Genomic DNA, 71067 nt, shown 5'->3' with positions numbered 1-71067 from the left:
ATGTGACATTTGGTAAAATTAACATCATGGCATGTCCCTTGGGAGGTACATGMTGACATCCTCATAAAGAAAGCTATTTTGGTATTATGAATAATRAATTGACTTGAAATAAAATGTTTTGAAGAGGCAAAGGTCTTCTCATGGATCAAACTAAATATTAATTGAAGAGTACAGAAGAGACGTGCTTTATTGCATGGAATCTCTCATTCCAGGCTGCCTCTGGGAAGGATGCAGACTCAAAAATATTTCTAGGTCAGTTTATTCTTGCCAGTAATGATACCCACACAGAAGTCCGTGCCCAAGGCTTGAGAATGAATGGAGATGCCTRTATAACACGTTGCTTTATGATATTATTAATTATTGAGGAAAAACATCTATGTAGCCTGTCTTTAGATGACAGAGAGCCCAAATTGTGTTTGCACATTTAATGTGCAGGACATTTGGGCAAATGTGATCTACTGGTCAGAGCTGCAGRAAGCAGTGCTGGCTCCACAGTGCCAGATGCAGCAGCTCAGGTTTTTAGCATGGACCTGCAAAGAGGGGACCTATGTATCCTTACAGAGGAAAGCAGGGATGAACCTGCAGAAAAACTGATTGCCATAKAAAGGGTATAGAGAAAAAAGGACTGGAATATATATCTAGAGTGGAACATATATGTATATATATATATATCACAGTGGAAGCAGGAGGACCAGGCAGCTGTCTCAGTCTTTAGGAATACCTTGAGCAGGGGAAGCTGGAGCCACGTTTTACTTTTACTTGCCATCAGTACTGTGCCTAAGGGCTGCAGCACCACCCTGGCTGATTTCCCTCATATCAGCAGCTGCAATATCATAACGTAGTCCTTGTGGCTCACTGAGCTCTCAGCCCCAGCCCAGGGATGCTGTAGATYAAGCTCCTCTTCCACGTTTCCCTGACCTGGCTGCTGACAGTGATGAGATGGTTTCTCTCTGCACATTTGCACCTGCTGAGCAGCCATTTAAAGAACTATTGCACAAACTCTGCAGTGCCATTTCAGCACATAAATGTCCACTTACCCTGCATCTGTTAGCGCAACATCCTGCTCCACCTGCTCCCAGCATCATGAATGCCGGCAAAATAACCTGCAAGAAAAGCACAGGCTGAACTGGTGTGCAGCACTTCTGCTGGGGTGCTTTTKATATTCTAGGAGCTTGAGCATCATGTTCCTCAAAAGCAAGTCACCTTCTGACTCTTGTCTGGGAGTTATGCCTGCTTGGATATTGGTGCTGCTGAAGTTTCTCAGAAATGAGTGTGAGATTACAGCAAGAGCTGTCTGGCAAGGTGCTGGCACATTAATTCTGACTGCTTTTTAAATTCTATACTGCTTTTTAAAGCAGGATATTGTTGGGGTTTTTTTGAGGAAAAAATGTGTCAGTTTTGAGMAAATTGAATTTCTGCCCAGAAAAGATGCATAGCTGGACTGACAATTACGTCAGTTTAAACCTCCTGAGCATTCTGCTCTGGATTATAATTGGGAAATCAGCCTCGAGTTTCCTGAAACGGATCTAACTTTGGTTTGGGGTTTTTTTTTGTGTGAAACTTCTGGAAAACTTATAAGTCGGACTTCACTCGATAGGCTATTCCTAGTTATCATCAGCTTTCTCCATGATGATTATCAGGTGGAGTCAGACCAATACAATGCAGTCAGTAACCATCTATGACTTAGGATATAATGCTATCTTGCAGATACTCTGCAGTTAGGAAAAGTTGCCTCTGGTAGCCAGAGGKTGATAAAGCTTTTGTGGGTCTGACTATGCAGCCAGCGCACTCCCACTGCCTTGTCTCTGTACACGAAGGCTGGTTAAAGCATCTCAAAGAGCAGCACGAGTAAAGGAGTATTTGAGAAAGGAAATGGTTACCATAAAGTTAATGAAAGAAAGAGAATCCAAATCAATCAATCAATCAATCAATCAATCAATCAATCAATCAATCAAACAAACATAAAAGGTAAAAACTGTAAAAATGGCCCAAATAGATGCTGGCAAGATTTTTTCTCATGTAGGCAGAATGTCCATGATGAAGTGAAGCCCAGGGAATTTATGTGTGTAGTGTATCTCTGTTAGGCAGTGTAGGACACTTGCTTAGATTTGCAGGCTTCTAAATATTTTTCAAAGTATTTATTCTCCATTGCCTTTTATGTGCACCCCAGAGGCAACCTACAGYACCTACAGTGGTGGCTGGACTACATCTGGAAGTCTGCAGAAGTAGAAGCTTGAGGTTAAAAAGGTGCTCCTCTTCCTGGAAAGAAGTCAGCTCTTAAATCACAAGTGGTCCCCAAGGCAGCCCCAGCCCCAGCATGCTGCTGTCTGGCACTCAGAAGAAGAATTAATACCTCTGCCCATCAAACCAACATTCCCTTTCCTCCAGGGCTGTCATTTTTCTTTTGAGGTTTCCCATCTAAGCTGCAAACATTTTTGTGTCATCTATTAGCCTGGCTCAGGATGAAGGGTTTGCTTGGCAGCTTTCTTTTTGTTCCTGATTATAAACAGCTGCCTGCTGACATGGGAATGAGAATTGGYTGGATTTGGCTGTTGTCAGTAAAACGAGAGCTGCATGTGAGCCATGGTTCAGCCAGGTATTTCCTTATGTTGCACACAACCTTCTATGAGGAAGGACATTACTGTTACTGTGATACATAGAGCCAGTTTTTCTCTCTTTACATCCTAAATATTTAAAATAAGGAAATTGAGAGGTTTTCATGTCATCTGATTTCCATTAGAGATTCAGCGGAGGAGGAGGAAAGGGTGGAGCTGGCTACTCAGCCAAAGGGCATGCTGATGATCTAGGTACTAGTCCACAATGAAGTTCCCAGGTAGAGGGAGGTTTACCAACTCACAGAATTAAGCCAGGCTTTCCAAAGCTTCCCCCACAGTCTTGGCTCTGGAGGCTAAGTCCTGRTTCTGGGCAGATTCTCCAAGATCAGGCAGCCTGTTGGCATAACTTTCCTGAGTTTCCTTTGGGAGGAAGCCGGGGCATGGGGAAAGGTATTGCATCTTCAACTTTCCTCACTGTGGAGTCAGGATACRGACCAGACTCTGGTCATGGGACATCCTGGCCCTTGTTTAACTCCTCAGGACAACCAGAAGCCAATCTTCATTTTCCCATGCTTCCAGCACCTGGAAGATGGAGCTGAYGATAATGCTTGCTTTCCCCTTACCTGTGGGCATTTCTCATGCTGTTTTCTGGAAAACATGTACACTCAAGAGCATTGTTTGTGGATCAATAATTACTCCTAATGCCATGTTTTGAAGGTCAATGCAAATTTTCCCTCTCCTCTGAYTAGCTGTTCCCATTTTTGATGTATGTGGTGCTGGCCACAGGCAAGTCTGTGTGGAAGCCTTAAAAGAAGGCGTGTTTTCAATGAGCCGGTGACGCTCTCATGTCTAACATCTTCCTTTCCTTTCATGGAAAGCCAATGACTCCTGGGCTTGCAGTGATACCAATTTTCCACAAGGTCTCTCATGTAGTTCCGCTTCTTCCTTCCACAAACTCATGCTTGTGTTCAAGCTAGTATGAGTAATAGGCCCGAGTGGGAACTGCAAGAAGAAGCAGACAGGCTGCTGGTGGAGAACAGTTAATTGAATGATCTTACACCGTGTTTGGGCTTTGGGAAATGCAAGTCTGAACCCCATTCACTGCAGGCTTTCCATAGACTTAAGGGGCAGCTCATCATAGCCTGACTGTGAATGAGATTTGGTTTTTCCTAAGTTAATTATTCTTAAATATTCTATTTTTTTTTGCCAGCTCTGTGCCTGTTTGGCATCTTCCAGGCTTCATAGAAGCCAGTACTGGTCATACGCACGTTACTTGCTCAGCTTTTTAACTGCAAATGGGTCGATAATTGGAAAAGCACAAAGGAAGCAGGCTTTCTGATGAACTGGAAAGATAAGTATTCCCCAACATGTTCTTTTCTAGCCATGGATATTCACATAAAGGTGATCTTTCTTGAGGCCTGGAATGGAGTACTAGTTATAGAAAAGCACATTCAAACCAGATCAAACCCAAAAGGAGGTGGGTTGGGAGTGTGGGAACATGAGGCATTCGCGGTTTAAGCCATTTGCAGCCCCAAATTTGTATTAGCTGGGTTTTGAACTAACACCTACTGAAACATGTTTCAGTTTTTCCCTTAATATTTTTGTGAATTGTGTAGTTTTGTGAATTATGTGTATATGAAATCAGTTGCAGGTATAATGACTAGATACAGACAATGGTGAAAATTCACCACTTCCAGCCTAGCTTAGGACCTCAGCTCTGCTTTGACTCTTGGAAGATGAACACTCGTGTAACTTTTCTCCACAGTGAGCAGTCAGTCCTAGTGTTTCCTCCTGACCTGGAGTACTGATATTTATTTCAGGAATACTTTGTATTTCTTTGATTAGCACTTTTATGTCTTAAATGCATTTTCTCAGTCACATACCCAACTTCTCATTTAAGCTGTTTGCATGTTTATGCAAAACACATTTTTATGATTTTTTTTTTTAATGGAAGTTTCCTTGGCCCCAAATTTAAAACAAAACAGAACAAAATSCATAAGAAACACTCATCTCTTACCAGTATCCCAGCTCCCAGAATGCCATGGARAAACCAGACGAAATCGGTTATCTCGCTGAGCTGCAGTACTTGTCCATTGGGGAAGTACAGGAGGATATTGGAGACGATGGCACATACTGCCAGTGGGAAGAGRGTGATCCCAATGCACTTTGAACACTTCCCCGTGCACATGGCAACTCTCTGCTCGGGAAAGACACAGGGAGGTTTGGGTTACTGAAGTGCAGGGAGCATGGCATTTCAGCAGCTGTATTCTTCAAGGAAAGGAGAATCAGATTTGACAAAAAACATGTTCCAGGTAAGACTTACYCAGATAATCCTGATCTATGGACTCTGCTCCCTTCAGAGAATTTATTTAAAATTGAATTATTCAAAACTGGGATGTTTAATTAAATTTATTTTAAATTGTAGGACTAAACCTGTGTTGGTATGAAATTAACAGAGAGTTTCATTTTAGTTGTTAATCATCAATTATCTGTCCATTGGGAATACGAGTAACAAAACCATAACCCCACAGATACCTTGGCTGGCAGTTTTCATGGTGGGGCTAAACCTTGAGTGAAGGGGAAGGGGATGCCCAGGTTATTTGGGACCAACTGTCTTGGGAAGCTGATTGGAAATCTCTTGCACTGAAGGTCTAGAAGAGCAAGAAATKACTACCAAGAATGCCATATGACTGTTCAACCCTGCCTTGGTGCTGAGGCAAATGGGGAAGCTTCTCCAGGGTGCCTGGCAGCTGCATTTCCTCTATTTCAGTCCAAAATACACTCTCAGCAAGAACTGGAGAGACATCCATTACTGTTTTCTGTGCCATGATTATTCTACAAATAAGGGTAGATAAGACTGTGAGTTAAGTGCCTGTTTGGAACCCACCCTAAAATGTCTGAAAAACTGCAAGCTTGTCTAATTTTGTGTCTGTTTGCTAAGGGCAAATCAAAAAGCCAWCCCATCTCATTTTCAGAGAGTTCATAACATACAGTAGCTTAGTAGTTCATAGCATTTAGGTTCTTTTTTTAAAATCAAATAATCAAATGAAGGAAGCACTGGTTGMGAGAGACCTCTGCAGGTCTCCATCCCAACCTCCTGCTGAAGACAGGATTCCAGCAGCACTAGGTCACTGTGTCAGCCATGGCTTTGTGTAGCTGAGCTGTGAAAACCTCCAAGGATGGAGCAACCACCACCTCTCTGGGTGACCTATTGCAGGGATGACCCAGCCTCTTGATGAAAATGTCTTTTCTCATGTCCTGAATTTCCCAAGCTGTAAACAGGGCTGTTGTTCCTCACTATATCCTCTCACACCACTCTATCACCTCTGCCACTCCCCAGTTTGTTTCGGCTGCTATTAGACCCCTCTTCACCAAAGTGTACAGTTCAGTTCACACTGCACCCACACTGTGATCTTTAGCCAAAGAGAAAAGGATGATCAGTACAGAAGTGCATCCACAGACATTTCTCCATGTCAGTTTGGAAATCCCTTCAGGGTCAGGGATTATTGAACTTGTTTACTACCTTCAACTTTATGGCACAAACTGATCACAGATTCGTCATGATGTTTTATGACAGCATCATTCCAGCTCAAAACTTTCAAATGCATAAAAATATAAAACATGAATGAAAACACAAAGTATCAATCTTTTGATTTCTCTCCTCAGGGAGAACTGACAGTGTGTGACAAAAAGACTCCCCTATGAACAAGTTGCCAAATGCAAGAGAAGGAAAAGGATGTGGACACACACCATTTCAGGACGCACACCCGGAGCCATGCACACACAGATGCCTTTGCTTGTTACATGCATGTGGTTTTTGTAATAACCGAGGCAGTAAGCAGTGAAATGTCCCTCCATTTATTTGTGCATTGGCTAATCCTGAAAGTTTTATGACAAAGGTTGATGTGGAGAAGTTATTAAGCAGGGCAGGAACATGGAAAACAATCAAGGCTGGGTTCCCAAGCAAGAAATTTGAGAAAGCCAGAGATGGGCTAAAATAGACTTTGGTGACAGAATGAAGACAGTGAAGAGATAAGATAAGATATCAGATGAGATATCCTCAGAMCTCTGTAACTCAGAGGGAAAACAGAAAATCTGTATGGGGTGCCATATATTGCTRTGAAGCAGCTGTGACTGCCAGAGACTTCATCAGAGTTTGCATTTCTATAGCTAAAAAATTTCATCATTGTCTGCTGCTTTGAGTTCAATAAGACCACTGTGTTTATATGCCTTTTCTTCTGTGCACTTTGCAGTCATGTTGTGCTTTTCAATCCGTCTTTAAAATAAATTAACTGGCATGAAACTATTCCAGATGGAATCGTTTTTAACAGAGATACTTCTGTTCTGTACTTATAGTCATTACCCATTGTTCATACAGTGCTCAAAATTGGGCACAGCATTTTGCAAGCCCCTGAAAAAAGCCCTAGCTCAAAGAGATAAAAATCTAAACCGACCAACAATGTGCAACTGAAAGATGAAGTGGGAAGTGGAATGGAGGAAAATGGAAASAATATTGGATATTTCACTGTTTTTCAAATAATCAGTGTATAGCTTATTTTTTTACAATGGCTCTTGCCTGTCTGTTTTCGCATCTCATTCCAGCTTTAGCTTTCCCATTTGTTTGCCCAACCTCACCTCCCTCCCCAGAGAGAAGTAAACAAGCACAGGCACAGCCTGGCCTCCTTCTACAAAAGCTAAGCCTTGTAGYTGAGTTATAAATTCTCTTCTGCAGCTTTCAAACACGGCCAGAGGGCCCAGTTCTTGTATGGCACAAAGCGACACGATGCTGCTTCGGCTGGAAGAACTGGGGGTTCCAGCCCATTCTCTCTGAACTGTCTTCAAACTGCAGGGAGAGTTTACCTAAACAACAATCCCCAGACCCAGCGAGAGCCTCCACCACCAAAATCAGTGCCGYTTTGCCACCTGTGCACATCAGAGGATCTGCATGTGTTATTACAGCTTAGGAAAACACTCGGGTTTGCCAGAAGCACTTAAAACACTTTATTAATTCACCAAACAAAAGCACATTCTACAGCTTTGTTAAGCAAGGTGGCTAGAGCAAGCTTCTAATTTTTGGCGAGGTTTTTAGAAAGTTTTGCTTTTTAATGCTATGGAAAGYGTGTAAATACTTTTGCTTACCTTCTAAACAGGGCTAAGATGGCTTCCAGGCTCCAGAGTTCCTCACAGCCAGCTTCAGGCTTCCCAGCTCCTTTCTCCTGGAGCGTGGCTSTCTGAGGGAGGCACAGCGATGTTTTTGGATGACGGCCTCTGTTAAACAAACAGCTGTTTCTCTCTGGAGAATGAGGAAATACCCCAAGTTATCCCTGGTTGGCCAGTGCGAGGTTGGCGTGTCACCCACGGTTATTGATTATTTTAAGGCAGTGTTCCAATGGTCAATGCCACAGCCCCCGGGACACGCGGATCGGAGCAGTGGAGACCTTTTTACAGCTGCAACCATTCCAACCRCGCGGAATGGTTTGGCAGAAGAGGAAAGGCAGGAGATGGCAGAGGAACAATGAGTACCTGGCAGGAAAYGTGGCTGGAGCATGAGGTGGTGGCACAGCAAAGTCTGGCCATTGGTGTGGCATCATCTTCTGCACAACAGGCTGTGGCTGTTGAAATTCACCACTGGCTGTGCTCAAAGCATGCTCCTGCGAGAGCTAGGTGAGGAGAATGGGGATGGGAAGGGAAGAAAACTCATAGCAAGACAAGAGAAAAAGGAGAAAGGAGGACAGACAGACTGGAGAGAGGGGAGAGATGTGACAAAGGGAGGGAGCAAGGAAATAAAAAACCCACACTATTCCAAGGATGACAGACTGGGAATATGGAAGAGAAATTGAAAATTTGCTTTGGCAGTGGAGAAAATAAAGGTAGAAGAGACACTAGGGACAGGCCAAGAAATGTATAACACAGTGAAGAGTATTAAGACAAAAATTAAGCTGGGGGAAGACTCATACTGAAAGAAAGGGAGTTTCTTTTGTAGAAAAGGTGATGATGATAGYAACTGTTAAAATATGTCCAACTTTWAAATATATAAACACATMTATTACTTGGTAGGTCAGATTTGGCCCCAGTTGTGCAGGGAATCTGTTCAGATCCCTCTCTTCAATGGAAAACATCCCCTCTCTGACAGATACCTGCATCCACACCTCTCACCTTCATMCTCTAAACTCAGTATGAAAGATTGGTTGTGGAGGGTGGAATTAATCTCCTTTGACTTTGGGTGCAGATGTCAACCTACGCTGTATTTATTTCTAGTGAGAGAAACAGACACTTCCAAGGAAGTGAATCACAAGACCTATTTTAGAGTTACCGCAGGGCTACAGTTAATCATTAATGGTGAAAGAATCTCACCACTTTCAGATCTCGATGTCAGACTCTGTGGTCAGAGGAATCGCATCCATGAGGACACCAGCATGGCAGAGTGACTGCAAAAGCACTAAGAATTCAGTCCCTGGGTTGAATATTTAACATAAATAATAATATAAAATAAATGCTGACTGACAGCCAGTGAAAATCTTTAGTGATCTCAGAATGATCTCAGGCAAAGAGTCTTCATTAAAACACAGATGGCAACAAGGAGGAAAACGGAATAATTCCCTGAATCCAATGCCCCCAAGTTCTGCTGCCATCAGCAGCAACAGCCTTTCACCATGACTTTTGTGGTGGTGGTGCTTCAACCCCAAGGGAAAAGAACAAAGTAAGTGTCATAAAATCTTCAGACAGCASAAAGTCACCAGGCTTACTGACATATAAAGCAGTTAAAGAATTAACTTTAGAACAACTTAAAGACATCAGCAATTTGCTCTGAGAGCTGGAACAACTGACACACCTGCCAGCTTATGTAGAGAGTTAAGGAGCAAATAAGGGAATTTCTTATTTATACTTCAGATGAACCCTGCCCTTATAGCATAACCTGATTGCTTGGGGTTTTCATAAACTGTAACTCCATAATATCTCTAAGGTATCAGCTTTCCCATCTTCACATGCATAACACCCTTAGCTGGGCTCAGCATCCTTCATTTTGATCTGTTTTTCTCTGGTTGTGCCTAGCTTATACCCCTCCAGGGTGATGTGCAAACCTTATCTCCATAGTTTCTCCATAGTTTCACCAAATGGTGTCCCCAGTGTGACATTCTTTTACTGACCTTTTAAATTTTCCTCTCTGCACTTTCTAAAGTCTGTCTATCTACTATGTAGGTTTTAAACTGGGGCAAGTTCAGTGTTTTAATCTACATTTATACAACAATAKGTGCTCAGGGACTTAACAGAAGACTAGTGCTTCTAGCCACTAGGGAAAAAATAAAGTACTAGTAAGCTTTTTAAAACCCTATTCTTTTATWTGTTCAAGAATATCTTTAGATGTTCTCATTATGGAGTAGGATCTACATGCAGTCTTTGATGAGTTCAGTTCTAAGTACTGCTCATTGTGAGGCACAGGAAGAATGCCAAGAACATAATAAAAATCCACATTCACACCAGGCATCCTGACTCCTACCTGTTTCTGAAGTGACAGACTCACCCAAAAGAAATGAAAGCAAGCAAGCTCTAAAGCACTTAGAAAACACTGAACTTTTTCTGTGAAGTGTTTAGTGGCTAAGCTGAGTGTGTATGATTGTGTACATCTATTTTTCCCCCTACAATATTGACTTTTAAGGCAATGAAAACATTTTGTGTTCCACTGATCAATGCCTCCTGATTATATTGGCTCACTGTACACCAGCTCTGATCCTCCTTTTATTCCTACCCTTTTAGCCATAAACTCTTTATTAATTTTCCAGTTACATGTAGTAGCATGGGAACTGAGAGAGGAACTGTAAATATCAAAAAAATCTTGCTCATCGTGATAGGAATGAAAACCATTCCAGCACCACAATTTCCGTGAGTGGTGCAATGTGAGAAACTGAAGAATTACAACCCCGTGTAGGTTTTTGAAGGGCATATCCGACTGCCCATTTACTCTATTAATAGATCTGCCCCATTTGGAGCGCGGCTGCTGCGCACTAAGGAAAAACGCCCTTTTTGTGGTTGATACTGTGTGGAAAAAGGAGCAAGGCAGCTCTGTTCTCATCTGTTCTTGTAAAAAACTTGAGTGGCTGCTCTGAAATCAAGCTTTATTTAGAGTACCCAGTGATACTCCACTCAATTTAATTAATTGCGTTTTGTCRCAAATTATCTCTTGCTGATGTTTCCTATGACACTTTGCTGTTAGTGTTCCCTTCAACTGAGGGAAAGGGAGATTGATTTGCCTGAGATCAAACTGCTGTTAGGACATTTAACTGCTGTTAAAAAGTTTTTTTTCCCAAGATGAGCTGGCTCTGAAAAGGTTCATCTGCTTGGACATTGCAGGTTATCTGGCCTGGAGCCCCAGCTTTCCCTGCTTTTCCTGCAGCAGGTGCCCAGGTTAACCTGCCTGCCCGTATCCAGGAGTATGCTCTATTAAGATAGAAACAGCAAGATGGAAGTGGCACTACAAGCATTATTCAGATTTTCCTTTATCTGGACTATCCAAGACCCAAATGACCCAGGCCACAAAGAGCTGATTGCATGGCAGGAGTACTGAGKAAGTTGAGAAGCAGCTCAATGCAAAAAGGCTCACAACTTGAATCAATCAGAGATAGCCAGAAAACTATCACTTTTAATAGCACCAAGTTATGGTGCTTGTATTAAGGATAYCCATGAGTCTGAAGAGGTGGAATGGAAGTTATTCTGGAAAAATYTGGAAAGAGGCTCTCTGCTGTCTTTAGGAGTGTATTCAGTGCATTCTACCACCATGCACTGGTGGTCCTAACACACAGCATATGCTGGACATGCACTTTGCAGCAACAATAGTCACATGGATGGATCTTTCCTTCTCTTGTGTTTTACCTATTTTTCATTCCCCCCCCACCCCTTTCCTTTTCTTTTGTCTCTCCTTTTATGCRTAATCCCCTTTCCTACACACTTGGACTCTGGTCCCTGAGTTGACATTCTGCTGAGCACAGTTTTCCCTCTTCCATGGCAGCACACTCACACACATCATTGCCACTACCAAGAGACAGTCTTTGGGGATAAACCCCATCATTATCAATTATTCTGTGAACCCAGGGCACCCCAAGGTTGCATGGCCAACCCTCTGCAGAMGCACCTTCTGGGGAGAGGGAGAATGGTCCTGAGAAAGCACCCAGCGACTCTGCCCGTCCAACAATGCATTATCCACTGCTTGCTTGTGTGTTTGTGTGTTCATCTGATTTATCACAAAGCCTGTTTTATTTAATTACCTGAGTGGATTGCCCAGGGACMGCTCTGTACCAACCCCAATGTTTTCTAAAATAGCAATGCACTATGACCTGTGGCCAAGGGTTGTTTGTACTCCCAACRCAAAATAACACTGTCACTATCCAATATTAAAATAATTAGAGGTTTGTGCTTTCATTTTGCTGGTTTCATGCAACACTTCTTACTGGTTTTGGCTGAAAGGAATTTCTCATSCATTTGTTTTGACACTGGGGTTTGCCCAAGTGTGTGCTTAGGGTGAGGGTGAATTAGGAGCTAAAATAATACTGACTGGAAAATGCCCCTRTTTACCTGAGCAAACAGGAGAAATGTTACTGGTGATCCCTTTCCTCCCTTCCTCTTTTGCCCTGAACTGCCCTAGATTTCTCAGGAAATCTTTAGCAATGAAGAAMAAATGCTGGGAATATGCTGAAGAAATATGTGGTTTGTCAAAAACCACATTTTGCATTCCCTCCATCAGGAGGGAAGGTTTCTGTAGTCCAGACTGGTGGTTTTGGTCAGACTGAGAGATGTAGGTTGTCCAGGTAATTTGAAAGAGATTAAAAATTTCAGTACAAGGCTGAGGGWCCTGGGGCAGTAACTCCCACCAGAAGGAAAGATGAGGGCAACAGCCAGGAGGTCAGAAGCGACCATTAATTGTTTTGTTATTGCAAGGGGCACTGTCCCCTCGTTCACCATCTCCATCTGGTTTTGTGCCAAAAGGAAGAAAAGGAAAATCAATGCTCTGCGTGCGTAACTGTGATGTTTGAACATGCACATGAGGCCAGGTTTGTAGCCAGAATTACTGCTTGCTAGTAGAAGAGCTTACTACTTACTTTACCTTTCCAGAGAAATGAATATAGGTGGAAAAATTGGATAAGCCTTTGGAAATACAGCTGGTTTCCAGATCGTGAGGTTTATCTATTTTGTTCCAGCTGGTGCTGGCTGGTTGAAGAAAGGACTGCCCATCCCCTTGCTGACTCCAGAGTTTCTAGTTTGGGTCCATTGTGGGACAGGATAGTATTTATAATCTCCACATGTACAGCAGAAGGGCCTGAGGAAAATAAATCAATATTTCCCAAAGTGGAAAATGCTTTGGGGCATTTCTTAGCACTACATGGRTTTCTGAAAGGGATTCTCTGCTTGCACAGACAAACACATCACAAATTTTCCCAGAAATGAAGCGGTCTCCATCTTCAAATTATTTATTCTGTTTCTATGCCCACAGGAAAKCAGATTCAAGGCTTTTTTGAGAATGAGAGGATGTTGAGGGAAGTGGACTGCAGGTGGTTTTTTTTTTTTTCTTGTCTAAAATTAGACAGACAAAATTAAAGGTCCTTTCTGAAAAGGGGTGAACTGTCTGTCTCCATCCCTGGAGATAKATCATCTCCAGTTTTGGAAATATTCAAAAGCCATCTGGGCATGGTCCAGGGCAGCCAGCTCCAGGTAGCTCTGCCTGAACCAGCTTGAGGAAGATATCCAAAAGATAGACATAAAAAAATGAACGAATCATCTGGCATATGCTCTCATCCTTCCACAGTGGTGCAATCCATATTTTATATTAGGTGTGGACCTRAACTGAGCTAAGGACAAGACCTGCATTAACTGTGGCATGTCTCCAGAGGCTGGGAGAAAGGCAAGAGCACGAGGAAGTGTTAAGAGGGAAGATACTGGGTGGAGACAGACTCATAAAAGAGCTGGGTGAGAGATGAACCCACACACATGACCAAAATAAAAGCCTGGAGGGTGTTTCCTGGGAGGCACATCTCACCCTGTGCAACGCCGGGGCTTTGTGCCTGTGTGCTTCCCCTGCAATGGCACAGAGGGACAATGACCCACCAGTCGATGGTCATTAGAGGGAGCATGGAGGTGCCAGGTGCCCAAGGATGGAATGCAGCCCTGGAAAGCAGAAGCAGTGCATGGAAGACAGCTGGTTCATCATTTTAAACCTATTTTTAATATCCTTGATGAGATAAGGAGGCATTTCCCTATGATCTCTGGGAAACACAGCTGTCTCTTCCTTGGAAAAAACCACTTCTTTTAAAGAGGCTGGAATTCTTTTAATTCAATAGTTTAATTAAAGCACATGTCTGATGGTGTCTTCCATCAGGCATCCTTATCCCATGATAAATTCAACAAAAAATGCAGCTGATATTGTCCCAAGCATGTTCACTGGCTGTTTTTAAAAAGGAAGGAAGACAAGGAAAAAGGAAAAGACAAGGAAACCATTTGGATTCACACAGCAGTCAGAGGAAGGTTCAGCAATTACARGATTCACCCAGGACATTGCAGGCCCAGCTACGACCTCATCCCACTGCTGAGGTGAAGCAGACCCTGAAGGAGGTGAGGGATGCAGATGCCTGATGCCTGGGTTTGCGTGGCACTCCCTGACAGGCACATCTCATCCCAGATTATCCCATTATCCATCTACGCTGCTGGTTTTGGTCATGTTTCCCACTCCCTCCACTGACCCAGCTCCAGCCCTTTCGCAGTCACCTGTGTGACTTGACCACTTGGTTTTTTACTTCTGTATCTGTCTRCCTGTCAAGTCAGGCATTAGATAAAGGAACAAATTACTGTGGAGCATCTCATCACTGCATGTTAACTCCTCTGTGACRTACACCCAACCCTCTGGCACCGTGGGGAGAATGAAAACCAATTGTGAGAGACTCACTGGGTACACGGGAGGGAAGAGGGGTGAGCTGCCCCCAAGCCCATGCTCACCTCCTTCCTGCTGAGCAGTTGATTGACAGAAACCTGTTGCCACCAGGAATTTGCTCTACATATGCAAATACTTCAAATTGTTTGTGGATAATTTTGACTTCATAATAAATGAARTATTTTCTGTACTCATGGCCGCAAAGAAAAACGTCAAAGCTTGATCTTCTCAAAAATTAGAGGGCAAATGAGGAGAGTCAGCATTTAGTATCCTCTGTAAAAAACTTTTCCCTTTTTGAGAGCCTGACTCGAGATTTTTAAATACCACAGAACAGTAATAATGTGCTTTTTTTGGCTAACAGGACACTTGTAAAAAAGCAGCTGTTGCAAAACCCAGCCCGTGCGCGCTAAGTCACTACACGCCTTGCATTTGTCTGGTTTAGCGCTCTTTCTTGCTCTTTGTCTGGCTGATCTGGCTGGTGAGATTAGGAGCACTGCAGGGCAGGGCGGATCCCTGTCTGTGTATTTGCGCTGTGTCTTGACACTTGTAAAGGAAGCGAGTAATCGTCACTCTTGCTGCTTTCATGTCTCCTTGCACAATGGAGATAATTAATGGTAATAGCAATGCTTTGCCTATCTGCGGCTCYTTTCATCTGAAGACCTGAAAGTGCTTGACAAGCATTAACTAAATTAGCTTCCAAATACCTGGAGAGGGAGTCAGATGTAATCATCCCCWCTTTTAGATGAGCACACAGGAGGAGAAGCTAAGCTAACTGAGTGCTTACAGTTAGTCAGCTGAAACCATGCTTCCTCCACTGGGGGAGCTTGCTCAGCACTTAGGAGGCTCAGGCTGCTTTTTGAGGTGTCCGGAGGGGGGGTTTGATGCCCACTGCTTACTTTCAAAACTTACAGACTGTGGACATGTGTGATCTKCCCCCAGCACCCTGCAGGAGCTGGAGGACGCACTTCAGGCACTGCCATTCACAAAGTTCATCGTTTGATGAACCTGGCCTGGGAAAGAAGGAAGTTCTGCTGACACCACGCAGGCAAAGCCAGAGTGACTGAGTTAGTCCTCATCTCWGAAAGGGAAGTGGATTCCAGCACTGAAACCCTCCAGCTTGGACCCAGGGATGGGGCAGCCAGGTTTGCATCGTGTTGCCTTTCACTTCATAACCCTTTCAGAGAGAAATCTGTACCAGAGTTGGCAAATTTGATCAGCCTTGTATACATAGTGTGGGCTTACCGGGCCCTGCCATGGTGCTCACAAGCCCTTACTAGCAAAGAAAGATGCTGAGAGTCCTGACCCAAATCTGAAGTCTTAAAGATATCTCTGTTAAAACAAGGGTGCACTGCAACTGCCTGTACTTTTCTCAGGGGAAAGGAGAGACGAGGAAGGAACTGGGGAGAGGAGAGGAGAAATTCTCGGTGGCAACTATGTAAGTACTGACATGGTACTGACATGGAATTATAAAACAAAGGCAGGTGATGTTTTGGAAGACCACAGCAAACTCTTCAAAATGGAGGAGAGAGRGTTTTCCCATAGCTATGGAATTTCCAATGCTGTAGAAATKATTTTTRTTTTTAATATCAGACCTGAAAAGCTCCCGTTCCTGGAATGGCACTCGGGCTGTAACATAGGCTTCTTGAAATAGGAAGWACCAGAGTTACCGAAGAGCAGCTGCTCCTTATTGCAAACCTTTGTAGACTCAGATGAAAGACACTAATAGAGTKGGCAGCTTATCCCAYAAATCCCATAATTTCACTGTAGGCAATCATCCAGGTTTCCAAAAGGTTGTGACATTTTCCACATTTTCTCCTTCCAGGCAGAGGAACTGGCCAGAAGAAATCTGGATGTCCGGGAACTCCTGTCAGCTTCTCCACTTCAAACGACACCCTCCTACTTAATCAACAGACCCCAAGCAAAGTGTCACAATCCTGCTGGATTATGCAGCTTAACAGCACTCTTGGGGATGGGCTGCCTGGCACAACTGAGTTTGCAACAGTTTGGAAGCCACTTGTGCAGATGCAATCATATCGGTTCTTTCTTTTCCACGTGCAATGCTTGATACYTTCCTTTCTGCCACCTGCTGTAAATAGTTCTGCTGACGTTTCCAGTGCTGGGGTTTATTACCACAACTCTCCTATTTACCTAAAATAAAAATGAGGCAATGATCTCATAGGAGGAAAACAAAAGGGTCACATTTCCTCTAGAGTAAGTAAGTAGGTCAGTGCCTTGAGACGTGATGGGAGAGGATCCCATGATGCCCACGGGGTGAGTAGGAAGGCTGGACAGGCAGTGGTGCTGCCTGAGGGAGAGCTCAGGTGGACCTCGGCACTGGCCCTCCTGCTGGCAGGCAGCAAAGATGTGTGTGAAAGCATTTCACTGTGCAACCAGTCAGAGCATCACTTCCACCAACACTGCAAGTCCAACAAGACCCTGATCTCTGCCAGCCTCATGCTCAGGAGGAAGCCTGTGGGGCAGGAGRGCTGTTGCCTCACTCCCAGCTCTGGACAGGGAGTCAAGAGACCAGGCTGCCTTGCTTTGTGAGCATCTGGACATTGCGTACCCTTGCTCCTTCCTCATTTGTATAATAGGGTTAATRAACATGCTCTATCCCACAGTGCTGACGTAACGCTAAGCTCTTTCATGTTTGTTAAATGCTACAATAGCCAGCACCATAGAAACTCATAAATAAAGTACCTTGAAGTTCTGTCAAGGTATTAACCTTGTTTTAAAAGTGCAGATTTACATGAGTTRCTGCACACAAGAAGCTTCTCCTAATTAGGATCAAAACTTAATTTTTTTAGCTTTGTTTTTGTGGCCTTTAAGGATGAACATTTTTTACTTGCCCAGCTTATTTGGCAATTTATTGTAATCTCTTCAAACTTGCAGCTCTTTTCAGGACATAGTTAAATGCCTTTCTTCTCATTGTTKCATTCCTTTGCATTCTTCACAATTAAATATCTTTAGGGGTTTTAAACAAATGTATAGTTGGTTTCTCCAAAGTCTAAATCCATCTATGTTATCATACTTCGTTGTTGGTGTGAGTGACACTGGGTTTGGCTCAAAACCTTGAYGGAAAAGAAAGGACCTGTGTGCTGCTTCTGATAGAACAGAGGCCCTTTTTTCCATTTCACACCTTGCCTCAAGATTTGTCCAAGATTTGTCCACAACTGATAAAGTACCAAAGTAGCAAGGAGAGTGTCTGCACAAGATGTACAGAGAAAATTATTCTGCCCTAATGATCTCCAGACTGTTGTGGTAAATGCCCAATTGTGACCCTGAGCTGGGTGCATGGACTGAGCCCAAACTGCTGGAAGGCAATGCCAGGGAGCCATGTGGGCTCTGAGATGGGAATCTGGAGGGATGGCTTCAGTTTACATCCTGCCACAAAGACTTTTGGGCAGATGTGAGTCAGGTTCACTGTGTCAGGTGTGTATGGGATACAGCTGCCTTTCTAATCTCCTCACTGGTTGTAGATCCTTGTTATTCTTGGAGCTTCTGCAGCTTTTTTGTCTTTCTGTCTCCAACAGTTCCAGTGCTCAGAGCTGGAATGCTCCAGGGAAATGCTGTATATKGCAAGGAAGCCTTTCTCATCAAAGTCTTAACCAGAACTGCAAATAGAAGTTGTGAATGCCTTTTGAGATTTYCAACCTACCAGTGTGAACCCAAAAGATTTAAGTAATTCACATGCACCTTGAGTGAATACTCAAGATCATGAGGTCTGTATTCTGTTCACTGCTGCCGCAACTCRGAAAATTATTAGAAAGTGCAATAGAAACTGTTTTTAAGTGATGTACAAAGAGACTTTTATATTTATTGGGTATTTATCTCTGGAGAGTGTGCAACAACAGATGGAGATGTCTTGGTTAAAAGGGTTAAAAGGGTGATGTGAAACTTAGGAGGGTTCAGTTCCCAGCTGTACCACAGACAGTCTTTGTCACCTTGGGGTGGTGACTRCAGGCACAGCTCCAGGGCYGGTGACAATACCAACTGAGGGTAATCCTATGCTGGAAACAGAGAGRCAAATTCCCTAACCTGGACTGCAGTGGAGTCAGAAGCCAACATAGCAGAGGGAGCAGGAAGAATCAGCTATGAATGGGAACTACTACTATTGAGAAGAAGCAGAGGAAACAGAGTAGACAATCACAGAACAGACAATCTGCATGAACATCAGCTCATCATCTGCTCAATGGAGAATGAAAGATGGGCTTCAGTCATAGGCAGCCTGAATAAAGTGCTCATCTATGATCTAATTTCAAGGAACTGAGGAAGGTCAGCACATCCATCATCTCTCTTYATTGATCTTACAGCCATCACAACTTAAGTATTGTACTTAATACACTAACATTAGTTGCCACACCTCTGGGCACTAACTTCAGCTAATTATTACAATAATTCCTGATTTACTTGAAAAGAAAGCTCTATTGGTGATGTTTCAGGGCTCATTCGCAGACTGGTATTCAAGATATTCACCCTTCAGACCTATGAACACTACTTCTCATTGTGAAACTTTGAAATGCAGCCATGCTCTAATTTTAGCCTTCAGAGGGACAGAAAGTCTCAGAGTAACCAATAACCACCCCCTTTGCTGAAAGGATCCTGGACAAAGTGACAACTTTAAACCCATGACCTCACTGCTGGAAGGGAACTTCCCAGAAATTTTCCTGATGCAAGGGCAAAAAAKCTGCTCTTTCATCTTTTTCTGAGTCACACCCACAGCACCTCTCCGGAATGCAAATGTGCCTGGGTTTAATGAYGTGACAAGGTAATTAAGCTTTAATGTATGGATGCAAAGGGCATACAAGTTGCCAGATCTACTAAGTGCCCAAGCCAAGCTAAGGTGTTTACCAGACTTACAACACATGGCTGATATAGGGTGCTAATGTCTACACATTATTCCTGTTACATAAATAAATTTTACAGCAATAGACAAATAAATTAACTCCATATTTGAATTTGAAAGAGTTAGTCTAACAAGAAAGCAACCAGGACCCAATTCTAGGTACATAGGAAGCAATAGAAAAACTAGGACAGAGCACTATTACTATTTAAATGACTGTAATGCTGTCAGATGCCAGCTCAGAATTGGACACTCCCCCTTCCTATTCCCCATTTGCTTGATGGACTTGTGTTGTATGAGTCCACATATACAGAGATTTACACATATAGCAAATTCTTAAGTTACCAAAAAGCACACAGGCAGGAAGTCATAGCAACACTGTCTAGATTAAATTGGCCCTGTACCCACTCCTTAAATATCTCTAATKGCATGCAAATAGCTGATTTAAGCAATTGAACTCCACATAATCTCATTTAAAGTGCACAATGCCCTATAAATAAACATATTCCCTACTCAAATGCAAATGCTTGCTACATTACAACAATAAATATTTGCATAGCAGGCACGAGTTCTTGTAAATGCAGGTGTTTGAGTGACAGGAGATGAAGTTTGTAACTCCCCTGGGCTCAGGAGAGCTACTCTGGGCAGTGGAACTATTGCTAGGCTCTGTGCCAAGATGTCAGCGGGATCCTGTTAACCTCCAAGTGTCACCTTGGCCTTTTCACAGGYTTGTAGCCCACCAGGTGGCCTGTGTGTCCCACCCCAGAGGCGTGTTCGACCGCTGGGCCAGGGGCTGGCAGAGTTCTGTCCCACAAGTCATTGTGTTTCCTTTTGCTTTCTAATTATTCCTTCTAGAATCACAGTACTYCAAGTCATTGTCGTTTGAGTAACACAACAAAGTGACACAACAAAGCAGTAGAAAAGGAAGAGATGATTTTAAAGTATCAGTGTTTTGGAAGAGAGGATACAGCTTGATGTGAGAAGCCAAGAGGCTGGGCAGCATGTGGCTTGCAGCAGAAGGGTGAGGAGATGAGCAAGGTCTCCAAGGGTATCAGGAAGTCTGAAGGTGCTGCCCCTGAGGATCAGGATCTCTGTTTGTACACCTGTATTGTCCKATCACCTCTCCTCTTGTTCATCAATTAACTGACAAGAGAAGATGARCATCAGCATGTATCAGAGGGAACCTGGGGGGCCGAGGGACTCCTGCTTTCACAGCTGTGCCAAGCTGGCCTTTTGCAGTTGTCTGGCTGTATCCGTAACCCACATGCACTGTGTTTTCAGTCCTCATAGCCACAGAGATGCAAAGCATAGCCGAAAACCACCAAAAGCTTCTTCAACACGACACTGCYTGTGTCTGTGTGTCTTGTCTCTTAATTTCGATGAGATCTGTCAAGGTCCAGGTGCCTGGAGCTGGGCTGCTAGGAACAGCACCTGGTTTTTTGAGTTATTTTCTGTGACATCRGAGACACCCACACCCCAGTGAGCACAGAGTAGCTCAGCATGGCACAGCTGGCAGTACGTGCAGCCATCACTGCCATGTGCCAGAGGGTGAACCTCACATGGTTGCCACATAAAATATCATTCACATCACTGAGTTACGTCTCGGCTGACAGCATTAAACCTGTGACTTCCAAATCCACTTGCCAAGCCTCCTGTACCCCTCATCATGGATAACCATTAGCTTCCACAGGCAGAAGTGAGATGGTTCTGGACCTGAAAGGGGAATTTCACAACTCTTAAAGCTTGCAATGAGTCTCAAGAACTGTATTGCAGAACTGCAACTTTTTTTTATGTCTGTAATTAGGAACAGAGATGCATGATTTTGCAAAATGTCWTGTCACCTGGGTGATATTTTTGGGGATGTTTCCTAAGCGATTTAGAATATCCAATCCTGTCAAATGTATGTTTACACTAGGCTTTGCCAAGATGGTAACACAGATATGCTCTTAGAGGAGTTAAGCTATAAAGGGAGGGAGTGATTTTCTAGAGAGCTACGTGGGCATGTTAATTACCAAGGTTAATAAAAGGGTGATCTTTGTATGCYTCAATTCTTAGCTGTCCAAATGGAAAGACTTTATAAGGGTTCTAATTTCCAGGGATGCTTGTAAAAAGAGGCCTGATTCTGGGCACTCTGAGACTGAATATATTCGAATCACTTGCAGTCTTAATAAATGGATCAGAAAATGCTAGAAATTGGAGAGGTACTGGCCAATTTCTTGCTGTCTCTGATGATGTGGGTTATAACTTAGTGTTACATCATCGAAAAAAAAAAAACAATGAACGCAACAAGTTGCTATCTTTAGAAATCTCAGAAATTATAAAGAAGTTAAAATAAATTTTTTTAAGGTTTTTTTACAGGGATCTCAAAACCACCAATCCCTCGTCTGCCCCAATATGCCCTATCACCTAGTCTGGAAAAAGGAGGACTAAAAAGCATCCAAGCTAAAAACCACCAACTGGCTCTAGCCTGGACAGGTAAATGAGTAATTTACTCACTCACCAAAGGATTGGCAAAGGTCCTGCCATGACAGCAACCTTCTCCCTGCTCTGCATAGCCTGGCTCTCTACCTATCCCCGTCCTAACCTGCTGAAAAGGAGGAGCTTTGCCTGTCCCTTCCTTATTTATAACTTGTTGAGAGCTGGGAGGGAGGGAGGGGTGAGCTGCCTGTGGTGATCCTGCTGCTGCCTGTGCCATCCTCGCATCGCCACCACAAATGCCTCCCGCACAGCGCGGCGGCCGCCTCTGCGCCCTGGGCTTCCTCTGGCTGTGGGCAGCGGTGCAAGCAAGGACCAGAACTTACTACCTCGGGATTGTGGAAGAGAACTGGGACTATGCACCATCTGGGAAAAACCTGATCACGGGGCAAAGCCTCTTAGAGGACAAGTAAGTGACTGTGGGCTTTGATAAGCTGGACATGCACCAACAGCTCCAAGACAAAATTGGTTAATGCGGTTAACRTTGCTGCAAATGTCTTAATACAGCCTTTTCCTTGTTTTTATTCTGATGATGTTGTCAAAGGTGGGATTTCAGCATCAAGAGTAGACTTTGATTGATTTCTCTTCCATTGTGGTTGATTAAGCAAGGTGATAGTGTGTATTTGAAGGGGATGTTAATAAAATTATGTTTATCTAAAAAGTGTCAGGTATGGGCTCCAAATCCCCTCTGTGTGTTTCATGGAGATGGAGATATCTCTGGGACTTGATATTGAAAAGCAGACAGCAACTTTGCTGTAACCAAGCACAGCTCTTTACAATAAGACACAAAACTCTGTTTAACTGGCAAAAGATTTTAAGAATTCTCCCTGATGAAAGTCAGAAAACTTATCTGATATTGTGAAATTCAGATGTGTGTAGTACCTACAAATGAGATACAAGTCCCTCCATCCATGCAGTCTATGCAACTGTGAGGACCTCCATTTCTCCATTTTGGAAATCTGTTTAGGGAAGTRCTTTAGATACACAACAGTGAATGGTCAGAAGAATTCCTGGTGATCTCTGAAACTGGAGACTGTGGGTGAGCGCTGTGCTGGATCATGCCTTGGCCAACGAAAACAGCTGTTTGCTCTCGTGTCCACACTGCTGGGCTGGCTGTGTGTTCCTCGTGCAGCAGGACATTGGGTGGAGATGGCTCCATTCCCTGGTGCCTCTCTAAAGAATGATTTGGGTTGGAAGGGCCTTTAAAGGTCATCTTGTTCACCTCCCCTGCCATGCTCAGGGACATTCACAGCTGGCTCGGGTTGCTCAGAGGTATGTCCAATATGAATTTGAATACTTCCAGGGATGGCACATCCACCACCTCTCTGGGCAATGTGTGCTGCTCTTTTACCACCTTCATTGTTAAAAATATTTTTCTTACATCACAATTGATTCTTTTAGTTTTGAACCATTAATTCTTACATCATGGGCTTCAAATATGTGGGAACATTTTTAACATTTAATTGATATTTTTGACACAAGAGGTATTTTGGGGGTCCTTCTTCTGAGTCTAGACTTGGGATTGGAATGGAAACTGTGAGTGAGGAGGTCCTGGAAGCTCACTGGGAGCTAGATGTTGCGTGCCAGAAGTTAGAAATGGAAATGTACTTTCTGACTTTTCAGGAAATCCCAAGCAATCCTGGACATGTCTCTAGTTGCCAGTAATTTCAGAATCACTCTCAGATGAATTTCAAAGAAGAAATTATTTTGTCACAAGGAGGCAAGAAAGAGTTTTATTTTTCAGCACAAATTAATGCTTAAAGTTTTAATAGCTAGAGGTCCCACATAGCATCCAAGTCAATAGGTGTTACCTTTATTGGTAGAGTTAAGTGTAAGAGTTTGTTCCCAGCCAATGAAAACAAGCTTTACTGGCAGGGTTATTTTTAATTTCTGTTAAATACCTGAATTTCCCACTTTCCTAGTCTTTATAGCAGAGGAGAAYTTTCTCCACTCACTAAACTAGAAGATCTCTCACTATAGAATAGTTCATCTTTAACTGAAGAGCAGCTGCTTACAAATCTGCTTCAATGGAGAGATATTCGATAGAGAGATACCATAGAGAGAYTGGAATCTGTTCTGTAAATTGTACTTTTAAGGCTGTCTGCACTTTGTGCTCCCTGAACATCAAATGGCCCATTTGCTTTTAACTCTGTGACACAAATGCAATTCTTTGTACAAAATGGCAAGACAGGCACAAAGACAGCTTACRTCTTCAGTCATCACTGCAGTGCAATAATTACAGAATGCTAATTCCAAAAGGTTTACCCACAGAGGATTTTAATGTAGACTATACATTCAAAGCGGGGTAGATGTTTGTCATGAACTTCCTATATGCAGAAGAATTAAGTGATTTTTTTTTAATTTTACTCCATTGTTAAACTGTATTGAGTTAAGCCAGCATAAAGTGCTGTATTCTGGAATAAGAGAGTGTCTGCATAAGCATGTGGGTTAAATAGTGAACCAGTAATAGCTATTTTGWCTATTCAGCTCTTTAGGATAATCTCCAATGTAAATTTAAGGCAGTATAATAACTCTTYTCAGCGAATTAATTGGCTCCTATGGATATGATAAAAAGAGTAGCTCCATAAGCAAAGTTTAAGGATCAGTTTACAGGTAGGGATAGGAACGCATTTTGAGCCAGCTGTGTTCTGCAAGCAGCAATACTCAGGTTCGCTGAGCCTGGCACTTCTCACCTTGTGAAGGATCCTCACAGCACCCATCTGATGGGGCACCATCCCAGTTTTACTGAGAAGGAAGTGAAGATAAAGAGGTTGCAGACAAGCTGATTATCTTTAAAAGAATTGGTGCACACTCAGAAAGGAATGTTGCCTTTGATTCCAGCTAATCCACAGAGATATAATCGAAACCACTTATTCTTCAGTACCTAAGAAAATCCTGAATTAGCAAGTGTGCAATGGAAAGTGTTACATTACCTGGAACAGATAGTGACATTTAAGAGATTATTTTCAATGTTGTTTGCCAAAGTCAATAATATCTTCCTCAACCTTTAGTTTTCAGTAGTAAAGAGGATAAAGGAGGCTTTGGTAGCTGGGGCATGGGGCTGATAATCAGGTGAGTCAATTCTGGCACCAGACACCACTATGCTGCACAGTTCCCRTTGTGCTGGTGCTGAATGAGCTGCTCTGGAGCCAGGAATCCCAGTGCTGCATCAGAACCTGCCTGGGTGTGAGCTGAAAAGACTGCCTCTCATCAGAGTTGATTAGCCCAAATGAGCCCTGTCTTAGCAGAACYATTCTGCTTGGATGATAATTTTTATTATGCCTTCTTACTGCAGTGCTCCAGAGGCAGCCTCCTGCTTGCACAGAATAATTATCTTGCTGAACATCACTACTTTTAAAGTAAAGAGACTAATGAGGATGTTCACCTCTGCCCTTTTTCTTGTCTAATTGAGGCCTCAARCTGTTCTGCTAATTCTCGTAATACGGAGTGTTATGAGTGAAACCAAGACATTCCACTCTGTTTTCCCTTCAAAAATTAAATTTACCTTCTCTGAAGTACACAGGGCTTTGGAAATCGCAGATCCAAATAATGGCCACTGAGCAYAGGTGACCTGCAAAGGTGGTCAGCATCCCTTCCCACATGATATAATTGGTGGAATCATCATTAAACCATGCTGGACTAGACACCAGGGTGCAAGGTGCTGTCAATGTTGCAGATCTCAGCAAGACTTTGTGCGTTAGGGCATGGGTATTGCTGCTGTAAGAGGATGAGCTTGAATGCTTTCTGCTTTTTTTAATGATCACATGGAAAATAGCCTTTCRAGAGGATAATACCCCTAGGTGTTGTGTCATGACATCTACCAGCCATTCTGTCCCCACTGAGGCTCAGCCCTCAGGATTAAAGCTTAGTTGATAATCTGTTTAAATAAATTTGATACTAATTTATATGATGGACACTKAAATCTTGCTCTGCTGGTGGTAGATGTTAGTAAGTTTTGCCTGATGTAGCAGCTCATCCCTTCTCTTTAGGCCACCAATCTTGCATTTATCTGGGCCAAGTCCTGCACCCACYAACACTAAGGGGTGTTTTTTGTTAMCACAGCATCAAACACGGYTTGTGCAATTTGCTTACGAGGAGATCCCACCCAGAGAAATGACGTGAAACTGTAGTCACAGGTGCTACACTAATGGCTGAGTCAGTATGCAGCCAAATAACCCAATTGCAACAGCAGAGATGATCRTGGTGGGAAGGGTCAACATCAAAAGGGCATTTTGGGTGAATCCCAGCTCTAATGAAGCCTGAGAGGAGCTTTGTTACTGACTTCAGGGGCAAGTTTATTGTCGGAGGGAAACCATCATACCATACGGGTGACACCTCACCTAAAATTTTATGGATTTTATTGACCTCTATGACTCATGTGGGTCAGAAAAAGCCTAAAATATCCTTTGAGAGCTTTCTGTCTCTGCCATTYGAGAGCACTCAACTTGCTCTGTTGTTTGATGCTCTGTGGTCAGGGCAGTTTCTAGGAAGGTGAGTTGGCACCTCTGGTCCCCCTTCACCGGCCATCCCTCAAGCACAGACATTGCCCTGGTCTGAGCATGGGTGTCATGGTTTAGCAGAGGGTTACTCTGACCACGTTACATGACCCAGGSGTTAAAACAATTGGGGCAGTCRGGAGCMCTGTCCTGGCACTGTCCTGGCACTGTCCTGGCTTTCTTCAGCCACAGGAAAAATCAGGAACTTTAGGGAAATAAAAGCTTTTAATTCAAACCTAGAATTCATAAAGAGGGTAGAGAGTAAGGAAGGTTTTACCATCTACAGATTTTAGGTAATAAACCCATAAAGATGGGTGTTTAAGTAGTTACAAGTGTAAAGTGTATGGGACTTTAGTGGAACTACGACAATTAAAAGGATTTTGCATTTGCTTACTGAACACACCCAGTGTACGGTAGTTATTGGGAGTGTTAACCACAGGAGAAAATCTGGGACTCCACATCTAGCAGKTATTCTGAGTGCTGTTTTTTGGCACTCAGTGGTGATTACAGCAGCAAACAAATTCAGGAGGCACAGAAATTGTATCAGTGATGATCTGCCTCCAGTCTACTGAAGAGCTTGGCCATGCACGAGGTGTCTTTCCTTTCCTTACTGCTCCCTCTAACACAGTGCTCATAGAGTGCCTCTTAGAAAACAAAACCTCTGTTAGGTTGTAGCCTTCAGATCAAAGGTAACAGGACACAGTAAAAATTATGGTGAATCACTTCTGTTGATAAAATAAATGGGTGTAGAAATTACACTTCACTCATGGTCCTATCCTAACTCATGGCCGTACCTGGAGATGGCAGATTATCTGCATGTTTAGTCTCAATTTGAAGTAGATTCTACATGGCACTCTTGTTCTACCTTTTCTCTCTGTGGAAGAGTTATATTGCTTGTCATTGCAGGGAACTGGATGTCTATGATTATGCTTACATTTATTTTAAAGGATTAGAGTTAGTTCCCTGTTAATCATTCCCTGTTCCACTCAGGTGCATTGCCAACATTTCTTGGAGCTTTGAAAGTGCTGAGAGGAGCAAGCACCAAAATTAAATCAGACACACAAATCAAGGCAGGATTTGCTTTCTTAGTGTGAACAAGATTTTTTTATGCCCTGATTTGCAAGCCTGCTTATCTCTACAGGTAACCTCAAGATTGGCCTGACTGCAGGAGATGAAGGAGGGAATTTAGGAAGCTTGCATTGGTACTGCCCCAGAGGATGGAATATTCCCCTTTACTGTAGGAAGAAAGGCTGTCTGAGCATGACTTTACTCATCTGAAGTACAGGCTGATAACTGAATTGGAGGGAGATAGTTAAAATGTAGAGGAGCAGTTCTGACCTCTGCACAAGATCAGACAGATGGAAGAGGTTCAGACAGCAATATCACAAAGCTACCAGGAGGATGAAGCAGCTTGAAGTAAGCAGGGAGGTATGAAGAGGCAGGGAGAAGGTTTGTCTTCTTGTGACAAAAGAATAATGACAGATAGGAAACATTTTGGCATTAGCTCCAGTGTGGGCATTCCTTGTGCAAAAGGACCTTAAGCCCTGTAATGTGCAGCTACACTTGTAAAGAGGCAGGGAGCTACCAGCACCTTGGGAAGGCTGAAGTGGGCCTCCAAAATCCTCCTGCAGGGAATGGGTCAGCCTGGGCACCTMGAATGGGACTCACAACAGCCAGAGTGCTCTGTTTCCAGTACTGAGGGTAATCAAAAGGATGTGCTGGAAAATAAATCTCAGCACACTCAAAGCATTGCCTACACTGTGATTGGCTGCAGCTAATACTCATTTGAATAGTCCTCCTTTCAGAGAGCTGCCACTAAAAACACTTCTTTTCCTGACTTCTAGATGGCTTTAAGTAGGAGGCAAGCACAGATCCAGATATTATTGCTTGGCTTTGAGCACTGAGAAAGTCTCCAATGCCTAAGCCTAGAGGGTTTTCTCATGGTAATTTCTTGAACTTTGATAACTAACTACATTTTGCGATCCCAATCTATGCATTTGAAGGACCTTGGCTCATGTGAAGCATTTAACAAAGACTGACTAAGAAGTGCATTTTTCTGGGGTGTAATTCTTCTTCAGAAGAAACAGTGTATCCTAGGGGTGCTATGGGAGAGAGTGCAACGTTGTCTGGACATAAAGGCACTGTTATCATGGGGCAAGCATGATGCTACCACACCAAAATAGTTGGTGGCTGAAGAAATTGGAAAAAAAGCTGATGAAAATATCCCCTGAAAATAGGGATTTTCAGAGAAAATCTGGTTGATATATTTCTAGAGAAAATGTCTTCTAAACCTTTTAAAAAATCAATTAATAATTCGAATTAGGACATAGCCACATTAATACATTGCCATGAGATAAAGAAGCATGTGCATTTACACTCCTACAACACCAGCTCCCACCCTGGGATAAAGGCTCTGGTAGCAGCTCTTTCCCCCAGGCAATGAAAAGTACCTTCTCTTGGTGAATGTGATGTGACTTGCCAGGTATTGCTGTGTGCAGAGACAGCTACTACAGACCTKCTAGTTCACTGAAAATCCAGATTTCTTGGGAACTCRTTCCTTAACCATGTTTTTGGGGTGYATTTATMCAGCATACATTATTCTGTGARGAAGAAGAATGAGAAGGTTCTGTCCCTTCCTCTCCATCCTACTCTACTRTTTCTGCTGCAGCCCTATCATTGGCAGCTTTAATTTCTGCCAAAACTTTTGGCACACTTTTCAAATGAAAAAAGCTTTTGGAGGCTTTTATATTTGGATCACTTAAGGGTTCTATTTAAGACAGCGATCATGGTGGCATAATGACCACAGGTGGGGGATGTTATGGGTTATGGTGTCACAGAAATCACAGAATCATAGAAAGGTTTGGGTAGAGGTAGTAGTGGACTTTGTGGTGAAGAACTTGAAGCAAATCATAYCTTTCAACTTATGTGACATCCACCACTTTGGCTGCTGGCACTTCCCAAAAGAATCTAAACAAAATTGGTTAAGGAAGCAAACTGACCAGTCAAAAACCTCACAATAAATATGAAATTGCTATATTTCTGCCAGTGATACTTCAGTAAAATGTTTTTCAACTTTTTAATGAGTTTTTTAGGAAGCATGAAAGTTCAAACAATCTTYAGGGGATGAAAAAGCTCATGGAGCAAAATAAAAATATTTTTATGGTGAAATTGGTCATACAATCATACAATCCTTGCTTGTTGTGTAGTAAAGTGTTTAATTTCTGCCTTCATTGAGTGTAACAATTAGGGAGAAAGACTGTGTATCATATTTACCTGCTGTAACCTGGAGAAGATTGAAAAATGGATTTTATTTCATCACAGGATGAACATGGGTCATCAGCATGATGTTATAATTAAAAGGGCAAAACTGATGCTCARTAATGTAGGAAATATTGACTGGTAGCATGTCTGGCCCTAGCTGGAATATTACCTGCCTGTTGCGTGAGTTCTTGTGTTCAGATTTCAACAGAGACAGAGAAATATTTGCTTTCAAAAAAGAGCTTTGCGAAAGATTTGTGGCATAAAGAATGTTGGTGTGCTTGGYTTGTCCAGAAGAAGGGTAGGAGGCAATCTAGTCAATTAATTAAAACTTATGTAAGTGCCTGCATAGGAAAGGAGTTTCTGATGGTATGTGGATCTTTTGATCTGAGGGAGAACTTGGCTGGAACCAGTGGCTGGAGTATGGAGCTGGATGATATTAGACTGCAAATGCAATTTAGGCTTCTAAGGGAGCAGGTATTTAGAATCTATAATATGTTAACCACTGACCCTATGCTGGGTTCTTCATCACTTGAAGTTGCTATAAACACAGACTCTGGAATGTGGAAGTTACACATTTCATTCAAAACACATTAAATGCTACTCTTCCAGGGAGTTGAGCTGGTTGATTAGAATCTCTGTAATTGGCTTTTGAAAAATCTTAATTTGGTTTTATTTTCCTTCTGAACAGTCATGCTTTCAGAGCTGAGGTTTCAAACCTTCAAAAGAGGGAGAAGCTATTAAAATAGAGCAGCTTGAGGCTTGAGACTTGACTTGCAGCAAGTGTGCTAAAGACTGGACCTGCAAGCTGCGGGGGTTGTTACAGCACAGAAAGGGGCTTGGGCCCTGCTAGCCCTGTCCTGATGTGCTCCTGAGCTTTAATTCCACCAGCTGCGTGATGTGTCCCAGGGAACTATTTATCTGCACTGCRAGCAGCAGTTTATCTGATCAGCTCTGAAGGTAGATTTACTGCGTCTTAAATTTTTCCTTCCCAACTCTAGGTTTGCAAGTGTGTACRCAACAAGAGGAGCCCACCGGATAGGACGTGTGTACAAAAAGGCTATTTTTAGGCAATTCACGGATGGCACTTACTCCCAGGAGATCCCCAAAGCAGCATGGCTGGGGTTCCTTGGGCCGGTCCTGAAAGCAGAAGAAGAGGATGTCTTTATCATCCATCTAAAAAACTTTGCTTCCCGCCCATACTCTGTGCATCCACATGGGGTCTTCTATGACAAGGACTCTGAAGGTAAAAGCTGGTTTGCCTTTTTCCCTCTTTTCCCCTGGAGTAACTAATATCATGGSTACAAGTCTATCCAAATATTTATTGTTATTGACATTGACATCAGAGGACTTTAGAACACCCTCTCATAAACTCATCAGCAATTGCAGCTGATGACTAAAACCAGGAACAGCCTCATTTCTTAAAACATTTTGCCACAAACTTTCGACACCTGGGATAAATCCAGTACTGAAACAGGTTAGATGGGCCTTTTTGCTTGAGTTATTTTTCTGAATTGTAAGTCACCCAAACATCTTCCCTCCTTCCTTCTACCTCTAGTCTATTTGAATGGATGGAGTTCTTGTAACTAAATGTCATCTTCTCTCTTGGCATATAACAGGCAGGATCTAATTTTCAGAATCCCAGATCTATGCATGTGTATTTTTGTTAGAGAATTGTGTGGATTTGTCTACAGTCAGTACTCTGTTTTATTTGAAAAAATACACACTGTTAGATGACAAAATTCKAGATGACTGATAAGAGTAAAGAGACTAGGAAAAAAATAGAGCAAATTAATGAAGTTTTAAAGCTTTGTCTACTGTTAAAAAATGGATTTTAACTCCCAATATTTTTTGTGGTGAGATTGACAGAAATTCTGAGGTTTTTTCATAATTTCTCAGCGATTGTGTATTTCTGAGTGCTGTTATTACTTTATAAATACATGTTAAAATRGAACAATTACACATTTATTTAACAAAACCAGCTAAGGGATGGCTAAARGCTTCCTTTTTCCTTTTTATGTATTAGGAGCACTTTACCCTGATGGAACTGGCGGTAAAAGCAAAGAAGACGACTTTGTTGTTCCCGGYGGAAATTACACATACACATGGCCAGTAAGGAAAGATTATTCCCCAACTTTGGCAGACTCAAACTGCTTGACTTGGATTTACCATTCTCACATTGACACACCAAGAGATATTGCATCTGGTTTAATTGGGCCTCTGCTGGTGTGTAAAAAAGGTACTGAGCTAGAAGCACTCATAGAGCAAGCCCCTCTGCCAAGCTTGGCATCTTAACAGTCATTTTTGCTTACAGGTATAAACATGATGGTCTAGAGTCTATCCCTACATAGCCCATAAAAAGGGGCAAGGAATAGATGGGCCATTCCAGGAGCATCCCAGGGTAGGTATTGTAGCTCTGGGACAACTCCCTTTCTGCTCCCCTTTGGCTTCACCATAGATTTGCCTCGGCTGGTGGAGGGACTGCAGCATGCTCTGTGCCCACCCTGTCGTGGCCGAGACTAAAAATAAATGTTCTGAAACTGGGGTTGTTTCAGGATGAAACTGAAAACTCATCACAAAGGACCCATCACTCAGGAAATTAAATTAGAGCTGGGCGGGTGACTTTGGCATTTGCCAAACATATTTGACATCCCAATGTTTGCAAATTTTCCCACATACAGAATATGTATTTATTTTTATTTACAAGTTATATTTCACAGCCATACGTGGATGTGCACTGAACAGCCTGTCCTGTGCACTTTACAGCCTGCTAATGTTGTGCTGGAGCCATCATGAACCAGCCCCCTTCTCTTTATCAGCTGAGCCATTGCCATCTCTCCCTCTGGGCACAGGTAGGGGGAGGTGGTAATGACTCCCCCTCTGCCACCTCCTTTCAGTAACCCCAGAACACAAAATTTTATGCAGCCCTGATTTTATACACAGTACTTCTAAGTGAAACAGGTTCTATAGATGAAGAAGAGAAAGACTTCAGTGTGGAAAGGACAGGCCTGGTTTCCAGCTTAACTCACACAATTGGAATGTCTCAGACTTTCATTCTCCTCAAGAGCCTTTGAAATCCGCAGAACTGAATAAGTGACACTGAGCTGGTAACTGCACCAACACATGAAGCTAGGAGATATTCCAAATAATCCTCGCCTGAAAGGCCAGCTTGTCCACATGTTTGGCCTTGTATTCACGAAGGCAGATACCTACATGATGTTACTGCTCCAGTCCTCCAGCCAGAGGTGGTGGACACAGGACCCACAGCAAGGCTCTCAGCTCCCTCCCATAGAAGGCAGAGGAAGAGAAGGGCTCATGGCATCAGAGATAGGCTGGATGATTGGATGAAATCCATACCTGCCAGTGGATAATAACAAACTACTCAGTATCACCTGTCCTTTAGATTCAGGTTGCTACCCAAACAGACACTGGGATAATGACACTGGACTTAGCTGGAATAGATTCTGTTCATCCTGTCTTCAGCCTTTTTAACTTTAARTATCTAGTCCTAGATAACTCTGATGGATTCCTTGTTAGCCTGTGAGCAGAGTGAGCTGCATTTAGAGGGCCACTCTGGGGGTTTGGTTCACCATTGTCTTCCATGCAAGCTGCCCCTCACTGCTCCTTAATTCCTTGTCAAAAACCCATGAGTCACTGGTTTCTGGATAGATCCAGCTCATGACACGGCTCACTGTGAGGGAACACAGACTAAGCCTGACTAAGGGAAAGGGTTTGGTGTAATGGGCCAGAGAGGAAGGAAAGGGGCAACAGATATTGGCAGGTACTTGTTSTCATGTCAGATCAAAGGGATACTGAAATATCAGCTTGACTTAGATGAATTGCCATCTGGAGGCACTCCTCTGTTCACAGTTTGTTGGAGGGGGGTGAAAATGTCTTAGAAGAGCAAAATTAGGTGAGATTCATCCTGCTCTGTAGATTCATCCAGTGGGCAAAGCACTGTATTTCCCTGAGTGCTCCAAGGATAYTGTCAGTTTTAAATTCAATCCTCTCCAAGGCTTTTTTTATCACTCTCCTTTTCGTTTGCAATTTAGGAACTGCAGATGAGACCACAATAGAAGGGACTGGTGCTGCTAATGCTTTTGCCCTGATGTTTAGCATTGTAGATGAAAACTTCAGCTGGTACCTCGATGAGAATATAAACACCTTCTGCTTAGAACCAGACACAGTTGACAAAGAGGATGAAGGTTTCCAGACCAGCAACCGAATGCATGGTGAGAAGGACTTTGAAACAGATGGGGACCTAGAGCTGTGACCAGGCTCTTTTCAATTCAGTGGGACTTTCTGTCCCCTATGGTGTCCCTCCTTTATCTGTGTCAGCAAGGGATGGGTTGGAATGGTCAAGTACTGTGTTGATAAAAACCTCTCCCTAAATACAGCATGACACACTGGCTTGCAGAAAGGAGATTTGGCTTTCATGCCYACCTCTGACATTTGTTTAGTATTTTATCTTAGGCAGCAGATTTAAGCTATTTTTTTGTCCAGCTGCAAAAAGAGCAAAGAAAGCTGTAGAGTAGTTTGAGATACACATACTGAAAGAATTCCCAAAGGGCTGGTGGGTGGTGGGCTGGCTGGTACAACCACTCCTGCCCTTCACAGATATATTGGCCACTGGTACTTTGTGTTAGTTAGACATCGGTTATAAAAAGTTAATTCCAGGTATTTCTGCATATTTGGTTGTTCCAGAGAGCCTAGGAAATCAAATATTTCACAAAATAAGAGCCTCATTCTCCTARCATCCTGAAACATTATCAGATGTGGAAGCTGAGGAAGAGAGAGCTGACTACACTGATTTGGCTGATATAATTTTCAGATCCAAATTGCTTGAGCCTGGCATATAATGGCATATTTATGACTCAGAGTAAGAGGAAATAGATTTCAGCCATGCTAAATAGCTGCAGAACAAGTTAACYTCGTTATCAGGCCTTTTTGGTGATGACTTGGCCTTTACAACATCTTGATATTGCCCAGGAAGTTTTTCACAGATACAGACAGACAATTTGGGCATTTGATCATCCAGAGCAGTAAGATGTATGTTCAAAATGCTATTCTTTATCCAGGAGCCTCTGAAGGCCTTACTTAGAGTGAACATCCCATTTGTGGGCTGGGAAAGGACCATCCTTAGAAAAATGGGATCAGAGGCACTTGACACTTTTCGTTCACCTCTCATGAAGTCTCATACTTTTGTTTTTAGCTATTAACGGTTATATATACGGCAATCTCCCYGGCTTGGAGATGTGTGCTGACACTCCCATGTCCTGGCACCTGTTTGGCATGGGAAGCGAGATAGATATCCATGCTGCTTATTTCTACGGCCACACRTTCACCAGCAGAGACCAGAGAGCAGATGTCGTCGGTCTCTTCCCGGCGACATTCATCACGGCGGAGATGAATCCTGGGAGCCCCGGGAGGTGGCTGATAACGTGCCAGGTTAACGAGCATTTACGAGGTACGATGCTAGAGACCTCCCTCATCAACCTCTGCTATGTCTGGAAGAGAAAACTGGGAGATGTTTCCAGCGAAGGCAGGATTTGACACTTTTTTGGTGACTTTGGAACACTTTGTGACTGTTTCACCGGATAAACATCATGAATATGAGTTTAGTCACCAGCAGAAATTATACATGCTGGGCCAGATCTTCAGCTAGTATGAATGACTTGGCTGGGTAACTCATGTGAGGAAGAATTGCTAGACCCAGCACTGTCACCATGCTTCCTAGGAAAACCCGAGATTTTGATGGGCAATGAGAGGAGCTTTCATCACCAGTTTTGTTGTAGATAAGTATTTGCACATAAACAACGAGCCATGCCAGCTGAACACTTAAAGCTTTTTGGAAATTAGGCAAAATATGGCAGTGTTTTCAGAAACCATTATGTGCAGAAATTTGATKGTGATACTTGATTTGATGTTGTGATACCTGTGTGGTGTGAGACCCCAAAAGCATGTGTCATAAACTAGGTGTCATCATAGCAGAGATAAGATGGGAGAATCCTTACACATTGATTTCAGTGGGATTTGCATCTGGAAAAACAGACTTGATTCTGTCAAGCAACAAATACATTCGGTGGAAATAACATAACCAATCCGCATTTCAATGAAAGACAGGGAGAGAAGATGCCATTTTGCAGATTTCTGGGAGCACTCTGACCTCCAAAATCATTCTACCATCCTTACGCAGATTAAGAAATTGAGTAAATAAGTCCACTAAAGAGTGTCATTGATGTCAGTGGGTTTCACCTGTTGCATAAAGCACCACCTTGCAGAAGAAGGGTGTTGGCATCTGGCCCACTGCAGGCAGAGAATGTATTTTGAAATAGAAATTTACTCTAGTAAACATTACAAATCCATGAAGCTTCCAGAGAGTTTTGAATGTGCATTTGTATCCATGAGATTGCTGACTCTGCAGCTGGTCAGGGACTCTGTCTCCAGACTCTTTCTCCTCCCAGGTGGCATGGAGGCGCTATATGATGTTCAGATCTGCCAAAAAAACCTGTCTCACTCTTCACCAATCAGTCACAAGAGAAGATATTACATCGCTGCTGAAGAAGTGCTCTGGAATTATGGACCTGACGGTTATGATAAATTTACTGGGCAGGGTTTGAACACCACTGGCAGGTAAGGTTTCTTGTCAACACCTGTTGTGCTTTAATTTCAGGAGTCTGTGTGACACTGCCCCAGTGATTCACCAGGGCTAGGTCCTGCACTGTCATTAATTTTAATTGAAAGGGGCAGGGAGGAATGAATTTAAACAGCCTTTTCAGGAAGCTAGATGCATAACCATGATGCTTCTGGATGCTTATYTTACTCCATAAAATCCATGGGGAAAGTGAGGCAAGCCAAGTTCAACACAGTTAATGACCCTTCATCAAAACTCTTGAGGCAGCTTTCACACTTACAATCAGTGCAGTTCAGAGGTGCCACAGTGGCAGAATTTCCCCCCTGTTATTACTGATGGAGACAAATTGCATTATTGTGTCTCCCAGAAAAGCCAACAAGGATTAGAGACACGTTGTGCACAGTTCTTGCCCTAAGGTAAGTTGATATAGCTGTGTCCCTAAGTAAATCAGGGTTAAACATARAAGTTTAATGTATAATTTGTTAACTAATTCAAACCAGTGATACCTTTCTTCATGTGCTAGAAAAGAAACTTGTGCATGTGAAAAGTAACATGTGCAGATTAGTAAATGGGGGTAATTTCTCCTGAAATGAAAGGTTCTGCTTGAATCTTCAATTTTTAACCAGTCCAATTTACCAATTCCACAGTGAATCTGCAACGTATTTCACACAAGGGACTGACAGAATAGGAGGGCAGTACTGGAAAGTTCRCTATGTGGGATATACTGACGCCACATTCAGTAAGAAGATTTGGTCAGAGGATATGAAGCACCTGGGAATACTWGGTACAGTGAATATTTTCTCCTCCTGTCATTGCATCAGGTTTGCATGTAGAACCACTTGGACTGAGAGGGGAATTTAGTACRTTGCCCTCCAGCACATTTGCTACTCAGCCCTCTTTTTTTGGTGGAAATATGTTAGAGTAGTCTTTCTAATACATTCCCTCACTCTGTTTTGTAAGGTCCTGTTATAAAAGCCGAAGTGGGAGATACGGTTCTGGTTACTTTTGCCAATAAAGCCAGAAGAAGCTACAGCATTATGGCCCACGGCGTAAGCTTCAGCAAGCTGTCCGAAGGTGCTCCCTACGTAGATGGTAAGTTTTGATTGCCCAGAATACCTGAGTGCAAACATCTGCCTCTGAGCTCTGCAGGTTTGYCCTTTTGTGGGAGCTAAGGCACAGAAAGGATGATTCAATTAGTTTGTATCTACCCTTCATGTCACAATCCATGGGGCTCCATAGTCTGCAAATGTGATGGTTTTTCTCTTTGGATATGTGCAAATGTGATGGTTCTCTTTAAATATGGGCTTAACAAGATGCTAAAACTAGCTGAGGTCCATGTTGAACAAAAGTCACAAGCACAATCCGATTTCTATTAGTTCTAATCTAATACTGTTCCATTGCAACCAGTGGCTCTCCCCTGGACGTGCTCCAGAATTATGAATCTTAGGATCTGGCATGATGGCCCTGCTGAGTCTTTGGATCTAGTTACCCACATGGTCTTGGCTGCTACACTCCCAGTTCTATAATCCAGGCTGGGCACTGCCCTTGCTTTACTGTCAGGATAGTCAGTGTCAAAGGCAGCTTTTATCTGATTGCCCTGGAACATGAAGCAGTGATAATCCTTATTAATTCTCATAAATACATAAACCCTGAAATGGAGCATTTATTAAATCCTTCCTTTCATTTTGTGCAAGAACAGGATCTTCATTGCCTAAGTTTAACTATTGAATGTTAAATATCATGTTTAATTGGTAAGCACCTTTTACAGTCAATGACAAGGAGACCCACTGGAGATGTGATTCATGAATTACAGAAGACTAGAACTTGGGTTTGGGACTAATCTTGAGATGGCCCAATTAAAGTGAGCTGAATCTCATTCATAGCATTTACAGACATAATGCTGTGGTCTCCTACATTTTCAGCACTGAAAAAAAAAAAAAGTAGTTTTCTTGTTGCCTAAATTGCTTTGTTTCCACTACAACACACCAAAAGAAACTCATGGGACATAATCCCTCTTTTAAAAACTGTGCTGAGAGAGAATTAGGTCAACATGTAAAACTCATCATACAATAAAATCAATGCTAAAGGCTTTATTAAATTGCTGTCTCTTGCTGCTGACAGTGCAACTCAACTAATTTGCCAGGAGGCAAAACATGAAAAAATAACTGGCTTGAGCTCAGCCTTGAAGTTATCTGCACAGATCCTAATGCCACCCATGTCAGAGACAGACCTCCTGTGGAAGTACAGGTTCCTTATGTTTGCAGTCCTGTTGTGCTTTCATTTAATAGTGCCTGGTAACAGTGCCTTCAGCACTGCACCCTTTGGTGCGTAGCAAAATCAACACAAAACCTACAATTCAGCAGCCATGTGAGCTGACACACCTCTGGGTCTTGGGAGTGGAAACTGACACCAGATTCATCATAATTTTTCTGCCCCTTCTCTCCTTTTAACCCTTGGACTTCTATTACAGCTTTCTGCAAGTGTATACATGCAGAAATCCTGTAGGCATTCATGCAGAGACTGCAGGTTTATGATGAGGATAAATACTTTTTCAGAGGTTGTGCATTTTCTGTGTGCAGCTTATTCATGTGAAAATACTGTAAATAAAATGTAAATACAGTAAATAAACATACCTGCATATAGAGATAGCCACAGACATAAGTTTATTTCAGTTGTGCTCTCAGGAAATACGCTTGCATGTTGCATTTGACACTTGCTAATCTCAGAGGGTTTTTGTCTCCAAATGAATGTTTTCCATATTGAGCAWTGTTGCAGGATGAATTCAGTAGCATCAGATACTGTGGAAGCCATACTCTAATTTGTATTGTACCTTGCAACAAATAACATGTGTTCAGATGTAATATTGCAATTTTCACTTGTGTCTTAGTTTCTACGAAGATTTTCTTGGAATATTAAAGACTGACTGTACTGAGAAAATCTAGACAATGGATGCTTAAGTGTTAAACAAAATCTATATCCCCCCTTTGCATGGCAGCAGACAATGGCCCAAATCCTTTAAAAGTAGACTCCAGTAAAAAGCAATATCATCACTTCTGGAGATGCTGACAGAAGCTCCTATGCATTGCTACAAAATCAAAAAGAAACAATTACCAGGAGCAGATTTGTTTTGAATTTCTACAGAGCCACAKCTACCACTCCACTCACTAATGTAATTAATTTGTTGGTGCTTAATGAAAAGCAGAGTCTAAGTTTGTGCCACAGATATATTCCATGACAAGGCAAGTAAGCTCCAAACATTAGAGGAAGCCATTTAAGCCAGGATGAGCTCTGCGTATCTTGTTTGATTGAATCCAGATAATCCAACGCAGCTTTGGAAGGTGTCTGAGTGGAGCAGCTAAACTTGTTCTGCGAGGAATTGGCTTGGTTGTCCCCATGGCGAGGGACTCGGGTGAGATATCCCCATGGATAACTGCCCAGATTATGGGATGGCGCTCGAGCTGTGGTGGCCAGGGGGAGCTTCTCCGGAGAAATCAGCAAATATTCCATCTAACTCTAGTCAGGAAGACAAAGCCTTCCTGTAACCTTGGTGCATCTCAACTTTCTCTCTACAGGCTACCTGAAGCCAGGAGCCCACGTGAAACCAGGTGAAACCTTCACGTACAAATGGAGGGTGCCTGAAAACGGAGGTCCAGCAGAGAGTGACCCCCCGTGCCTGACCTATCTGTACTACTCAGCCACTGATGCTGTCAAGGACACCAACTCTGGCCTCGTGGGACCTTTGCTGGTCTGTCGGAAGAACACGCTGAATCACRACGGGACACAGGTGCCCAGCAGGAACATCTGCTTGTCCCTGACAGCAGGGGGGTGCACACGGGGGTTCCAAATGGGAACTTTGCCCAGTTACCAGCTCAGTTTGCAGACATCATTAAACAAATGTCATTCTTCAAGGTAAAAGCTGATCTAAAGGATGGTTAAGAAGATGGAGCTGTCATTCCCTAATATCCTAGCTCTTCCCTAGTTTTGGTATCTTTTTCATGCAATGAATCCTTCTTTTCACACCAAGTAATGGACACTTTTTCTATCCTTCTGGTTGATGAAAGAGTGCCAATCCCTGTCTCTGTGCAGGCTTAGTAAGAAAGCAGTTTCAGGAGAAAGAAAGCTTTGCTAAAAAAGCCTATTAATTTTTATTGAATAGACTTTTTTGAAAATGTTTTGTCTTCCTTCTTGTCTACAGAAAGGAATAGACARAGAATTTTACCTCCTCTTTTCAATTTTTGATGAGAATGACAGCTGGTATCTGAACAAGAATATTGAAGCATTTACTGGAGACCCTTCAAAAGTAGATGAAAATGATGCTGCTTTCATGGAATCTAACAAAATGCACGGTATGAAATACCCAATATCTGTTAATGATACCTTTTYTCAGTCATATTAGGAAGATGAGTTGGCAGGTTTTATCATTCATGGCTGACTGCRCTGCACTGAAGAGCGAGGTGCAAAGCTGTCAGTCAGCTGATGGCCARCTCCTGATGCCCTCGGAGTGCATGTTGAAACCTCAGTCACAGTAGCAATGGATGCACCCACCTACAAATTACAGCTGGAAAAGGGAACAGAGCAGAGGTTTTAGAGACAATACTTAGTTCTATAAAAAGGCAAAATGCCACAGACAGGTATCAACTGCAGAAGAAGCCAATATTCACGGGTGTTTTAAATTTCACTACTGGCCTTGGCACTAACTCAGGCAGTAAACCTGCTCTGCTCTGCTCTGCCATCTTCCATTTGGGCACTGACCACCTCTGGAAAAGAAGAGGCAAAGACTAGGGGAATGGCCAAAAATATTTTAAAACATCATTTCTGGAAGCAATTACCTGACTTCAACATGATCTCCTCCAAGGAATCCCTGAGATAACAGACCTGAGCAAATCACATAACCTATTTTGTTTTAGATATCTGTTGCTAGAGAACCCTGGGGCTTTATGGACACATCTATTTTATTCTTCTGCTATGAGAGGCTCATATACTCAAATACTGAAGTTTTGTTCTGTTACAGCATCTTTCACACGTTGATCACAGAGAACATTTGAGGATCAGGGAATTTAGCCTCGTAATACCCTTGTAAAAGAAAGATACAAGTTTAGGAAGTAGAGRTGGAAGTAAAAAGGTCAAAATCACAGAAAAATACTCCACCAGAACAGAATTTGTAACTCAGACTCTTTATGGCCCTCTCCATAGCCTGGTTATACAATGTCCAGGATGAAAGGAAGTACCTAATTTATGCACTTGACTGGGAGATACACTGGAAAGCTCAGAGGARGAGGGCTACATCACTGCAATTTTACAGATTTTACAAGATTTTAAAGGCCAAYACCGAAGAGGTAGAAGTTCCAATCATATAGGAATAACACTTACATATTATTTTGGTGCCCTCCAATGCTACTTTTGCTTCACAAATGCCCCTTTAGTGACTTGCTGAGTTATAAGTCTTTGGCCAGGAAGTGCTAGGAGGCTCTGTGATGGGTTTCTGTGGACCTGCTGCTAACTGGGGTTTTTCCTTCTCCTCCAGCTGTCAATGGCTACTTGTATGGCAATCTGCCAGGCCTGRCCATGTGCAAGAATGACAAGGTCTCCTGGCACCTCATTGGGCTGGGCAGTCACTACGACATGCACGGCGTTCAGTTTCAAGGCAACACCATCGACCTGAGAGGGACAACGAGGGACGGGCTGGCCTTGTTTCCTCATTTATCAGGGACAGCGCTAATGCAGCCAGACCGTGTGGGTATGTTCATGGGCTGAATTTGGTGGTGTGGCCCTTGCAGATACCAGCCAGTCAAAATAACAATCAGCGGGATGCTCTGCTCTGCACAAGGAGGCTGAAAACATGGAGGCTGTGGGGGCCCAGCATAGCTGAGAATTCAGGCTGGGTTACTTTTCTGGGAAGGTGCTATAAATCAAATATGCACCAAAGAGCAAAGGCTTTAGTGACCTTGGGATGGRCAGAACAGCAGACAGAGAGAGCTGACAGGATGCTCACAGATTTTCTATAATTCTCCAAACAGACTATTTTAGAAAAGCAAATTGCTATGTGGATAGTCAGCATCATTTAAGGTATTTTAGGACTTCAACAAAAGCTTTTCAATAATAGTCAGATTTGAGGAGTTTCTTCAGAAGCTTATTAATTAAAGATACTTTTAAATCTCATGGATAATCCAGTGACTCATACTTCAGATTAGGAGAGGGTGAATTGTTTGCTGAAGACACCAAATAAGCTTCATAAATATAGAGTGCAGCATTACTTTGCTTTACATTGGTGCAACTCTGTTTAAATCAACAGAGTCATCAGAGCTGCACAAGGCTATGCCAAGGGCCATTGTTGGCCAGAGCACCTGATTAAAATATACATCAGTGTTGTGTCCATGCCAGCTCAGACCTCTGTTGCCAATAAACAACCTAAACTTTTCTTATGAATGTCCCATTCTTATGAATGTTCCCAAACATTTCCACCATCTGTCATGAAACTGTACTGTAGGACTCACATAAAACAACTATTCTAAGAGATTATTAATTTTTGGCTAACCTGCTACCARCAATAAGGGAAATAGAATTAATTACCACATTTTTACAATCACCAATGCACGTGATTTTTTAAATTACATGTTATTTTATCTTTTTCATCACTTTTGCCCAGAAGCACAAGAAATGGACTGAGATCTAATCTGGACAGARCTACGCTTCTAATTTTAGATCAATCAGTGACTCACACACAAAGTAGCTGTGAAAGTGCTTTCCTCCTCCAGAGTGCTAATAGGTGGAGCTGTACAGGACATCATGGTCAGCTTCTGCCTGAGTAAATGGGAAGGAGAGAAGGAGAGTGTAAATATTAAAATCTGCCCATGAAAATGCTAAAATACACTTTCACAATCACTACAGCCTCTGACCACCAGTGTCACCAAAAAAAAAAAAAAAAAAGGCCCATGGTGGCTTGGCCTTTCATGGAGGGAATGCAAAGGGTCAGAAAGCTGCTGTTTATTTCAATTGTGCATATAGACAAAAGGTTCCAAGAAGGCATTCCTGAAGAGTGTGTCTGTATCTGTGCGCAGAGGCCTCCATTAGCCTGATTACACCAAACTGCAGGAGCTGAGTAGAGAGTTTCTTGCACTGAAGGCTCATATGGTGGCTCTGTGCTCAGGGGCAAGGAACAAGCACCTTTGAAACACACCCCTTGTTTCTCCATGCCTCTATTGAGTTTTGCAATGAATGCTTCCTCCTGCATCTTCTTTTGTTCCTCACAGGCACAGGCACAGCATGGGCTCTCTGGCAGTGTAGGCTCACTGGCAAGTTTGTTCCTGCTGCCAGACATCTAAGGGCTTTTCAGAGTTTCCTTGGCCAAGCAAATCTAAATCAAATAGTTACAAGCAATTTATGGTGATTTTTGAGCAAAGATCAGCAGGCTAGTGTTTTCTATGGAGCAAACCAAGGTCAAATCCTGCTGCATCCTGAGCTTGGTTCACAATAACCCCATGCAATGCCAAAGGCTGGGGGCAGAGCATCTGGAAAACTTCTCAGCAGAAAAGGCCTTGGGGGTGCTGGTCAAAAGCAGCTGAACATGAGCCAGGGTGTGCCCAGGTGGTCAAGAAGGCCAGTGGCATCCTGGCCTGGCCTGGATCAGCAATGGTGTGGCCAACAGGACCAGGGCAGTGATTGCCCCCTGTACTCAGCACTGGAGAGGCCACACCTCGAATCCTGTGTTCAGTTCTGGGCCCCTCAGTGCAAGAAGGACATTGAGGGGCTGGAGCTTTTCCAGAGAAGAGAAATGGAGCTGGGGAAGGGTCTGGAGCACCAGTCTGATGAGGAGGGGCTGAGGGAGCTGAGGGAAAAGGAGAAAAGGAGACTCAAGGGGAACCTTTTCACTCTCTACAGCTGCCTGAAAGGAGAGAGCAGTGAGGTGGGGGCTGGTCTCTTCTCCCAAGCAGTAACAAATGAGAGGACGAGAGGAAATAACCTCAGGTTTATCAGGGAATTTTATTTCATTGGAAAAGGCTGCACAGGAAGTGGGCCAACCATCCCTGGGGGTRTTTAAAAGGCTGTAGATATGGCATTTAGGAACATGGTTTAGTGGTGGACTTGTCAGTGCTGGGTTAATGGCTGGCTTGATAATCTCAGAGATCTTTTCCAGCCTGAAATATTCTRTCATTTTATAGAAAYATCCCCTTGCTTGACTTTCCATACAGCATCATAGGTTAGGTTTGTCTGAGGACAGATCACAGATGTACACAGGACCTAATTTGTCAAGCGGCTTTTCAGGTTTTTTAATTGCTTAAATCGCGTGTGCTTTTCTTTCCAGGCACATTCAAAGTGGTTTGCAGGACTTTTGATCACTTTGTTGGTGGGATGAAACATCTCTATGAGGTCAGCAGCTGCCACAACACCACCAGGACCCAGCRGCAGCGTGGGGCCATGAGGATCTTCTACATTGCTGCAGAGGAAATTGAGTGGGACTATGCCTCAAATAAGAGCTCAGCACCAAAGATCTACAACATCAGCAGCTATGAGGAAAGGTACCCAAACCAAAAAACAGTTGTGGGCACGGGACACACTCATAGTGGAGGGGAAACTTTGAAGCACCATTGTACTTTTTAGGAGGAACGCTTCAACAAACATATGAGAAAACATATTTATAAAGTCACAGCCTCTCAGACTGTTGTTGAACCCGAAAAGGCTTCAGGTTTGTGTTCCAGCCCTGGCTCAAACTTACAATGATGCCCCCAACTCCCTCCTCTCCCTTACTCTCCCCAGCCTTGCCAGCCCAATGATCAGGTTTTCACAGAGGAGAAACCCAGGTACCTGTGCCAGATGTGAGCCCCTGGATGCAGTGAAGATGCAGGAAGGAGGCGCTGAGGCTGCTTCCCTGCAGCATGGTTGTCCCTGGATCCCCTGAAAAGATCAGGCAACCCCTGCAAGGGAATCACTATATTGTGTTAAGGAATAAAAAACTTGAGGGAAAAAAATATACATTCCAGATCATATTGCATAGACTGGTCTCTGAGGACACTTCGGTGTAAACAAAATGGAACTTCTGTCAAAAATAAACCTTAGAAAACCATCTGGGAAACTGCTCTTTGTAAAGAAGAAGAGAAGTCTGTAAAAAATACACCTGAAGAGTCACAGGTGATGATGTGAGTTTAAAGAAAACAAAAATTCCAGTACTGTCAAAGGCTACTGTTGCACTCACAGTTCATTTCTACAGTAAGCAAGATCCCTGGGGCGTTTTTCTGGTTTTATTTAGCAGGTTTAGAGCCAGCCTTGCAACTCCCCTGCCAGGGGCGCTTTGGAGATGAGCTGGCAGGAGACAGCTGCTCCCAGAAGAGGGTGAACACTCTGCTGCACAGCGGGTTGTGAGTGTCCTCTGCTGGCGAGTCAGCCCTCCGGGATCCCATGGGAGCAGCAACAAACTGAGGGTGACCGCATAAACCTAGAGGGCATCCACTTCCAGCTGCAGAAGGGAAAATACTCCCTTTATCGTCATGCTGGGAAAGCATCCAGCCTGTGCAGTACACAGCARCAAGAGGAAAGGGTAAAGCAGATCCCCCTAATCTCAGATGATGGCATTTGCTTTCGAARGTCAGGCTTTGTTTATCATCTTCCTGAGGCTGACTAATAGCCAAGATAGAGAAAGCAGCCATCATGATAAGAGGATTCAGGTTTCCACAGTCATCTTGTATTGGAGTGAAYGATGCGGCTGGAGAGGGCAGCCAAAACCACTCTTATCTTGAACTTCACCTCTGCTGTGACAGCTCTGGTGAAGTATTTGTGTTCCCCTAAGTTCTTGGAGAGTCTAACTTAGCATCATCTTTATCTTTTCAAAGAGGGTGAGAATTCAGTGAGGATTATCACCCTTGCTGTTTAAACCTCCTGCATGTCTGAGGGCCTTCACATCAATCAGCACATTGGATCATGCCGTAAATTCTCATTAAAACTGTGTGAATARCACAGCAGTTACTAGCTCTTAGATGTGTAAGGTTTGGTGATTTTATTGCTTTTTTATTTTGCAGCTATGGGCGTGTTTTTCTGAGCCAAGCAGATGACCTGATTGGTTCAAAATACAAGAAGGTGGTTTATAGGGAGTACACAAGTGGCAACTTCACACAGCGCAAAGTGAGGACAGAGGAGGAGGAACACTTGGAAATCCTGGGTGAGTATCTCTCGTGTCTCACAGACCAAGCCCATGGTCAGTGACAGGATTGCTTTCCAAAAATGAAGAGGTTTTCCAGCTTTTTTAAGATGGAAACTAGGAATACGAATGCCTCTTCCAGGTTATCAGTGATTTTGGACACAATTTATATTTTTATTTTATTGTGTGATTTTGCACACAATTTTATTGCTGAGTGTAAAGATGGTTTCCAGACTGAATAATTCCTTCTTGAACGTGAATAGGGAGTACTGACAGGGAGGATGCTAAAATATAATTCCAGGATTCTCCTTGGCGTCAGAGCTTGTAACATGTGGGAGGCCCTTGTAGGAAGATGAAGACAATATTGAGGGGCTGGATTTATATCTGCAATTGTGCATGAAATAGTTTTATCTATCATAAAATAGTCACCAGCTCATGTTTTTTTAATAGGGTGAAAAGCAGGCAATAAGTGGCATAAAATTATAATCTATATAGAATTATGGAATATCATGAGATAGAAGACCATCGACGTCCATCTCCTGGCCCTGGGTAAACCACACCTGAGAGCCTGAGAGCATTGTCCAAGGACTTCTTGAACTCTGTCAGGCCCCCCACTTGCCTGGGGAGCCTGTTCCAGTGCCCAACCATCCTCTCGGTGAAGAACCTTTGCCTAACACCAAAACTAAGCCTCCCCTGACACAGTTTCATACTGCTCCCTCAGGAWAGCCTTCTCTAGGAATATATTTACCATTTCCTTTTTTTTGCAGGACAAGAGTAAAACAAATAGCTCAGTTTTAAAAAGTGGCAATTACCAGTTAAGAAATAAAATTTTGAAACACCCAAAAACAATTCACAAGAATTTTCTTTAAAAACAAGATGTCCAAAGATCTGTTTATCAGAGTGAACAATTCTCTTCATTGCCCAAAAAGAGATCATTTATCTATATGGAGCTTTTAATCAGCTGAGATAAGGAACCAATTTTGATGGCTTTTCTGGAAGAATAGAAAAGCCCAAAGGTTTTGATAGAGACCTTGGCTCCACTCCTAGGCCAAACCGTTGAAAGTTTGGTGAATTCAGAAAAGCAGCGTTAATCACCGGCATCCTCTGTTTGAATTTAGGGCCTTTACTCCGTGCTGAGGTCGGTGACTCCGTACTCATCGTATTTAAGAACAAAGCCAGCAGGCCTTACTCGATAAGTGCACATGGTATAGAAGAAGTGGGTTGTGAAGAACAGCCTGAGACRCCAATTACCCTCCCTGGTAAGACTCCTTTTCCCACCCCTCTTTTCTTTGAGCTATGAAGGCTGCATATAAAAACATTTCAACACATGAATGATAATCCCTCTTTCAAGCTTGCACATATCTGTATGTTCTCCCTGGCATGATATGCTCAGCATTTATTCAGCTACAATTCTGAGTTGTTATACATGTAGGTTCTTGATCAGGTGAGCATGTTCAGGCAGAGAATGAGCCTTCGTTCCTATCGGGGTAGAAACAGGAATGTAGTATCACGGGACAACCTCCAAAATTTAAAGAAGCAGGCCCATAATCATGGCAAGAGAAATGTGAGCCGGTGCCACATTTGGCTCCAGATTGACACTCTAACAATGTTTTAAAAACTTCCAAACTCAGAGGTAAGAATTGCAGATTAATAATTGATAATATTAACTCTGCCTCTCTCAAGCTGCACAGAATGCTTTTGTATTCAGAGTCACACATAAAATGCAAAATGTAGCTGTCATGTGAATTAATAATCTTTGAAAAAGTGTACCAAATATGCCTCAGTTTCTAGTGAGGAAAACAGTGGAAAATGGTTTTTCATATAGAAAAATTCCTGTTAAACTTTTTGAACTTCAATTTTCATGTTGGGTTTACATTCTAGTAGGAAGTCAAACTCAAACCCAGGCATTATAGTGAATACAAAATGTACATACCTCTGCTTTCCAACACCCATGCAAATTTTTTTCACAGTATTTGTGAACTTCAGTGTGAAACTAAATGAAAAGAAATTTTGGTGTAATAACTGGTTCTTAGCAGGCTGAAATTTCTCATGGTCAAATATKAGCCAACATGTGCCTTGGTGGAGTTTAAAAAATGTCTATCTAGGTTAATACACGGGGGAGAGAAAAAAAAAAACCTAATTTATTTATGATTCTCTCATTTTGTTATTTGCTCCMTGATGTTGATGCTGTTAGTCTGGCATTTGAGGTGTAACAATGGGAACACTACTGTCATGTCTCCTGTGTCCACATGGGAGCAGGCTCGGGATGAGTTAGAGAGAAGGTGTCTGTGCTGGAGAGMAAGCCAAAAGCATTCTTCAGCACTTCAGCAAGATCTAAGGACAGGCTTTTCCTTAGGAGCTTGGAAGAAGCCATTAACACAGAAAACAAATCCCTCAAAACAAAAATAACTCCTGGGCACTTCAGTCCCCATTACCATCATCTAGAAATCCTCATTGTGTAGCTTCCTACACCCAGCTAAGCTGCTCACCCCAAACTTGCCAGAACCTGTCTAATTCTACTAAATTCGAAATCAGTCATCAGACAGATTTGCATCCTGACAAACTACTCCTGAGAGCACTGCCAGCTCCCAAAGAAACTGTGGGAGGCATCGTAAAGAGATGCAGAGAGCATATCCAGAGTAGCCTATCCTAAACTAGCTCTCRTCTGCCACAGCTTTGACCTTTCTGTGTCCATTCTTCCATTTACCCAGAAAAAAAAGGGGAGAAAACATACATTTCCTTCATCTTTTTCACTCCTTTGGGGGCTATGCCTTATTTCAACTTCAAAGATGAGTCTTCAGTGCCTTCTGAAGTGTATCAGCTTTTAAGTAGGGTGGAGATTTTTTCCACCTACAGCCTCCAAACATCCTGAGGTGAGGACTGAAAAGCAAGGAAGGGGTGAAGGACCATGACAARCCTCCCTTTTCACATCACACCCTTTCAAAAGAGGTGATGACATGCAGGTTAGATACAGGTGGATGAGAAGCTCTTCCCTGATTTATTGTCTCCGTGACATGGTGCTTATCCTGGAAGAGTAAATGATATTGCAATATTTACATGAGACCCATCTCATATTGTATGAAAGGCACTGGGGTTTTTTTTTGTAGTTACCATTGTACAGTAAAACCCACTGTTGCATGACCCATCAACAATGTAGTGGCTTAGTGACACAACACTAGACTCAGTCACTTCACAACTCTTCAGGCTTGAAAACTCTCCTTGTCGAGATGCCCACAGCTATTGGCAGCTGTTGGGCTGAGCTGTGCTAAAACCAAAGTCAAGAGTTCTGGGATTTCCTTGTTTTTACCTGACTCATAGTATGTTCCACTATGCTCTTGGCTGTTGCCACCCTAAAAGACTTTTGGAACAGAGATTGCCTGGTTCAACATTTCCCTACCACSTAAAAGGGCAAGGTGTTGATCACATCTTGGTCTCTTGCCTTTTTCTGCAGTAGCAGCAAAAAAAAAAAAAAAACAAAGCAGGGAAACCCAGCACAGGCAGGTAATCTCAACACAGATGTGTCCTCACCCAAATAATTTCCTCATCCATTTGTTTTGGGTTTTTTTAAATCAGAGGTCAGGGAATTTCTGCTCAGGGAGAATGTGGCAGAGGTGATGACATTTGGGAAGGGACAGGTTTTCTGGTAATTGCTGTGAAGTAGGGGCTTACCTGGAAGAGGAAAGAACGTTCCTGCTGCTCCCAGACAGCAGGTTGGTACATATTCATCTCTCCTATCTGACACACTTCTGCAGCACCCTTTGCAAAATCACTAACACATCTTTTTGTTCTTTTCGATTGAGAAAGTCCAAGAAACATTTTCTGGGCTTGGCTCCCAATGTCTCAACTGACCTGAAACATCAGCAGCCAAGATCATTGAATTACTACAATTTTTGCCATGGGGAGAGATGAAGAGTCTTGTCTGTAAACTTTCTTCTGTGGGATGCCACTTGTGTCAGTGGCTTCCTTTGCAGATCTCTTTTGGGGCAATCWGCCTTCATTTACACCACTGGAACCTGACTGACCTCCTGGAAGGCAGAATCATATCCCTATCCCATTGTTGCAGGCTTCCACATGTAGTTTTGATGCAGATAATTTTTTCTGAGAAGGGTRGCAGGCCTGTGTTATATACTATTCAAAGCCTCTGATATCCAGCTGCTCAAGGTAAAATTGTTCTTTCTATGTTTCAGGGGAAATAAACACCTACAGGTGGAACGTCCCAGAGAGATCTGGCCCTGGCAAAACAGATCCAAACTGTATCAMTTGGGTTTATTATTCAACTGCAAATTTTGTTAAGGTAACCAAGAAATTGCTTTGGCTAACACATTCTGCCTCGTGTAATATTTCTGAAAGGATTTTGCTTCTCAGCTGGGAGAGGACCACAGGCTAGATGAAACATTTACAGAGCTAGATGATTTGTCCTCTGATAATGCACATGCCTGGGTAATTTAATCTACTGAAATCCCAAGGGATACACCACAGTAATGTGATTTCCTCCTTAAAGAACCGTTGAAGAGATTTGGGGTGAAGACAAAACATTATGCAAAATCAGAGTTATGGAATGGGTAAAGCTGAAAGGCACCACTGGAGGTCATTGCTTTGGTAAACTAACAGAGAGACCCACAGAGAAGGAAATTTTTAATCAGATTGATTTTTTCTCACCTGACAGGAAAAAGCAATTTAATCTTTACTTAATCTATATCTACTTCGTAACTAGATGAACTGAAAATCTGTAACACATATTTATTTTATTTCAGGACACATACAGTGGTCTGATTGGGCCTCTTGTAGTTTGCAGAGAAGGAACTTTRGATGAAAGAGGTCTAAGGAAAGACATCGATCGTGAATTTACTCTTCTGTTCATGGTGTTTGATGAAAATGAATCCTGGTATTTGAAAGAAAATATTGAAACATACCTTCATAAGAATCCTGATGATTTTAATTCCACTAAGAACTTTGTAGAAGGCAACAGCAAGCATGGTATGTAGGACTTGGTGGCTGCAGCCAAGAGGAAAGAGGTTTATTTTTCACAGCCCTTTTAGGAAGACATTGAACTTAGCCTGCAATTACCCAACCAAGTGACAACTTCATAAACTGTAATGCTGGAAACGAAAAGACTTCATGAGGCCCAGCCAGGATATTTTTCTAACAAGATAGTTTACTCTTGTACTCTTGGGAAGAGGCTGCCCTGCCAGAATTCCCTTGTTTGGGAGTTGTGTTCCTTGCAGCCTTGTTTTTTAGGAATGAAAGGATGATATTTTACAACTGCAGCTGTATTARCAGCCAGCCCAGGAGCCAGGCACAACAGACTGGATGGGGACACACRAAGCCCAGGCAAAGCAAACTTCCCCTTCTACAGCTGGTACCCATTTTAGGCAACAATTYTATTCCCTCTTTTCCCATGTAGCTTCCCAGCATAAATCCAGTTTGTTCAGGAGTTCAATTTCAATCAGTAAAAATGCAATTTTATGCTTTTCAAGGCAGAAAAATGTTTTCTGATGTGTTCTTACACAATTGAAAACTGGAACAAAAGCATGACTGTCTTCCTGAAGTGGCAGTGGTCACTATGGACAGCACTTGTCCTGACCACACACACCTGCCCAGTCTCTGCCCCAGTACTCCTTCTCCCCTGAAAGTGCAAAGGGTGCCTGAAGTGGATGTTATCATCATCTATGTCATGACCAGTAATTAATCACCCCTATTTTGTCATTCTTCCAGCAATCAATGGGAAGATTTACAACAGTCTCTTGGGTCTAACGATGAACAAAGGTGATATGACAAACTGGTATTTGATAGGAATGGGCAATGAGGTGGATATCCATACAGTTCACTTCCATGCACAGACATTCATCTTCAAGGTTGGTGAAATAAATCAAAGTAAAACTTTTATATTGTRATGGGAAATTTATGAGGAAAAAGAAATTTCCAAATTTCCAGCCTGGTTTTATTGCCCTGGGCTGATGCTGAGATTGGTGGGAGTCCTGCATTTGAAGGAAGCACAAAATGAATGAGATCTTAGCAAAGCTTCTGTTACTSTGAGCCTGTTATGAAATATGAGTACAGGGCACTACTAGATGACATAGTTAGGTGAGTTAAAAAATGTGCTTGCCCACGGGTATAAGGGAAGATACAGGGAGGAAATCAGAGAGTTATGCCTGCTTAGGGTAGGGTTTTATGTTGTGACAATTTGTCACTGGCAGAACTACCTGAAAAATGTATCTTTCAAAGAAACACCTGTGCTCAACCAGAAGCTGGAGTCATCAGGAGGGGTCTGCTGTTGTCTTTCRATGGATTAATTGAGAGGTGTCCACAGACCTCAGTTCCCCTGGATAATGTTCACTAAAAATGTACAAGAATAATTTGATCTACCTGTTTAAGGAATATTTCAGTGCTCATGGTGGAGTATTTGAGGCACGACTCTCACAATTCTGGTTTTGCTTTGCCACAGACAGATAAAGACCACAGAGGAGAYGTATATGACCTTTTCCCTGGGACTTTCCAGACAATTGAACTCCTAGCAGAAAACCCTGGGACATGGCTTCTGCACTGTCACGTGGCCGATCACATCCATGCTGGCATGGAGACAACCTACACCATCAATGAATCAGGTGCAGTATCAGAAACATCCTAGGACTCAGAGGTGGTATTGCAGCACAACTGGACGGAAGRCAGGGAGGAAAGCAAGAGAGCTGACCTGTGCACTGGCGGGAAGCACCTGTACTGCCATGGCCAGTTGGCAGTGATAAAAGACAGGAAAAATACCTCTAGTGACATGGCAAAGCCAGCAATCTTTGGTGTACTCTGTAACTTGAAAGCAGTTGGTGCCCTTCTGAGACAGTGGCWGCCTAGGGGCCATTTGTCATTCAAAGGTGGTGCAGAAAACATCTGCAAAGCTGCTTTTCAGCCTTTTTGCCACACTGTGCAGAAGGGCCTACAGCCTGTTGCGATGCCAGTTCCTTCCTGTGATCCCTGAAAAATGAYAAGGCTGTTTGGGCTCCTCCCTGCACAGCCACACACCAGCTGAGATAAAAGGAGYTCCAGAAAATGGTTGTTCATCTTGCCCAAGTGATCTCTTGACTAAGAAAAGTTGGTAAACTTTTTGAGTGGTGTTTGTCTCTTTCAACACATGTGGGTGAAGCCAAAAGTGTTTTGTGACCCTCYTTACATCACATAACTTCAAGCATCTGGATCTAGCATCTCCTGCCTAGGTCCTCACTGTGCTGGCTACACTCCTTTACAAGGGTTGAAACGGTGGGGTAGGCACACCTCATATCTATAACCCTGTAGGATAACAAATGTAATTGCCAAATGTAGCCAAAATACACTTGGATATGATGAATTTATTTGATTCCACATATTCCCATAGGCTGTGAGATTTCAAATGGACAAGCAAATACAGAATTGCACCATGGAATGGTTTGTTTTGGAAGGGACCTTAAGGATGATTCCAACCACCCTGCCATAGACAGGGACCCTTTCCACTCTACCAGGTTGTTCAGGGCCCCATCCAGCCTGGCCTTGAACACTGCCAGGGATGGGGCATCCACAGCTTCTCTGGGCAACCTGTGCCAATRKCTCMCCACCCTMATCACAAAAAGTGTATTCCTTATGCCCCATCTGAWTCTACCCTCKTTCAGTTTAAAAGTTACTCCTTGCYCTGTCAMTACAGTCAGTAGTGGAGTAATAAAGATGCCTACAGAGAAGGGGAATGTTGCCCGTGGAGCTSMTCAGAGGAGCAGCTRTGATGATCTAATCATGACTTCTGTTCAGACCAACAAGGCAGAAATAATGAAAAAAGTCAACTCTAGTTTTTCAAAAGATAACTATTCGTTAAGGCATTCAACTTACCTATGCTTTTTTTTCTTTCTGAGAAGAGAGAAGAGAGTGGGAAGCTCCTTCAGAAGGAGGACTCACAACTGGAGCATACAGTACAACTCCTGCAACAAACAGAACCCCTACAAAGGGTACAGATTTTTTAAAGTGTCATTTAAAACTCTTCAGATTCATGCACAGATTTCTCTTTTAACAGATCATTAATCTCTTTTAACAGATTATGACAATGAAGTGGGCAATTTTTTCGGCAAAACTTTGAGTCCTGGAGAAGCCAGCCTGATACTCGCAGCTTTCTTTTTCATTGGACTTGTTCTGCTGTCAACAGCATTAATCTTCTTCTGCTTCATCACCCACCAAGGAAATAGAATCCATTACACGGCTCTGCATGATAAAAGTGCACTTCTGACAGATTCCCTGTAAATCCCCACTTTTAATATCGTTCACAGGGATAGAGTTATAAAGTCATTAGGGTTGGAAAATACCTCTAAGATCATTGAGTCCAGCYATTAACCTAATACTGCCAGGTGACATGCTGCTAATCAAACTGGAGCAGGCCACATGCTGMCAGTCCTACCTCATGACCAGGGCTCACAAGAGTGAACATGAGCTGTAGGGCTCAGCTCCAGGAGCCACCTTCCACCCATCACCGTTTCCACTTCTCTGGAGTTCAGCTGAGCTTTGTTCAAGATCCAATCTGGCAGCTGAGTAGAGCAGCACACCTCTTGGCATCCACAGGATTTCCATAGAATAAGGAGCAGGTGGCATGGCATCCATGTACTCTGTGCACAAACATGGGGCTCATGCTAGGAAATAAACACTGACAGGGACTGGTTTATGTTCTGAAGGAGCAGGGGCTGATCTCCAAGTCCCTGCAGTTTCCCAAAGTCTGGCTCAATGAATTCACTAATGTTGAAGTGATTCTCCCACTTTTTTTTCCCTGTTAAATGAGGAAACGGTGCACTGAGGTCAGATTTTGAAGACCTGCAAACACATTTTAGTATTTAATGGGTTCAGCAGTGCCCATGCTGTTAGTTTCTAACAGCATTTTTTTATCTCCAAAAACGTAACCCTGAGCAACCTCCAAGAGATAAATYGACTTTTTAACTGCTGCTTGGTATGGTCCTGATTCTGTACCTCTTCTTTGCACTGAGCACSACCTCACTCCCTGCCTGTAATGAAGCCATCAGGAGGCTGATCTTTGTGCTCTGTGAGGCAGACAGACAGAATCAAACTATGTTTAGTGACACTTGAATGTTTATAGCTCATTTTTAGTTAGATTGTGTTCATTCTTGCCTGCTCACACCTGTTCCAGCTCTTGCAGAGGAACTCTGGAACAAACACCTTTGTGAAACTGTTTATACAAATTTGATTTTGAATGTAAATTTAGGTTGCTGGGTTGGTTGTGTTTTTTCTTCATTTTATTTTTTCCACTTCTGTATTTTAAAGTATGTTCAAAGGTAGGAAATTTTACTGTAGCTTAAACATGTCCTGCACTGATGTACAGTCAAACAATATGTTGAAGTTTCTAGGATTTTTCTCAGTTATTTCTTTGTTTTCCTCAGTCATTTAGAAGCACACACATGAAGCAGAAATGCAGAACTGAGCCATAGTAGAATTTACATCACAGCAAGAAACAAAATTTCCTTCTCAAAATCTTCCATTTGCGCTGGCAAAAACAGATGCTCTAAATCCTTTCATCTTCCTGTTCTGTAAATATTAAAATTGGGGTCTCCTGTTCTGTGCAAAAACACTGTCTGTGCAGAACTTTTGTTCTCTGTATACCTATAAAATTAAAGCCTTTCACTGAAACATGTACTATTAAGAAAGGAAATTACTTGGTACTTCCTTCTAGGGTAGCTAATGCRCCCAATGTTTTAGAAACAAAATAATAAATATCTTTTGACTATAGAAACAGGCCCGCCAAAGTGATTACATTTCTAATTTAAAAAAATCCATCTATTTGTACGAACCTTTGGCATGGTTTGTTTCCTCTGGCCTGCTGCTCAGCTGGACGGTGGCTGTGAAAGGCTCCAAAGGGTCCCAGGATGTCATTGTCACTGCTGCCAGRGCAGGTGACACAGCCTGCCACAGAGATCATGAAACATCACAGAAAATGTAAAGCAATGAGTTTACATGGCCTGCCTGGTGCAGGCAGCCCAGTGGCAGCTTTGACACCTGTGTTGAAGGACAGCATCCGTGTTGGGCTGAAGCATCAGCTGAACAGAGTTAAGCAAAAAAAAAAATAAACAGAAGATCAAGTCACCAGAGCAGGCATTTCTCCACAGAGTGTTACAGGCCCTCAAGTATGAAAAATCTGKGTTATAAACTGGGGTACCAGTTGGGAATTGTCCTAGAACTAAAAGCTTGAAGGGTGGGTGACGAATGCAAGGTAAACCTTTAAAAACTTTCCAGAGGACTAAGCAGCTCTGTCAGCCACAAAAYGGGAGCTGGCTGAAACAGTTCTAAAAACAAAACCAGGAAAGTGTCCAAAGGAGCAGAAGAGAAGATGGAAGAATTTGTACTTTATATTTTTCCCAAAGAAAATTGTGCCTTAGGAAGATTTTTGAAGGACTCAGTGCATAGGTAAGAGACATGGATGCATATAGCCTGCTTATATTTKCATAAGAAATTTAAGGTCTTCAGTTAAAGCTTCTTAAGGAAWKRAAWYMMCMWKGGRWKRRKWAKYCMWKGRRGKTWAAAAAAACTGGTTAAAASACAGWGAAAAGTGGTCAGATTTCATGTTGAAAGTCACTCATGGGGAGCTACAAGGCCCCTTGCTCTTCACTATTTCTTGTAAACATTGTGTAAAAGAGTGGACAAGTTGAGTGACAATCTCAAGCACATGTAGCATGAAAAAAACCAGTTAAAAAATGGACAAAATTTAATAGTGATACATTTACAGTATTACCTCTGGAAAAAACAATCCTAACCTTATGTGGATTGCACTGTGTAAGCATCTCAGAAATGGGATCTTATWTGTAATACTTAATTGACAACATTAGCTCCAGGGTTTTTTAGTGGGTAGAAGGGCAATTAAATATTAGGAATCAGTACAAATTAAGAAGAGAGCAAAACACAAAACCCCTTAGTCCCATTRCATAAATGTCTGGAGCTCCTGCATCTTGTACACAGAATGAGTCAAACCTCCTGGCCTCATCCCGCAAAGGGCACAGCAGCACAAATAGAATAAGAAAGGGAATTGGCATTGTAGAACAGTTGCCATATGAGGAATTATTTCCTTGGCTTATGGCTTGGAAAAACTAGAGAGGACAACTGAAAGCAGATAGGACAGCAGTTTCATAAAGGGGGARTTGAGTGGAGAAGGGAATAGTTTGTCCCTTTGGTAGAAAGCAATGAACTGGGGAGTGTTCCATGAAAGCAAAGCAGAGAAGGTGGCTCATCATGGGGTAGACATGTGACTTCTGTGACTCTGGGGCTGACAGGACTGAGGATGCTTCAAGCTTACAGAGGTCCAGAAGCTAACAGSAAAAGTATAGAGGGGCAAAGAAATTAAGGGTTATTAAAGGTGAAAGCATCCCAGAGACTCCCACGAGAAGTGACCTGAGAAGCAGTGATCAAACATTTTGTGTGGGGAAAGTACCACACTACATGATGGTTAGGGGTAGGTTAGGGGCTCGGAGCATCTGTCAGATGGGGTGGGAAGGTGTGTGCCAAGACAGCTGGGACTCATCGGCCTGGAGAAGGTGGCTCACGGGATATCCTGTGTGTGCAAACAGCTGATGGGAGCCTAACGTGGACAGAGTCGGGTTGTTCTTGGCAGTGCCTGGTGAGATAACCTGAGCTGGTGGGCACAAACCGTGACACAAGAAGTCAAACACTGTACCTGCCTTGAGGCAACCACAGGCATGAGTACAGACAGGGAGAAGAACTCATGGAAGGCCCCTTCATTGGGGGTTCTCGTGGATGAAAAGCTGGACATGAGCCAACAGCATGCTCGGAGTGCAGAAAGCCAACATCATCCTGGGCTGCATCTGGAGCAGTGTCGGCAGCAGGGTGAGGGAGGGAATTCTGCCTCTCTACCCTGCTCTCATGAGACCTCACCTGGAGTGCTGTGTCCAGCTCAGTGTAAGAAAGACATGGATACACTAGAGCACATCCAGAGGAGGCTACAAAGATGAYGCAAGGGAGGGCTGGAGCACCTGTCCTGGAAGACAGACTGAGAGAATAGCAATTGTTCAGCCCAGAGAAGACAAGGCACTAGACAAACTTCCCTATGACTTTCTAGTACCTAAGGGGGCTTATAAAAAAGAGGGAGAATGACACTTTACAAGGATATGCAGTGATAGGAGAAAGAGGAATGGCTTTAAACTGAATGAGGGTGGGTTTAGAACAGATTTTATTCAGAAATTCTTTACTGTGAGGCTGGTGGCACGGGTAGCACAGGTTGCCCAGGGGAGCTGTGGATGCCCCAYGCTGGTGGCGTTTGAGGCCAGGCTGAATCCGGTCTAGCGGAAGGTGTCCCTGCTCACAGCCGGGGGACTGGAATCGGATGATCTTTAGCCCGCCTAACCCAAGCTATTCCGTGACTCAGTGACCCCCAGGGCGGCCGGCACAGCCCACAGTCCCCGCTCCGACCAGCAGCACGCCGCTCCGCGCCCCCCGCCCCCCTCGCCGGGCGGGGCCGGGCCGGGCTGCGGGGCGGAGCYGGGCGGGGCCCAGCACAGCCTARCCCAGCMCAGCACAGCCTAACCCAGCMCAGCACAGCCTAACCCAGCSCAGCACAGCCTAACCCAGCACAGGCCAGCCCGGGACAGGCCAGCCCAGCCGTGCCGAGCCCGCCATGGCCATCGCGCACATCGCCACCGAGTACGTGTTCTCCGACTTCCTGCTGAAGGAGCCGCCGGAGACGCGCTACAAGGGGCTGCGGCTGGAGCTGGCGCTCGACAAGATCGTCACCTGCATCGCCGTGGGGCTGCCGCTGCTCCTCATCTCCCTCGCCTTCGCCCAGGAGGTCTCCATCGGTAACCTCTCTCCCGGTTCCCGGCGCCTCCCGCTGCGGACAAAGGGCTCGGCGGGGCGGGAGCGGCGCTCTGTGGGGCTCGGCTGCCGGAGGGTTCCCGCTCGGGGCAGCGCAGGGCAGAGCAGAGGGCGCCTTTGGGCCGCGGGCAGGGGGCCTGCCTTCCCGGAAAGCAGCCTTCCGGAGAGCATCCCTGGCGCCAGGCTCATCCAGGTGTGCTGGGCTGCCTGGCCGGCCCTCCCCGCTCTTCCCCGTGCCCTCCTCCTCGCTGGGGCATTCCCTGGCCCTGCCGTTCTCTCCCGAGCAGGAGCATTGTCAGCCCAGCCGTGCGAGTGATGGGGAGCGCTGCAGCCGTGCCGCTCTTTGTTCCCAGCGCAGTTCAGCCTGGAGCGGCCAGCCGGGATGTGCCCGGGAACTGCCCGGCTGCCGGCGCTCGGTGTTTGGCAGCAGGATCTCGGTGTGGCTCAGCAGCTGTCAGGGACAGGTGTCACGGAGAAGGGCTGTCAGAGCTCTGCCTTTACATTGCGGGCGGCTCAATGGGGCTGGTCATCCACAGGGTGGGCAGCGGGAAAGGTCTCCAAAACTTTCCCCCACTCCGCTGCACTTCTGCAGTTGTTCCAGTTCAGTTTTCAATTTCTGCTGCCACTCGGGAGAGAAAACTGCTTTATAGATGAAGAGCTAAGTTTCCTAATTATTTTACTATCCTTTTTTTACCCCCATCTCCAAGTTACAGAAGTGCTCGTGTAGCCTGGGGAGTGAATCTTTAAGGTCTCCTCCAACCCATGCCTTTCTATGATTCTATAAGAATAGTATTATATGAATGAAGATTTCAAAGGTGAATAAGCAGTACTGTCCCTTTCGGGATAGGGATAAAGCACAAGATTTCCCACCTTTCAGAGAGAGTTTAGTTTACTACATGTACCTGTTTATTGATGTTCAGTGTTGTATACCTGATCTCCATCATCTACAGGATTAGGTCATTCATTAGGTGAATGTCAGGAGGGTGGAAGCTGGAATGGGACTTTGAATTAGTGATGCATCTGCAAAGCCATCACGAATAGCATTAGTCAGACACCAGACTGCTTAAGAGATAAGAAGCCCCAGATTGTTGTGTTTACAAACAGCTACACGTCTATTGCAGTAGGTGTGGGTTTGACCCACGTCACTGTGGCCTGCAGTAACTGTCCAGGGGAGCAAAGGACAGCCAGGCTGGGAATGCTGAGACCAGATGTGAACCCTCTGGCAGCTCTGTTCATCCAGAAACCACATGGATGCAACCCTATTTCTGTACTCTAACCTGCTTCTTTTAGTTTTAGATCTGTTACTGGTGTGTGCGGATTTCCTCCTCTTAAAGCAGTGAAAAAGGGTTTGCATTTCCATACACTAGCTTCTATATGGGTCTCTTAGTTCTTTCTGCTTCTACTCTGGGAGTGCTGGATCCACTTTGAAACAGTGCCTGTGTATCAAGGTTTCTTTTATTTCTTTCATTTTCCTCCCTTACATTAAGATCAAACACACCATTGAACTGCAGAGTTCAGAAAAGTGTGCCTTTCTTTCAGATGAGTTCTCATCTTTCCATTATTTCATTATTAAAAGTAAAACTAGATTGAATCTGTGACTGCAGTAGATTCATAAAGCGAGAACAAAAATGTGGACTATATCTTGCTAGTGTTTCTTTTTGCTTATAATCGTGATAAGCTGTTAGAAGAAAACACAGGGTTGAAAACTGAGCTTTTTTTAGTTGAAAAATAGATATGAAAATAGGTACGAGAAATACGTCAGGGTCTGGGCATGGGTGAAACTGCACCACGTGGTGTCCATACAGAAAGTGATAGTAAATCAGCCACGCTGCTTTTACAGCTGTCACCTCTTTCCCACACAGAACTTGCAGCTCAACAGTCTGGCTGCTTACAGGACAGCCCAAACTGCTTCCATTAAGGTATTTGGGGGAACAGAGAATGTTTTAGGGGCTGGAAATGCCTGGTTATGTGAGCTGTGGTGTTCAGCCAGCGATAAAATAGACAGCAAGGTTTGTTTTCAAACACTTCCTGATACAGTCATGCTCTGAAAAGGCTCAGGAGCACTAAACTGGGAGAAAATGTCAGGGTCCACTTTTAGGTCTGAAAAAGAGCAACTCAGAGGTGGATGTGGAAGTGTTTGGTGAAAATACCTGCCTCAGAGTACAAAAACTGAACACCCTTTTAGAACATGAATGCTGAGCTCCTATTTCTGTTAGGATAATTGCATCCTTTCCACCTCAGGTTCTCTTGGCACCTCATCCTGTCACCCTTCCCTTCCTGCTCTGCTTTCCTGTTCCGTTGCAGCGTGGTGTCATTCTGCATTTTTCCTCCTACGTAAGGTTGCTCTTAATTATGCAAAATTGCTAAAATGTTTACAAAGGCCATGGAGGTTCTCTGAAGCCACTGAATGACTTCTAGTTTTGATGGGATTTTCAGGAAATAAATGAGATTCCAGCTGAATCAGAAAGGATTTCTCTGCTGGAAGCATGGAAAATGCAGCTGCAGCGCCCAGCCAGTGAGCACTGCTGGAATTCTGGGATTAGTGCCTGCTTTCTGGTGCATCTTTCCTGGAGGGTGCTCAAAGGTGGAAAGGTGGAACCTTGCCCTATGCTGTACACGTGACATGGTTAATGTCCCCACTGACCACTTTGGGCTTTCCCAGTGGTGACAATCCTTGCTTGCCCTGCTCAATTTCCACATAATTTCTGGGCAGTTTTTTTCACCCAGTTTGTTCTTTCAGTTTCCATCCTTGCAGCTGGCTGCCTGTGGGATTTGAGATGCTTTGGCTGGTGGAATACACAGAGTGAATGTGTTAGTGAGGAGCTCTGGATACTGCATCCCAGCAGCTTCTGTGGGATTCACGATGGCAGCAGTGCCCACCTGCAGTGCCCCTTGTTGCATGGGGCCTTCATCTCTTTATACAGGTTAATCATGTGTCTCAAGCAGTCATGAGAATAAAATATATAGAAAGGGGAAAAAACACCTCAATTATGAGACTAAAACACAACAAATACCTTGAAAAAAGCACTCTTAAGTCTTGAATTTGGCTTCTTTCCTTTGTTGCTGCCGCATCTGGTCCTCCCTGCTGATGTCCCTCTCCTTGTTCACAAGTTCCTGGGGAGGCTTTTGGGAAATGATCCCATCTTGTGACTTCTGTGAGAGCTGGGGGCTGAAGTTGGGTTGGGTGTAATTAGGCCAAAGACTATTACTGTGGCAGCTGCTGACTGAGAGCTGGAAAAGTCCCTCCCAGTGCTGCTGTAGCAGGTTGTATGCTAATTTAGCAGGTTGTATGCTGAATTAAATGCAAGGCATTTGCACACCTTGCATTTAATTCAGCAGGATGCTCTGAAACCCAGGGCATTAATGAAGAGCTGAGAGAACAAGTGTGCGAGGAGCCTCAGTGCAGAGCAGCCAGACAGGCTGAGAACTTCTGTCAGCAGAGGTGCAGATCTCAGAAGGATACACTGTGCTGCTCTTCAGAATGTGAGTAGTGCTTGGGAAAGAGCAGGAGCCCCAGCATCAGGCACAGGCCTGCTTGGGCAGCCAGGAAAAACTTGCAAAAACTTTGCTTTAATGTCACATCTATACTGTCATTGGGTGAGCATCTTCAGCTTCTGGTAAGATTCTTTTCTGTTCAATTCCTACAGAGCCAGCTTTACATTTCCTGTGGAAATGATGGTGAGCTGCTTTTGCTGCCAGAGTAAATGTAAAAAGCATCATAGGCCTCTGGTGTTGCTTGAGATTTGGGGTCCCACCCATGTTGGCAGTGAAGCTAGATGGTCATCACCGCTGTTTTGAAATGTTTCTCCTTCAAATGAAGGGAAACTTCTTTGTTTTCCTTGAATCTCAGTGGTGGAATTTTATTCACAGTTCTTTCTCCCCATTGATCAAAAAGCTTACTTATGGTAAGGCAATGCTTTTTTTTCTTTTCCCATTGCATGATTTTGAGACTCTTCTGGGGGATAACTGAAAGCCCCATGGAGAGGGAAATGTAGTTGCTAACACCTCTGACCCACTCCACTTAAATATTGAATCAGCTGAGCTTTACATTCTTGTACTATTCCATTGCCAGAGTACCTTAGTTAACAGGTACTTTTCTCCTCTGCATCTATTTCCTCCATACTTCCTTCTTCAACACAGTGTCTTTTCTGTTTCACCCAATCTGCCACTTCAGTCTGTGAGAAGCATCTATAAATAAAATAAAATAATTCCTTCAGGTCTGCTCTTAATGCATGTGTATATACTTGTACACCCACATGTACATTTGTTTCTTCTTTGGTATGTGTTGGGATTTTTTTCATATTTTAAGATACTTCTTAATGTTGGGGTGAAGGATGTGCCTTGGATGGTGCCTGGCAGTCTGTACATTGTCTGTTTGTGCCTTGATTTTCTTGTTTGAGTATTTAGTGGCTACTAAAGTGCATAATTCTTGTAGATAGAATCAGATGTTTGGGTATCATGGCAAGTTCATTTGGCCTCGTGGAAAATTATAGCAATAATTAATGGCTAAATAGTAAAGGGTTTCCTCCAAGTGTATGCAGATCTCTTTGCAGTGATGGCAGTGTATTGGAATCCAAATAATTACTTGCTAAAGGTTTCATCCTGTCAACTGCAGTCATTTGATCCTGGTTAAGGAAAAATAGTTATGCCTGTGATTAGCATTGATTTTTGGAAGTCATCTCTGCTAGTTGCAGTTTCTTAATTAGATGTGTAAGTCAGCAGACAGGTTTTGAGCTGCTGACGAGGAAATCAGTTTGGCTTGCTGGCTTTGCCCTCCCTTTTGTGAGGGATGCAGCCAGAGGGTGCTGATCCCTCAGCTCATCCTGCCTTGCACCCAGCAGAGCAGTCCAGTGCCGAATAGAGACTCTCCTTTCAATCTGAGATTTCCTTGGGGTTCTGAGAGTTTCTTCTCATACATAGATTTCCTGCTTCTCATACATAGATTTCCTGCATAGGAGCTGCAGAGGAGCCAGTTACAGGGAAAAAAAAGATATTCCCGGTACAGACATAGAGGCAATAGCTGGAAATTTGTTGGCAAAGCACCCACAAAGATGTGCCACAGCAGGGTGGGGTGACAGCTCATCCTCGCTGTGCGCTGGCTGCAGTGACTGAAGCTTGTACTCTGCACCCAGTTGAGTGCCTGCAAGTAATTCCTGCTGCAATGACCAGCTCCATCTTAGCACTGTTGGAAAAGTGTCATCATACATGGCTGCACCTGTTGGTGCCTTAGTTTTCTGCAGCTCTTTTGGGTGGGCTCTGTTTTAGAGTGCATGCAAAATGTCCAGTAGCATTTTTTTATCCTCATTTGTTTGCAAAAATGTAAGTCACATCCCTGTAGCTCCCTCTCCAAAGCCAATTTAGTACCAGGGAATGATTACAAAAACAGTGCATTGCCAAGTGTAATGATAAATTGGCCAAAAACTGTTGTGATGACTGCTTAACAAATACAATCATTTGTTACTCTTCATCCTTCCTACTGTATATTTTATCTCCCTGTTGTTATGAGTTTGTTTGCTGCTTTTCTCTTTCCCAGGCTATTACTTGTGGGAGCAAAGGACATGAATGGGTTCATGTCACTGAGCCAGGAGGCTGTTTCTTTGATAGCAGAGGACTGTTAGCCTCTCATAAACTAGCCCTGTGAATAGATGTGCACAGCGGGTCTGTGGAAGGCACATAGCCCTGTGCCGTATTTCTTTTCACTTTCTTTCACTACAGATTTTTACTTCTTCTAAAATAGTCTGACATGAAATAAATTATCTCTCTATATACACTACTATTACTCTTTTGGAGGAGAGAAGGATGGGAAAAAAGATGGAAAATGGTGACCTTTTTCTGAGGAATTTAATGATCTATGTTCTGTAGGGACGATGCACAAAAACATGTTCCCTGTTTAAGATTAACATTATTACCATTACTGCAAAGTTGTAATTTGAATTAACAAGTGTTTACAAACAAGACTGCAATCAGGTAGTTAAAAACCAGCACAACAGCTGGAGTGTCCCCCCTGCTTGAGCTGCATCTGCTTGGCTCCTTGGTCAGGTTTGCCATGTCCCTGCTGAAACACGGGGATTAGAAGAGTGGTGTTCACTGCTCTGCTGCAGCACGGGCCTCACTGTAGCTATTCTGGTATAAAGCTGTGCATACGACATTTTGGAGAAGGAGTCTGGGTGCATTTGTCATCACTAATTTTGGAGAAGGGGTGTGGCTGCCCTTTTCATCACTCCTGCCTTTTAAACACTCCATCACTTTAAGTGGTGTCCTGCCTTTTAGTGAGAATGAACACACGGAATGTGTTTCTTTTTGTGGAATACACAGACATGAATAAGACAAAGCATCTTTCTGAGCACTCCATTGCTGTCCTTTTGAAAGGGTCACTTGTTTGCTGCTCCATGCTGGGCACAGCTACCAGCAGCAGGTTGGTTAAATGATGAGAGCAGGGCATAAATGGTCCCATCCAGTGGACAGCAGTCACTAAATGCCTGCTTTTTTTTATTTGCTTTTTTTTCTGCCCCTTTTTTTCTCTAATATATTATTTGTTGGGTTTTCACAACTAATTAAAATCATCTGGAAAACAAAAACTCCCAAAGCTTTGGGGGAGTGCAAGTGCCTGCCTGGTGCCAACTTTGCTAAGTCACGTGAGCTCAGCTCTAATAAACAGTAACTTGTTTTCTGTAAGGGAGGCTTGTGGCAAGTCAAACCCTGATGATCAAACCATGTCCTTATGATACCACAGCCTTAGAAATAATTATAAGAGTGGCTCAAATGGAAAGGCTTTTATTCAGAAAGCTCCTTGACAGTGCTACATTGTAAACAGGCTGTAAAAGTTACAAGGTGAATGCAGCTGACTTCTTTTCCAAAACAAGTTCTTACTATCTGAAAGCTAAACAAGCAAAAAGATACAACAAATGATATAATCTTATATTAAATACTTATTCCCATAAAGCACATAGCAATGCCATTAGCACATCTTAGATGAATGTGTTGAGGGAAAAATACAGCAATATTTTCCTTCTTTCTTATATTGTGTTGGAAGTTGCTCTTAGAAGAACTGTTCATGGAAGAGGCATCTCATCTCTCTGTAGTTTTTTGTTGAAATGACTGTCCTATTTCAACATTTATGAAAGTCTGGTGGAAATGGATGTGTTTTGGGGGGTATTGCTTTCACTATCAAAGCTTCAGAAAGAAAGTTGAACCCTCTCATCCTGCATTACTGGCTTTATCAGAGGAGCCACTGATACTTCATGTCCCATAACCACTCTTCCTGGCTGAGATATGCTGGAGGAGGAGTCACCTGGTGCCTTGTGACTGGTCAGAGCAGGATTTGACCCTAAGGCTGAGGTTGGCTGCTTGATCTTATTTTGAGCTCCTGAGCAGCAGGAGAGGCCCCAGGAATGAATGGGGATGACAGTCTCATGCATGATCTTGGGCACTGTACTGGAGAGGAGGAGCCTGGCACCTTTTGGAGGTGTCTGGGGTCACAGTTTCTCTGCCAAAAATTCCAAGAGGAAATCCTTGTTTCCACCCATATAGCTTGAACCCCTCAAAATAATTTGCAGTCTCAGAGGCAGAAGAAGTGGCAGCACCCTGGGAAAAGTTGCTCTTCCATCATTGCAAGGATTGCTGGGCTGCAAGAATGGAGTTTGAGGTCTTGTTTTGATAGACATGTGAGCTGTAGGTTGTGCTTTTGGGAAATAGTGACAGGATGGTATGTGATGGCTTTTGTTGCCTCAGGCCTTGTCTGGTCACACTTTGTTGGTTCCCCTTTGGCCAGCCTGAGTTAAGTGCAGGTGAGAAAGGTCTTTGGGATCACATTCCCCACAAAACTTATGGAGATAGCCTTAAAGGTAGGTGTTTCTAATATGCTGCCTCAACCATTACAAGACATCCTTGGATCCCCGTGGGAATTAGAGCTTTTGGGTGCAGTGAGAGCGCAGTGACCCTCCTCCCTCCAGAACTGCTCTGTTTTGTCTGATCACTTACCCTAATAACTTGGGATGCCATAACATCTTAGGTGTGTTCTTTTCTTCCTCAGCTTGTTTTCTTCTTCTTTTTTTTTTAATCTTTTGAGGATGCAATAACTTTGGCTTTGTTTCCCCAGGTGCTCAGATAAGCTGTTTTGCACCCAGCTCTTTCTCCTGGCGACAAGCTGCTTATGTGGACTCCTACTGCTGGGCAGCTGTGCAGCAGAAGCAACCATCCCACAATAACTTAGAAAACATACCCCTGTGGCTGCATAAAGTAAGTACAGGTCTCCATCTCCTAGCAAAGTTATTCCCACCTAGAAACCTGCCTTTGCCTCGCTTTTCTTTCTCCTCTGTTCTGCTGTAGTCCTTGCCTTTGACTTGGCTCTATTTAAAATGTTCCCTTCCCCATGCTTCCAAAGAGGGTAGTACTAGAGAAGGCATTTTCTTCTTTTAAGTAAAGGGTCACCAGTTATCTGTCACAAGAGTAATGTTACTATTGCTATGTTGCCCTGCAGCTGAATGCTTTACTTGGCATTGGCCAGGAACTTCTAAAGCTGGAATACAGGACACAGCAACTGCTTTAATGCCTGTATCAAAATCTTATTTTAGGAAAACAGGGTAATAAAAACTTTTAATATTTTTATTGTATTACACTTGGCCAGTTGTGCATGCAGAGAGGCTTATGGCAGATAGATATTTTGGGAGAGATGAAAATAATCACTGGTACCAACAGGTTTAACCCTTCTCTTCAGTGTGCTCTTCTGCATGTCCACAGGCTGTTCCCTTGCAAACTGTGAGCTGGCTTTCATAGCTTCAGGTAAAACTGAATGCACAGAAAGAGCTTGCTTTTGTGGGTTAAAAGTGCAGTGGTTTTTAAAGTACTTGAGCTGGCTCAAAGCACTTAGCTGAGGTTTGGCAGGAGTTCCACACTGAGTCAGTGCCCTGCCAGTGCCTGGAGCTGGCTCCACTCAAAAGGCAGCTTCAGCCTGCACAGGCAGTGCTGATGCCAAAGGAGGAAATGCTGTTTGGGCTCTGCAAATTTGTGTTTTGCCTTCCTCAGCCCTCTATTACTTGCCTCAGCCAGTAAACCCAGGCATCTGATAGCGGAGAAGAACCTGGTGCGAGAGGGAGCTCAGGTATGGGACCTGCAGCACTTGTATTTCTAGCTTTTGCTCCTGTATCCTGAGCCTCAGGTTTTATTATGCAGTCACCTGGTGGTGTCTTCTCTGAGACACTGTTCAAGGCTGTCTCTGATTTATTTGCTGACTCAAATCATTAACTGGGGATTTACTGCTGGCTTCTTCAATTAGCTCCACTGATAACCTTGACCCAGTAGGCATATGTTTCATGAATATTAAAGCCAGACTTGTTGGTTTCTAGCCTGAACTCTTTCTTGCTCTGTTAGGGCTCCACTGTGCTGCAGTCAGACCTTCTGCAGAGGTTAGTCAAAGCTGCTGGAACATCTCACAGTGCAGGTAGCTTGCATGACTGGAAATTCCACCTCAAACCTGGATACTTTGCTGTACTTTGCCCTGTTCTCTTGAGAGAATGCGATCTTGTTACCCAAATTCTTTATGTTGAATTTCATGTGATAGTCACCTGCTGGTAGCACTGAGTCTGCTTGTTTGCCAGCCACAAATAGCTTAAGCACTCCAACTTTTATGATGCAACCCATGTTAATTTGCTGTCTCAGAAATTGCTGCAGTTCCTCCCATGGCAGCTTAGTGGTGTATGATGTTTCCTTGTAAATGCCCTGCAGACTGTCTGTGGGAGGTGCATCTGAACAGCTGAGCCAGAGGCTGTAACAGAGGCTGGTGCCTCATCTTAGCCTCCTAGCTCCATGATTAGCCACCCACCATTCTGATCCAGACTTTGGGAGCTGCAGATGCTCTTTGGAGGTCAGTATTAACTAAAGTCCTCCTGGTTGTTCATCAGCCTCCATGCTTTACAAGTTTACGGGGAAGGAGTGGTTTTACAGGTGTTTAACAGTGAACTTTGGTTCCCACTGTTGTGTCTGAAGGCTGTTCTCTGCATCCAGGGCCAATAGCTGCTGGGTGGCTTGAGATCAGCTCTGCAGGAAAACAGGGCTTGCTTGGGCTGTCTCCCCAGTCTTGCACTGCAACGTATGTGGGAGATCTTTGCTCTGCAGATTTTGGCTAAATAATAATTTCAAAAACGGAGAGCAGAGTCTTTTGAGAGCACAGTGATGTTGAGGAGAAAAGGGAGACTTCCTATGCTCAGATCATAGTGTGACTCTGCAGTGTAAGGGCAGGGATGCACCAGAGTTTGTTAGGTCCAGTTCTTCTTAAAACAACACTTACAGTTTCTTTTCTCCATTCTGGGAAGCAGAGCTTTCACTTGCAGGGCATCTCAGGTTCTTTCCAAAACTCTGACTCACTTAGTATCTCACTGTATTGGCATGCTGGAAGGCCCCATAAAAAAAACTCTTAAGGAGGCATTCTATAATGTTTTTGGGGGAATGAGATTGTAGGCCTCATTGCTGATCAAAGTGATGGATTTCCTTTTGGCATGCTCTCTGTGCTCTGTCAGAAGCACTGCCTGCTGGGGCTGTGCTCGGTGTGGTACAGAGAGGAAATAGGAGCAGGGAACTCTTTAGTGAAGAGTCCAGCTTGTAGCAACCTTCACTGCTCTTGTTCTCAGCATCTGGCTGCTCTGGAGGATTATCCAACCCAGGCTGCATTACAGAAAAACTGAAACCTCACCATTTCCCTCCTATTTCAGGGTTGAAGTTTGTGCTGGGATTTTTGGTTTTTTGAACAGTAAAATGTTAGTTTCTTTCTGGGCACTCCCCAAAGCTTGGCACCTTTACTGGTTGTCAGTTCTGCTCTAGGAGATCTCTCCCAGGGGTTGAATTTATTAGTTTGGGAAGTGAGAAGGAGCATACTGCAACCTTCTGTGTTCCTTGACTCTCAGTGGTCAGTGTACTCCTAGAAGGGTGCCCAGGACCTCTCTGTGGAGAACAGGCATTCTGAAATTTCCAGTGATCCTGGAAACTCTTTGCACTGGAGAACCTTTAGCAGGAAGCAAATGAGTTGTGTGCTAGCATGCACAATTGAGTAAACAAAATACCTGCAGAAAGATAAACATAAAGAAGAGACTGGTTGGTCCTGCCTGCATTCTTAGTTTAATGCTAGGATTTCCTCCTCTTTGACAGTGAAAGCTGTCAAAATTATTTATATGGTTGAGTCCTCTGGCAGGAGTTCTCTTCAGATTTGTCATTGATGACATTTAATCTGGTTGGGCTTCACTCTTTTGTTGACTTGTTTCTTATGGGATTTTCCATTCAGGTTTAATTCCCTTCACAAGTTTGTTGTGTCGATCTGAAATTTCAGAACAGAGATACTGTTTTCTAGAGGTGGATGATAAAGAGAGGCACACAGTGGTGATGGGGATGGAGTTTTGTGTTTTCTCCCCCTGTGCAGATAGTTTGCTTATTGTGTGTAAAGATGAGTGCTCCACCTGACAAGTTATTTTGGTGAAACTTGTCTTGATCCTTCACTGGAAGGAGAAGAGAAGCCTTTGGCCATTGTGTGTGGGCAGTCCTTGCAGTCTAGTGGAGGAGGAGAGGAGGAGACCGCACTGTGAAGCCTTTTTAATCCGCAGTGCACAGAGAAATTTATAAAAACTCAAGCAGGGGAGCAGTGAGCATCATCCTACCAGTTCCTGATAGCCACCAGACATGATAGCAACCAAGCAAGTTGAAGGATGATTGAACACTGTGTGATGACCTCTTTATAAGTCCTGAAATTTGGATTGCTAGGGTGGAGCTGTCTATGATCAAGAGCCTTCTAGGGATTTTTTTAATTACTGTGTTTCCTAGTCTGCTGTTAACTGGGAAGAAACAAGAAGATAAAGGTAGGCAGAGTAGAGGTAAAGGGAGTAGATGGTTGTTCAGAAGGCATTCTGTATTCGTATGAAGTGCAGGTAAACAGTTAATCTGACTGACAGCA

At 43.5% G+C, this 71067-nt stretch overlaps 3 protein-coding genes and 1 long non-coding RNA gene across 8 annotated transcripts in view; 3 read left to right on the top strand and 1 right to left on the bottom strand.

Moving 5' to 3' along the window:
* Positions 1-4743, bottom strand: part of LOC130585586 (transmembrane 4 L6 family member 1-like) — a 10999-nt gene extending 6256 nt beyond the window's left edge. The window contains exons 1-2 of the mRNA XM_057386154.1: positions 4573-4743; positions 1038-1103 (exon numbers count right to left, since the gene is read on the bottom strand). Of these exons, the coding sequence (XP_057242137.1) occupies positions 1038-1103; positions 4573-4743 (237 nt within the window). The remainder of the gene's footprint in view (positions 1-1037; positions 1104-4572) is intronic.
* The window catches only part of LOC130585589 (uncharacterized), a 31161-nt gene extending 13444 nt beyond the window's left edge, over positions 1-17717 (top strand). Inside the window, exon 4 of one of the 2 annotated variants that reach the window (XR_008966609.1) lies at positions 16292-17717. This is a non-coding gene — a long non-coding RNA (uncharacterized LOC130585589). Of the gene's footprint in view, positions 1-3765; positions 4578-16291 lie in introns of those variants that run through there. The other variant, XR_008966608.1, reaches the window with a different exon arrangement.
* A 4228-nt stretch (positions 17718-21945) lies between these two features.
* On the top strand, positions 21946-56088 carry HEPHL1 (hephaestin like 1). 4 transcript variants are annotated; one of them, XM_057386148.1, is made up of 20 exons: positions 21946-22196; positions 30543-30787; positions 31568-31780; positions 33594-33773; positions 34754-35008; positions 36006-36174; positions 36823-36959; positions 37136-37267; positions 39748-39959; positions 40371-40521; positions 41700-41912; positions 44478-44691; positions 46186-46325; positions 47423-47563; positions 50492-50598; positions 51059-51281; positions 52020-52159; positions 52750-52909; positions 54176-54265; positions 54352-56088. In XM_057386148.1, the coding sequence occupies exons 1-20, from the start codon at positions 22027-22029 to the stop codon at positions 54552-54554; spliced, it is 3495 nt and encodes a 1164-aa protein (XP_057242131.1). In that variant the 5' UTR covers positions 21946-22026; the 3' UTR covers positions 54555-56088. The 4 variants fall into 4 exon arrangements, with proteins under 4 accessions (XP_057242131.1, XP_057242132.1, XP_057242133.1 ...); XM_057386149.1 differs by lacking the exon at positions 31568-31780; XM_057386150.1 differs by lacking the exons at positions 21946-22196; positions 30543-30787 and having other exon boundaries at positions 31590-31653.
* A 2754-nt stretch (positions 56089-58842) lies between these two features.
* Positions 58843-67475, top strand: LOC130585581 (pannexin-1-like). The gene is made up of 2 exons (XM_057386146.1): positions 58843-59116; positions 67231-67475. The coding sequence occupies exons 1-2, from the start codon at positions 58936-58938 to the stop codon at positions 67458-67460; spliced, it is 411 nt and encodes a 136-aa protein (XP_057242129.1). The 5' UTR covers positions 58843-58935; the 3' UTR covers positions 67461-67475.
* Positions 67476-71067: the final 3592 nt, after the last annotated feature.

The sequence above is a fragment of the Malurus melanocephalus genome, unplaced genomic scaffold, assembly GCF_030028575.1.
Source record: "Malurus melanocephalus ecotype Western Australia unplaced genomic scaffold, MMel_1.1 scaffold_922, whole genome shotgun sequence".
NCBI classification, from domain to species: domain Eukaryota; kingdom Metazoa; phylum Chordata; class Aves; order Passeriformes; family Maluridae; genus Malurus; species Malurus melanocephalus.
The sequence above is the reverse complement of the archived record's forward strand: the minus strand, read 5'-3'. Positions and strand labels throughout refer to the sequence as shown.

Coding starts and splice junctions, on each gene's coding strand:
- LOC130585581 (XM_057386146.1), top strand. CDS start 58,936: ATGGCCATCGCGCACATCGCCACCGAGTACGTGTTCTCCGACTTCCTG. Junction 59,117..67,230: donor CGCCCAGGAGGTCTCCATCG/GTAACCTCTCTC, acceptor TTGTTTCCCCAG/GTGCTCAGATAAGCTGTTTT.